General features: G+C 32.8%; 4 protein-coding genes and 1 long non-coding RNA gene across 10 annotated transcripts in view; 3 read left to right on the top strand and 2 right to left on the bottom strand.

The window, feature by feature from the left end:
* Nucleotides 1-9530: 9530 nt before the first annotated feature.
* On the bottom strand, nucleotides 9531-11838 carry LOC114412509 (probable xyloglucan endotransglucosylase/hydrolase protein 6). Its single transcript, XM_028376438.1, has 4 exons — nucleotides 11608-11838; nucleotides 11307-11407; nucleotides 11012-11208; nucleotides 9531-10264 (listed from the first exon to the last, which is right to left on the bottom strand). The coding sequence occupies exons 1-4, from the start codon at nucleotides 11792-11794 to the stop codon at nucleotides 9874-9876; spliced, it is 876 nt and encodes a 291-aa protein (XP_028232239.1). The 5' UTR covers nucleotides 11795-11838; the 3' UTR covers nucleotides 9531-9873.
* Nucleotides 11839-44767: 32929 nt separating this feature from the next.
* Nucleotides 44768-59143, bottom strand: LOC114412512. Of its 5 annotated transcripts, none has more exons than XR_003666763.1 (8): nucleotides 58768-59143; nucleotides 58199-58309; nucleotides 57998-58119; nucleotides 57821-57899; nucleotides 53205-53516; nucleotides 52329-53110; nucleotides 45804-46013; nucleotides 44768-45131 (listed from the first exon to the last, which is right to left on the bottom strand). It is a non-coding gene; the product is annotated as an uncharacterized LOC114412512 (long non-coding RNA). The 5 variants fall into 5 exon arrangements; XR_003666762.1 differs by lacking the exons at nucleotides 44768-45131; nucleotides 45804-46013 and adding an exon at nucleotides 51297-51856 and having other exon boundaries at nucleotides 52329-52451; nucleotides 52769-53110; nucleotides 58768-59135; XR_003666761.1 differs by lacking the exons at nucleotides 44768-45131; nucleotides 45804-46013 and adding an exon at nucleotides 48176-48303 and having other exon boundaries at nucleotides 58768-59138.
* LOC114412511 (auxin efflux carrier component 8-like) lies at nucleotides 47306-51136 on the top strand. The gene is made up of 6 exons (XM_028376439.1): nucleotides 47306-48333; nucleotides 49194-49371; nucleotides 49588-49673; nucleotides 49774-49931; nucleotides 50212-50288; nucleotides 50374-51136. The coding sequence occupies exons 1-6, from the start codon at nucleotides 47814-47816 to the stop codon at nucleotides 50441-50443; spliced, it is 1089 nt and encodes a 362-aa protein (XP_028232240.1). The 5' UTR covers nucleotides 47306-47813; the 3' UTR covers nucleotides 50444-51136.
* A 3449-nt stretch (nucleotides 59144-62592) lies between the features above and the next one.
* LOC114411506 (EPIDERMAL PATTERNING FACTOR-like protein 2) lies at nucleotides 62593-63864 on the top strand. Its single transcript, XM_028375162.1, has 3 exons — nucleotides 62593-63272; nucleotides 63362-63396; nucleotides 63488-63864. The coding sequence occupies exons 1-3, from the start codon at nucleotides 63164-63166 to the stop codon at nucleotides 63731-63733; spliced, it is 390 nt and encodes a 129-aa protein (XP_028230963.1). The 5' UTR covers nucleotides 62593-63163; the 3' UTR covers nucleotides 63734-63864.
* A 7843-nt stretch (nucleotides 63865-71707) lies between these two features.
* Nucleotides 71708-72089, top strand: part of LOC114412513 (uncharacterized protein DDB_G0290685-like) — a 3124-nt gene continuing 2742 nt past the window's right edge. The window contains exon 1 of one of the 2 annotated variants that reach the window (XM_028376441.1): nucleotides 71708-72061. The gene's annotated coding sequence lies outside the window, so the exon portion shown is untranslated. The remainder of the gene's footprint in view (nucleotides 72062-72089) is intronic. The other variant, XM_028376442.1, reaches the window with a different exon arrangement.

Here is a 72089-nt window from a genome sequence, read left to right on the forward strand (position 1 = left end):
ATTTAAAATTTAATAAAAAAAATTAAATGAAACAAGTAATTGAATTGAATGGTCAGTGTCATGTGTTAATTAAGAAAGAACTTTCATCACCCCAAGTTATTGAAACGTGTGTTCCCAAAGCATCTAAAAATCAAAAGGATGCCATATTTTATCAAACCCTTTTTATTAATAATTTCACTTCAATATTATGTTATTAATGTTTTTATATTTATTATTTTTTGCATTCTTTTTTCTTACTGCATTACTTTTTTATTCCAAGATTTCCACTTCATTGCAATCATGTGTCCAACCCAAATATTAATGATAGCATAAAAACAAAAAGGATCTAATGCTTTAAAGGCTTATTCTTCCCGCAACCCAACAAGTTCTAGTACACCCAACAAATGGTGAAGTGATGAAATTGTTTTCACTTAAAATTTTAAAACAAGTCTCCTCCTCCCTATGTCCATCCCATGCATGCTGTTTCAATCTTCATTGTCTCTCCCTTTGTGTCGCGCTGCCAGTCTCCGTCCGCACCACGTCACCCGTTGTCGCCTCCTGTTACGTCGTAACCGTGAGTCCCATTGTCTGAGTTTATACAAAATGAAAATTCATAGCATCCTTACGAATTGGAAATTCGTAACATCCTTACAGATTGGGAATCAGTATAATTTATATGGATTGTCAATCCGCATGACATGGATTATATAAATTTCAAATCTGTAAGGTGCTACAAATTCTCAATCCGTATAATTGTTTTTTTTTTATATTTTATGATTTAATAAATTATTATTTTGAATTAATTTTTTATTTAAAAATAAATTTTCAATTCTATTGTTATTTTATTATTTTATAAATAACTATTTTTTTATTTTAAAAATTTATTTATTTATTTAATTATGTTTGTTTATTTAATTTGTTTTCTAATAATTAATTTAATAAATAATTTATTTATGAATTTAGTTTATTTAAAAATCAATGTATAAATGTTATTGTTATTCAAATACTTTTAAAATAAATAATTTAATTAATTTTTATATTTAAAATAGTTATTTATAAAATTGTTAAATAACAAAAATTCCGATTTTTTATAAGTATATATTGTAGAATTTAGTTAAACAAGAAAAGATAATATTGTATATGACACATATTTTTTATTAATATACTCATATAAATATTATAACACTAATAGTATTAAATATTTATATAAATAGTGTTTGGAAGTATAAAAATAAAGAATGTGTTCATTTATTTATAAATATTTAAAAGTATTAAAATACTTATTTGTAAAATAATGAAGTAATCATTTATTAGAAATAAAAAAGAAAATTATACTTAGATTTTGACCATATATTTCAGTTTACAAGAATTAGTGATGTAAAGTATAAAAATTAAAAAAAATTATTTCTATATTCATTTATGAATGTTTTAATTTGTGTTTATGTAGAATTTGACTATTAAGTTATTTGGCTAAATAGATTATGTTAAACCCTAATCCCTACAATAAGTAAACCCTAAATCCTATACTTCCTAAATCATAAATCCTAAACCTTGAGCCATAACCACTAAAGCATAAAACATAGACCCTACGCCATAAACATTATAGACTAAACCCTAGACAATACACCCTCAACCATAAACCCTACACTAACTAAATAATAAACCCTAACTTCTAACCCCATAAACTCACTAAGTCTTAAACTATAAACCCTAAACACTAAATCACAGCTATACCATAAAATAATTTAACCCTAATCTCTAACAACTAAACCCTAAATTTTAAACCATTAGTCCTCACCCCTTAACCCTAAAATTAGTAAACACTAAACCCCATAAACCATAAACCCCATAAATATTTCTTCCTTTTATGTTTGGTAAAGCTACCTTTTTTCAACTCTGATTATTTGAATAGTTGATGAATACATAAAACAAATAATTATATGAACGTTCATTGAAAGACACAATATAATAATATAATTTTAACATATATCATCACACAATTTTATTATTATTTTTACTGCATTTAATAATATAATACATTAAAGTTGATAAACATATATATTAAAATTTAGACTTGCATAAACTAATATATGAAATAATTTTATTATTATTTTTTACTTGCATAAAGTAGCTTGTTGGACAAGTGACCTCAATAACTTAAGAGGGGGGGGGGGAGGTGTGAATTAAGTTTCAACTAACAAACTCTTTAACCCCCCTTTAAATGATAGACTCAGAATAGAAAAGAAGAAGAAGAAGAAGAAATAATTAATTTAATAATATTCTTTTAACTGTGCAAGACAAAATAATCTGCAATAAAATAATTGAGATAAGGGAAGAAAAAAATGCAAACTCAATTTATACTGGTTCGACCACTTTCCATGCCTACGTCCAGTCCTTAAGCAAGCCACTTGAGATTTTTCACTATTTTTGTAAATTCTTTACAGACTTTGAACACACCTTGGGATCCCTCACCCTTGTGTTCAAGATTCTCACAATCCAAGAGACAACCAGTCTCTTGATTACAACTGAGTTTATGAGATGTACAAATTGATTTCTCTCATTTAGAGTAGATGATACAAATTGAAGATTTTAGAAGAATTTTTCTCTTTTAGAGATGATAATACAAATTGAAGTTCCTAAATGAATTCTCAATAGATTTGTAAGAGTTTGGCCAAGAGTTGTTTAGAGAGCGTTTGATAATTAAGTTCTCTTTGAAAACTCTCTCTTACTTTTCGAAGTCAAACACACACATATATAGGTTCATTGTGTCTTTTCAAAATGGTTTGAAGAGATGTGTCTTTTCAAAAAGCTTTTCTGAAATTTTCTCACTCATAATTGATTACAGGATTCTGATAATCGATTACACAGTTATATTTTTGAAGGGTCATGACTTTTCAAAGTGTCTTCTAAAGTGTCGTTACTGGTAATCAATTACAAACACTTAGTAATCGATTACAAGATTTAAAATTCAAATTTCAAAACCCTTTTCAAAAGCTCATTTGAAATCTTGTCTCTGTTAATCGATTATAATGTCTGGTAATCGATTACCAGTGCCTTGAGTTGTTGAAAATAATTTGTTTGGGGCCAAAATTAATCAACTAGTGAGATTCTTTTAACAAATAAACTAAGACCTTATCTTTTTCTTGATCTTTTTTGCTTGACCCTGAATTAATCTTGAACCAATTTTTGTTTGCTTAATCTTGAATATTTCTTGAAGCAATCTTGTTTGATTATACTTTGACATCATGAAAACCTGTATTCATACATTTACATTCTCCCCCTTTTGGATGATGACAATCATTATCAAGTAAATTCTTTCTGGCATCATCAAAACTTGAATTATTCACAGTTAACATAATAATATTTACACAAATATTATAAAGGTTTAATTACTCTTCCATTCCTTGCTACAACAAAATATCAACTCTTTGTTTTGTTCCCTTTTAATGCTTGCTACAAATATATATATATATATATATATATATATATATATATATATATATATATATATATATATAATTATCTACAAATTAGTTATAAATTATCAACTTTTTTTTTTATTAAAAATTATCTTGCGATAAATTACATACGAATTACTTGCAAATATTTTTGTAGTTAATTGCAATTCATAATATTAATCGTATTTTGATTAATAGGACTAAAAGGGAATCAAAATATAAACTATAGGATTAAAAATGTCTCTTTCAAATTATAAGGACTAAAAGATAATTAAAATACAAATTATAAGCACTAAAAAAACCACTCTTAAACTAAAAAGGACTAAAAGAGAATTAAAATGTAAATTATAGGAATTACAAATACTAGTTTCAAACTATACGGACTAAAAGGTATAAATTACGAAACTATAAATGAGTAATTAAACATATTATAAAAATATAACTAAATTTATAAAAAAAATTAATTTTTTAGGTTATGCGGATTGACAATCTGTATAAGTTACACGGATTGTTAGTCCGTATAAGTTATACGAATTTGCAATCCGTATAAAACTTACGGATTAACAATCTATAAATTTTATACGGATTGTAAATCAGTATGTTTATTAATACAAATTGAAGTTGCAGAAAAAAAAATGTACCTCCGCTATTACACCGCAACACCAACCACCATGACAATCACGAACTGTCAAGGAACCACTGTAACAATGCACCTCGACCAAACCGGACACAACAACGGAGGAGGAGCTCGGCCACGACTCACGACAATGAATGGTGTATTAAGAAAACATTGAATGGTGTATGAAGAAGAAAAAGGAAGAAGAAGTTAACAGGGTTAGTTTTGGAGTTTTAATAAAAGTGTTGGGTGTATAAGAAGTTTACGCGGTGTAGGAAGAAAATTCCTGCTTCAAAAGGCTTAGTTCATGGCAATATACAAAATGTGCGTAGCCCATAAATAATAAAACACACTAAACCAAAAAGAAAATAGAAAAAGAATAAGAATAAGGTCTTTGCTTCATGCATCCCAATATTTTTAATATCTCCAACTTACCCTTCTACCTTCTCCCCTTGCTCACTCTCTTCTCACCATCTTCCTCTTCCTATCTCCCACTCTATTGAACCTCTTCCTATCTCCCACTCTCTTTGAGTAATCTAGCATTCAAATGTATTTCGTATTACTCAATCTAGGACATTGTTGGTTGACTTCCAAATTCAAGATTATAGAATTGTGGTTTCATAATTTTGGATCAACTAATCAATAATACAAATATATTCTGGAATACTCAATCAAAACATTGTTGGTCAACTTTCAAATTCAGGAATATGGAATTATGGCTTCATAATTTTGTATTGAGTAATATGAAATTCAATGTATTTTGAATTACTCAATTCAAAAGTTGAACAATGGAGTGGAAGAAGCAATTGCTTGAGAAAAAAAAAGGCTAGCGAATAAAGTCAATAAAGTGGGTAAAGCTCAGTTGTAATGATAATCGATTAATTGTGTCAAAAAGAGGGACCTAACCTCAATGTTTCTCATAACAATAATTAATAAAAAAAATTAAAAAAATAATAGGAGTGTGATAATTGCTAAATATGAGTTATTTTGACAATAAAAATATATTGAAAATATCTTTAAAAATATTTATTTAACAATTATCTTTGACTTGAATATTAAAATTTGATATTTTTCTTATTTATGACTTGTAGATATGAAAAAGGTGAGATTAAAAGAGAAAAAGATCGAGAAAATGTCCAAAACATCATAAAATCTCAGGAAGATATGATTAAAAGCAAAACAAATCCAAAAGATATAAAAAATATCAAAAAGGAAGATTTCTATCATCAGGCCCAAGTCCACTGCAACAACTATAAAAAGGGGTCAAGCCAAGCAGAAAAAAAAGACCACAGAACCCCCTCTCGTAGCGGTTCCATTTACTCCCTTTCTTTCACCCCTCTTATCCCATCAGTTCTTATATCCCATCCATTGTAAAGTCCTCAATGGCCATGAGTGGTTAAACCCCAAGTTAGGGTGGTCTGACAGGCCTAAAAGTCAAGCGATGTATGATGTACTCACTATTTATCAATGCAAATGTGTTTTCTATTCTATTATCTTTTCTGCTTTTATCTTGCATGATTCATCTTTATATTCTGTTAGGGGTTAGACGCTCAGAAGAGGATAACTTCTAAATAAGATTTAAGAAAGGTATGCATGCATTGGTTGTAGGGGTTAGACGCTCGGAAGAGGGTAACTTCTAATAGAACAAAAAGAAAGGATTTCATAAGAAAATCATTGCTAGGAATAGAATGATAATTTTATGCCCATGCATTCTTGCAAACATCTAAAATTCATACTTCATGCATTTTATTTGTTGAGTCTTTGCAAATGAATTTGGGAGATAGATAAATAAAATAGGCTTGTCATCGTGAGGAATCAAGGGCAAGTAATTGAACAGATGTGGGTAGAATAGAATCATTTAAATTGATAAAGAAAAATCATAAATTCATACATCCTAGACAAACAAGGCAAACCAGGTCCCAACCTTATCAAGTTCTGATTTTATTTTATTTTCTATTTTTATCTTATCTTATCTTTTCTTATCTTTATCTTAATCTTTTATTTTTCTTATCTTTTACTTTTATTTTCTTATTTTCTTTATCTTCTATCTTTATCATCTTTTAATTTAAATATTTTATTTTCATCTTTAAATCTTTATCTTATTTAATATATTTCTTTATCTTTATTTTAAATTCTTTATCTATTGCTTTTAAATTGGGTTTGCATTAATCCAAGTACAAACAGAGTCCCTGTGGATTCGACACTCGGACTTCCGAGTACTTTATTACTTGTGACAAATTTGGTACACTTGCCAACGAGTTAATAAAGTACAAATAGAAAAGAACAATATTTTTTCTATAACTTTGAGTTGTCTACACTTGCAAAAGAAAGAGAAGAAGGATAAGTGATTGATTTGATTGATGATCTAGTGTGAAAGGAAGATAAAGATAGAAAAAAAATTGTTGATTAAGTGTTTAAAATTTTGAGTTGTCAAATATAATCACTATAGAAAAAAGGAACTTAAAGCCCCTTAGAAGTTGTTTTATTATTGCACACTTGTTCACTCCTTAGTCCTTAGTTCTCTCTGTTTTTTATTGTTATTTTTTAATTCCTAACCCATTTTTACTTATTGTCTCTAAATTATAGACACAGTGATGTCCTATGGATTGTGAACGAATTTTCACAGTGATGCCCTAAGGTTGATGGTTTTTAAAGTCCTTCCATAAGTGTTAAAGAATTTGGATTTTCCCCCACTATTCATAATTCAAGTTTCCTCTCTTTAGTTTCATAGGGCCTAAGTCCGATTTAATATGTAAACATGTCCAATCTACACATATTAGATTGTGGGTTGAATTGAGTCATTGAATTAAATTGATTTTAGTATAATGAATCCAATTAAAGTTGGATTAGGTGATAAATTTGAAGTTTTGGATCTAACCAAAATCTAACTCAACCTGCATATAATTAAATTACTAATATAAAAATCCTAAACTATATACACCTCATTCACAAGGTAATATATTGTTTAACTTAAGGTAATACATTGTTTGATTAAGGAAGCTATGAGTATATATTTATAATTTTTTTTATCATATGAATAGTACAATGTTTTGTGAATAATGATTTTTAAAAATATGCTTATTATATATATATATATATATATATTTATATTTATATATCCTTATTATTTTTGAGTTTGAGAATTTTTTAATTTTTTTTTCAAGACTTAAAGAAGTGATAATTTTTTTAATGATTTAATCCGATTATTAATCTAATTCATTTCAATTAAAATTGAATTAAGTTGAAAAATAAAAATAAATAAATCCAATCCAATCCAACCCAACAAATTTATTTGTATTGGATTGAAAAAGTGGCAAAAGTTAACCCAACCTGATTCAGTTACCCTGTGATTTCATCCATATAACTTAGTTGCTTTCGCCTAGGGAGGTATGAAAAATAAAAGAAATGAATCTTGTAATGATTTTTACACGGCTTATACTTTCCAGAATTTGTCCTTACAAATATCAGTTTTCCCTCTATGAGAATCTCCCTTGTTTTCTGTTTTTTTTACATGTATTTGGTTTTTTGGGCAATTTTATTCGAAATATGATTATATAAGAAATGTGAATACTTTTTTCGACAAGGCTTCAAATTGGAGATCATCACATTGTGAAGAATTATTTCAATCTCCGTTATTCTTTGTGTTTTCTGTTAATGTTGTCTCTGTCTCCTTTTTTGTTTTAATTTCTTATTTTCCTTTTTTGCAGAGTGTCGGTACGTGTGTAATTATGCAGGTGAAACAGTGGATTAGTGTTGGTGCCTTAAACATAAAGCTCTTATATATATGCTGTAGCAAATGGAAGGGAAAAACAAGAGGCGGTGAAGGGACTGTGTGACCATGATAATGCACTTCTGAACTCTTCTTTTGGCATAACATTTAAATAGATAAAAGTGAACTACTAGAACTTCCATATGTTCAATTCCAAGATTAACATTAAATATATTTTTTAACCTACAAAAATTAAAGATAAAGATTAAGAAAATTATAATAATTTACTCAACAACTGAACTAGCCAGACTCATTCATTAAATTTGGAGTACAATAAGTCAGTTATATTGTTTAAAAAAATCTTGATATAATTAATTAATTTATAAAAGATTAAAAGTTAACAAAAACGTGCACTTTTGTTTGTGGCCTCCACTACTTTTTTGCGAAGCAAGAATCTCCATACATTTCATATGCATTAGAGTATAGTTTATTGTTCTTGGCCCCCAACAAAAATACAGCAACGGAATGAGGAGTGACGGTGATAACACCAAGAAATGGGGGACCGAAAGATATGTGCCAACCTCCCACAATTCAAAACTAGATAAGAAAGAAGAACAGCATCACCCGGAGCTTGTTGTAATCACATCGTGTTGATGGATGCAAGCAAAAATATTCTAATCCTGAATCGAGTGAAAATGATTATTATAAAAATTAATAAATTTAATATATATATATATTCAATACATTTTAATTAAATATTATTTTAAGTTAAAAATTTCTAGACATTATTACGTGGTTTATTTTTATGATTTTAATTTCTCCTAATCCTTTAATTTCTCCTAATATTCTAAACCGCTAGATTAACCCTAGTGGATATAGTTTTTCATCTTGTCACAGATCAGAAGTGTCATTGCAGTGCTCTTGCACGTGCGTACGTATTAATTCTATTGATCATTAGGTGAATGAGACCTGTATTAACCCTGGACCTGGTTGGACGTGTGCTTACAAATTTATTGGAAGTTCTTCATGCTTACTTCAAGGTATAAACCCACTTCAGCTAATCTAACTTTCTTCATCATTAATTCTTTTAGCTTTATAATAATTTATCAGAGAATTAATTCTTAAAGTTTTAAATTGAAAAATATCTTCTATTCAGGCACACCGAGATAAATGATGGGAGCAAAACTTTTTATTATTATTATTATCGGCCAAATAGATAAATATTAATTAAAAAAAAAAGTCGCCAGAAGTGCCAAAAGTGCAGCAAAAGAAACATCCAACAAGTTACTAAAAGAGAAAGACATTAAAAATACATGCAATTCTCAAACTAACTCAATCCTCCAAAACCTTTATTATTAGCTGTTTTTTGGATGATCTATAATAGTACGAACGAGCCATTATTAAAAATAGTAACTAATATTATTGGTGAGATAATATTCGTGAGAGACCTATGAATGCACTCAACATAAATATTTCTTTTTTAATATCATTTATTCTATACTGAAGATAAATTTAAACTCTAAATCATTTTATTAAGAGACATAAATAGTTATTATTAGTGTTAATAAGTGTTGCTTGAATGGATCATGTGACCCCGAAGTATTGACGTGACGTCAATAAATTAAAAAAAAAAAGGCGACAAATCAAGGAGCCAAGACCAGCTTGGAGCATGTTAATGTAATCTTGTAGACCCACCAATTTTCCTTGTCATTTTTCTTATCCAGAAACAGAGGAAGACTTTATTCCACATAAATTGAGATTCACCGTATAATAATACATAAAAAATAGCAATAAATTTCATTTCATTTCATCAGAATAATGGGTACAATTACAAAGCTTTCTTATATCACAACCAATATACGCGCACTAAAATACAAAGAAAGAGGGCCACAAGAGGTTTATTTTAACTCAAACAACCTATGCCCCGTCTGATTCAAACACAGGCTTCGTCCAACGTACGAGCTCGGACCCATGGAATAATTCGTTATATGCACAATGTGTACATAACACAACAAAAACAAATTAACAGTGTAAGAAACAAAATAACAAACATGTACTACGTATTAGTGAGGCATGCATGAATGTTGTGAACCACTGAAAATTTAATTAAATTAAATGCCAGCAAGGCACTCTGGTGGGGTCACTGGGAACCTTGACTTATCCTTACAATAGTCATAGATAACATGGTTCAGACGAACCCACCTGTACCTTCTTGCTTCAATGGAGTTAAGGGCTTGGTATGCTGCCCCTTCCCACCAGTTACTTGGGTTGGAGGCACAGTTTGCAGGTCCTGGCACTGCACATCCTTCAATGTTGAAGTCCTTGTAGTAAGCGTAGAATGGTGCTTTGCTCCAATCTATTTTCTCCAATCCACCCCTTGTGGCCCAGTTATCTGCTTCCCACAATGTCGAATACACTCCCATTGCCTGCATCTTTGGGTATGGAATCCCCCGAGCCTCGTTGTTTTTGTATACTCTGATTGGAAAATCATCCACGTAGAATCTGCAAGAATTAGGAAAAATTCAAGTCTCATCAACTACAATAATACTAAGATAGAATAAATTAATAATAAATAAGGATCACCATTTATCTTATAAAATTGAGTTAGACTCAATCACATCTACATGCTATAAATAAATTTTAGGCTATCATTTCATCCTAACGATTGTGTATGCAAAGTTTGTTACGTTTGACTAATTAATTAAAATTTTATGTTGGGAATTTGATATTTGATTGGTCGATTAATTTTAAATTTACATTAAATTTTACATTCAAACAGATAAATACCTATTTGTATTGAATAAATATTTAATAAAAAATTATAATATGTTTTACCTCCTTAATAAATATTTAAATTTTGTATTTTTTGATAATTTATTTTTGCATTGAGTTTTTACTAAAACAATAAATTTATTTTTCTTACTTAACATTTTTTTAATCCATGATAAATTAGTAATTTTTATATTTACTCTCTGATAAATTTTATTTATTTATTTATTTATTATTAGTTGAGACTAAAACAAAATTTGTTAACTTACAGAAAATAAATACAAAATTCAATAATTTATCAAAAGATTAAAACAAAATATTAAAAAAAATTATTATTTTATTAAAGATTCAATACAAAATATAAAATTATTAAAAAATAAATACAAAAATTAATTTTTTATTAGAGATAAAAAATATATTTAAATTTGAATAAAATTGTTTATGATTTATTCATAAGTGCACGTGTGTTTAATTACTTACACAATATGGTGATGGTTCCAGAGAATTGAATAGGTGTGGAAGTCTGCAGCAGGGTCAAACCAGAGGTTGACCCTCTGTTCTCTGTCACCCTTTCCATGAGCGTAGATGTTTGTTTGAACTGTGTAAGGTTGCCCAGTACGGTTGCCCAAGAACTCGAAATCAAGCTCGTCGCGAACGTAGTTCGTGTCAGAGTTCAACTACCACAAAACCAACATATATTATTACTTATAAGTCTTCCACTCTGAGAAAAATTTCAAACAAATTTAATGATTGTGGTAAGAAAATTTAAACTTACATAAAATGCAGTGACCGTGCCAGCAGAGTCTCCGGGGACGAGTTTGATCTTCATGCTAACACGCCCGAACATGTACTTCACCTTGGAAGCAAATCCACATCCTGTAACACAAGTGTTCCGAGGTAAATCTTCATTTTACTTACAAAGTCGACATTGTTTCTACCAAGTAATATCGATTCGCAATGATGTTTCTTTTGGACCATGTGACCATATATATAAGTTTTTCAATACATATTGTAATATTAAGGAATCTAAAAAAACATAGGAGTAGTTTTGGACATGTTATGTTGTTAATTGTTACCAGAGCTTTGGTCAAGTCTGAGTTGGATTGCCCTGCCTTGATCAAGTTGCTTGATGTGGGAGTCAGACCACGTGACATGAAAGTCTTGCAGAAAAGTGGCTGGTCGACCCAGAGCAGACACACCAAAGAGAAGAACACAAAGGAAAAAGAAGACACCAGAATTTCTAATTTGGTAAGACATTGCCATGGATATAGTGAACTAAAGAAATTTTTTGTTGTGAAATGGAAGCTTAGGGGAGAGTCTTATTTATATGAGTTGTTGTTGTTTGTGTTTTGAGAGTGGCATTGAATTGAAATATTGTGTCAAACCAAAACGGGCCTTAGCTTTCCATACAGCTAATGGATTGCCGTCATTAGGGCCTACCCAACAGTTTGTATTCTTGTTTGCCGCCTTTAATCCTCTGCTGCCTAAATCACTTTCTCAACGTGTGCATCCTTTATAGTTTTGTGTGTGTGATAAATAGAATAAAGAACACCATTTATGTGTGGATGGTACAAATTGCTAAACGCATTCAATTGTTTTCTATCTTCATGTACTTACCCGAGCTTCGAGTTTATCTTGGTTTGGATTTAAGGTTCTGAAAAACTTCACCTCTAAACTTCCAGATTTGAAGGATATTAGAAACTAGAAATGAAGCATGGAGATATTTTAAAGAGCTAAATATGTTTTCAGTCACATAATTTGGGATAAGTTTGTTTATGACTTTTCAAATTTAAAATTGATCTTTGTAGTGCATGTAGTATGAGAAAAACGTTTGTTTAAGTCCTTTATCCAAATAGTCTTGAAAGAAAAACATACATGTAGTAGGATGTTTGATAATAAAAATGCAAAACTAAAGTTAGTTATCATGTAAAAACTTGTAATTCGTTAGTGACACAAATGGAGTCTTTAGCAATGTTTAGAAAAAGGGACTCAGCAAATTAATTTTAAATTTAGAGACCAAAATCAATTAAATTTAAAAGGCAAAAAATATATTTAAGATTATTTTAAATATTACATCAAACTAAACACAAGGATTTGTTTCTAACTTTCTAAAATATAGAAATTAAAAAGAAATATTTTAGATTGTTCCTAATTAAGATTAAGATAATGGTGCATATATACATTGCAAAAAAAAAAAAAAAACTAGTTTAAGCATAAAGAGACAATTTTTTTTAGTTTTGGGTCTCCTCAATCCAATGAGTTAGAGACTAATCTTGCTCGTGGTGTGTAATTATCATTGGTTTAAGGAGATTTTACACAGATAAAATTAAACACAAATTATCTCGCTAAATAAATCATTCTTCTACATGTAAAATGCAATGGAACCTTACATCACTACTCCAATCATATGGATTATAAAGAGATATAATTTAATTAAGGAAGTAAAAAGAATAAATATTAAGAGCTTTAAGAAAATCTTAGTTTATACAACATATTAATCTTTAAAAAAAAATTACAAAAGTATTTTTTTACTTAAAGGCAAGTACTTTTTATTAAGAATTACAGACTGATCATTAGGAACATATTTAGATATGAGATGATGGGTGATTTTCAATAAATTTTAATCAATTATATAAAGTGTTGAAAAGAATTTGTCAAATAGAGTATGACTAATATTTCTTTTTAAAATATTAAAATAAATTTAAAGGACTAATCTCTCTTAATAGATATTATTCCATAAGTACATGTAAACATTAATTTCTAATCACATACTTAAAAAAATATATAGCTGCGAATTGTACCTTGCTTATAATTTTGTAGAAGTGTAAAACATTTAGAGCATTCAAATTTTAAGATATCTGTCAACTATATATCAACTTCTGCAATTAATCCCCTTAACTACGGAAAAGGTCACATGCAAGTACGGCTTTTAATTTATTTCTATTACTTCATTAATTTTTTATCATTACTGTTATCCTTGCATTTGAACTTTTTAACCAAATTAATAACAAGTTTAATTTGGATAATTATGGAGGATTTTTTTTCAAATTAGATTATATAATTATAATTTGTTTTAAACATAAAATAAATCAAAACACACAGCAGATCTATTCAATTCTATATAATAAACAGAGATTCTTTTGATTGCTAAATACAAAGTGACTTACATACATATATATATATATAATATTATAAAATTAAAAAAATATGTATGCTTCATTTTTTTTAAAATAGAAATTAAAATTCTGCATCCAAGTGATGAGAACCTTTAAAACAAGCATCGTATGGTCTCTATATATCTCACAACTGAGTGAGTTTATTCTCACACCTTTAGTTTTGTATTTTATTTTTGTTAACATGTAACTATAAACTTAGAGTATTCGTTAATTTTGTACATGATTAATTTTTGTTAAAATTGAGAGTAATTTTGGAATTACATTTGTTACCTAGGTTCCTAAGAGAGTTAAAAATATTGGAGAGACATACAATAATATGTTACATCCAGTCGAGATCTACAATTTTTTTTTTATGTGGAGACAAAAAATAGTCTAATATTTTCTCAAACAAAAAATTATATAAGCTTTATTAAAAATGGTGATAAAAAATTAGAAACAGTGAAATTTAAAAAAAGTGAGTAAAATTAATATCATTCTCTTTTTATCTTTTATAATTATTTATATTCATCTTATTTAAAAAAATACTTTTTGTGAGAACAAGATCTATTTTTTATGGAGAAAAAAATATTTATTTAATATATTTAAGTAAAAAAGTTTATTTTGTGGGAACAATTGCCCCATTATCCCTACGTAGATCCGCGACTCGTTACTTCTATTTAACATCTTAATGGTCTTTATTGTTTATATCTTGTTCAATTTGATTATTTTCATTCAATCTAAAACTCTTTCGTGACACATGACATATTCAACCATTTTAAATTACAAAGGTGAAAAACTTATCTGTCAAGAACTCAAAATTAAGGAAATGAGTGTTTTTCTCCTCTTTTACTCATAAAATTTAACTCAATGCATTAGAAATTCTAAATACACTATCCATAAATTTTTTATCTCAATATTATACCCACAATTTTAAATGTAATGACTTTAATAATTTGTTGATAACGATTTCTTTTAATCTACAAAGGTTAGTTGTTAATGTTTATTAAAATATTGGTAAGAGAAACTCCAACCCACAATTTTTTTCCTTTAATTATCAAGTCAACCTTATAATTCTATTATTATTGATAATGATTTTACACCACAATCAAACGCTTTAAACACATAATATTTTTTTTTATACATACACTTTAAACGTATAATATGTAAATTGAAATATAGCAATCGTTCTCTTTTTGCACTTATAATTCCTCTATTTTTTACTGTACGCGACTTTTGGTACTCAATATTTTTTTCACTAATTATTTTTTTTAATTTTAAAATTAAGAATATTTTTTCCCTTTATTGATTTTTTAATTTAAATTCTCAAATTATTTTCTATCTAAATATTTAGACTTTTATGATGAAATTAAGATATGAAATAATTTTAAAAGATTTGAAGTGATAAATTTAGTGAAAACTGTTAAAATTTTGAAGATTTTATAGGATATGAGATTAGGATTTGAAGATAGAAAGTTGTGTTTTATTTTCAATTTTTGGTGAAATTTTTTTTTATGACATTGAATTTCATATTTATTTGATAAATTTTAAATAAAACAATTTAATTATAAGTATTTTGAGTAAAAATGCATTGAACTTTGAGAATTTACGTAGAAGAAAATCAGCCAGATAGTCAATTTTCTAACTTTAAAAACCAAGATACTTAATTACTTAAAAAGTTAACATGAAATCAAATAAAAAAAAAACAATCAAACAAATAATATTATTAGGGGGGAATGAGTAAAAAAAAACTCAAACATCACTTTTAAGTTGTGTTTGATTTAGAGTGGAAGGAGAAAAATAAGAGAGAAATTTTATATTTTTCATGTGGATTTCACATTTATAATACTCTATTTAAGTAAAAAAAAAAATTCTTTTGTTTTCATATTTCTATCTCTATCCTTTAAACTAAACACACTAAATACACTTTTTTTTGTCTACTAATTGGCTAGGCATATATATGTCCAACAAAAGGTCTATAATATTATGAGTTTTACTTCATACGATCCAACAGTACGCCTCTTCGAAGGCAGTAGTCTTCAGACGTTTATTGTACGTAAATATCACTACAATATTTCTCGTACTTCCCCTTTATGTTTTATTAGACTATGCGGGGGATAAAAGCTGAAAATGTGCTTTTAAAAATTTCATTACATATTTTTAAATTCTAGGACATAATATAAAGAAATAATAATTTATATTTCAAAATTAAAAATATTTTTTGAATTAGAAAATTACTTATCGTACTGACATTTTTTCAATACACAATACTTTTATTTTATGAATTTTAATACATATTTTATAATTCTAGTTCATATGATCCAAACGTATTTATCGTACTGACATCTAAATATACACTTTCTCATGGAAAGAGAAAACGGCTCAAAACTTTGCCTAATGCTCCTCCTAATTCCATAAAAAAAATTCTTATTCCTTTTTTCTAATATTATGCAGTATACTGAGTGATAATATTATTTCTCAAACATATAATTAAGAATTCAATTTTCAAGTTTACCAAAATATTTGTTGAAAAAAGTTATACTCTTAAATATATATTTTAGATTTTCAATACTTCAAAATATTAAAATAAATATTAATCATTATCCTAAAGATATTAGTTTAAAAACTTGAATTAAAAATATTTTTATTGGGAGAATTACGTTAGTCATGATTTTTTTATGTTTATAATTTATAAAATATTTTTTTTTTGTTTTAATTTCTTAATTAATGTTCTAAAATTACTGATAAGTAACAATCATAGATTAATTCTTAACCTCCCAGTACAAGGATACACCTTGGATTCACCTAAAAAACACAAGGAATTAAGATTTAACTATTGATTTTGTGGGTGATAAGTTTGATCAGAAACAGGTTTGGTACGAATTTAATTGTTCATTAGTATTACTGGTGAATGGCCTAACAATGTTGTTACTTATGAGCTCCACTGGCATCCTTAAATTGGTTGTTGAGGCGAGATCAGCCTTTAATTCATAATTGTTTGAGGCTTTGAGCTATGATTATTGGCTATGTGTTAATCTGTGTAGAGTGTGGACAGCTTAGAGAAGTTGATTGATCACGAACAGGTCCTATTGGCGGTTTACCTTCAACTGGGACCTGCTCATTGCTCGAAGCTAGAACATACTATTGAATAATAATTAGGTTCCGAATATAAAGACTATCTTCGTGATGATCCTTACAAATTTATCTTTACAGTCACTAATTAAGGATGTATTTAATTCCAAATTTTGATATACTATTGGATGTTTATTTTAATGAAATATTTGGTAAGAGAAAAGTTTTTAGTTTTCGGGCATCATGTTAAAAAATTTAATTTTTGATGTTTGGTATGTAATTAAAAAAATATTTTTGGAAAAGGATGTTTTCCGATAATGTTTTCTAATCAATTTTCTATGATTTTTTTTATGAGAGAGGTGAAAATCTTATTTTTCTGAGTTTAATTTTTTTTTACTATAATAAAAATATCATGTTATTTTTTATTAAATTATAGACTTAAATGTAATTTTGATATTCTTAATATATAATTTTAGTTCCTTTATTTTAAAATAGAGACATTTAATTCATCTGTTTTAAAAAATTCACAATTCTAGTCTCATATTTTAAAATAGAGATATTTGGTTCTTTTATTTTACATTTTTTTTAGTTAAATTCTCAATTTTGTCTAAATTTTATTTCTTTTATTTTGATCCAATTGAATCCTAGACCTAACATATTTATTTAAGGTATCATAAAAAATGACTTAATTAATTATAATGTAAGAAATAAAACATGAATAAAATTGAATATTTGACCAAAATTTATTATTTTTTTTTAAAATATGAGGATTAAAATTGTGAATTTTCTAAAATAGAAAGACTAAATGTCTTTATTTTGAAATATGAGGTCTAATTATGTATTTTTAAAATAAATAACCAATTGTCTTTGTTTTAGTATGAAAGGATCAAAATTATAGATTGAACAAAATAGGAGGATCAAATTTCATTTAACCCTAAATTATATAATGTTGTAAATAATTAAAATGATCGGTAAAAATATGTATAACTCTTTGATTCATAGAAAACTTATCTAAAGAATCTCACCTGACCAATCAAATTAATTTTATTCATTCCCATAAAACATGACTATCAAGATTTATGATTCACAAGAATCATCATTTTCGGACATGAAAAAACTTTTTCCTTACCAAACGTTCTCTAAAAGATATCATTTAAAATTTTGTAAAGAAGGTTATATAAGATAAGAGAAAACTAACCTAGTATAATATGATTGATATATAATCTTATCCTCTAATCATATGATAAGGATTAAGAAATTAGTTCTTAATTCTCAGCCGAATATACTAGGGTTCATAAAATAAAATAAAAGAAAATATTTCTTACTTCTAAAAGGTTGATAAACCAGTTTTGTTTCTTAATATTAATTTTAAGAATCTTATCCTTCAAAGATCAAATCCCAACAATTTATAGTCCTTAATTTTTTTCATTTTGGTCTAACATGGTTAGTGAGATATTCGTGTTTTGCAGGGCTTACTAAAAAGAAGAATGAGCGAGATACTCGTGTAATTTTATAATGTTCAAACATTTATATGACAAGTATTGAAACATTACGACCTCGTGTTCGAATACAGTACTTTCTGACTTGTACCAATGTTATTCGAATGTTATATTTAACAAAACACCATTGCGTTAGGGTCAAAACACTAGTCAGGTTCAAATGGCGTACTGTATATTATTAGCCGGTATTTGTATGGCTATGGGTGTATTGCTTTTGTGATTCTATTTTCAGGGCTGTGCTGTCATTCAAGAACTCTTGTATCTTTCATGTCTTTTTTTCCCAAACAATAGCACTCTTGTTCTCAGTCTGGACTACAATTTACAATAATGCATAGTTTTACTTATTAAAGAAAGGTTTATATATATATATATATATATATATATATATATATATATATATAATTATATTTGAGTCGTAATATTTAATTATGTCAAGTTTGTATTGAAATATGTCATAGCATCTCTTAAGCAAAAATTAAAAATGACAATATAAACATTTAATATTTTAATTATTACATTAGACTTTTATTCAAGGTTGTAAATTGAATAAAAATAGAAATTCTTCTAGATTTGAAATTTAAATGGTTAAATTAATAAAAAATCATTTTTAAGACTAAATTATAATATATAGGTATATATTTCAATAACAAAAAAAATGTGATTTTATTAAAAAAATATAACTAATGTGACCATTTTCTTTCTGAAATGGAATATGGTATATTAAAGATAGTACACATTATATATATTATTAAATGAATAAATATGAACTAAAATGAAAATACTTTTGAAATTTGTTATCCAACACGGGATATAAATTGTGATTCCAGACAAAACTGATCTATATATAATATATGGATTCTTGTTATACTTTAATTAAGAAGTTTCTTTTATATAAATCTAAATACAGAATAACATATAGTAAATTAAATAAATATTCGTAGAAGAGTTTTGTGAAAAATGTAAGACGATGAAATTAAAGGAACGCTTGTTTACATGTTGGATGTAGGTAACATGTATTCCACAGTGAGAAGCAAGAATTTGTAGTTTTTAGTTGAACGTGGATTTGGATGGCCCAGAACATTAAAACAAGCACATGCTATAACGAGTTGAAAAATGTTTTATTAACACCTTATACCAATACACACCTATAGAGAGAAAGAGATAGATGAGAGAAAAGTGTAATGAAATATAGGTAATATGTATTAAGAAAAAAAAGATAAAAAATAATGTTAACGAAGTATTTATATTGTTGTAAGTGTCCAAAAATCACAATTCTGACAAAATAAGAGCAAAATGAGGTGAGGTGAAGGGCTGTCCAAATAGCAAATGCAAGTGCATAGTGGAAAGCACTAATATTTTTGCCCAAATCACAACACATAAGATGCCTTCTTTGTGGCCAAAAATAAAATGCATGTCTTAGTCTCTATAATTATAAAGGCAGCTGCATACAGCTATATATGGCTGATCAAGGGAATCCTTCCAAAGCGTAATGTTCCATAGGATCAAAATTAATTTATTTGGAGAGAACGAATGGTGAGGAATTTAAGTAATTTTTAAGAAATTATATGTTCAATAATATTTTGAACCATCACTATACAAAAGAAAAAAAAAAAAACCCGATATGGAAACCTCCTTATTCAAGCAACTTCCACTTCTTCAGTCTCACTAATTTGATGAAGCTTCGCATTTATATTCGCTGAAAATACTGTAAAATAATAATGGCATTCATATTAATGCATGCCAAAATACCAACATCATGCATGGCTATTAAAATTCTAGAAAGCAACGCAAATGTATTTGAAAATTATTATAAAAGGGAATGAAAAAAGTTTTAAAATTAGCACGTGTGTAAATCATGTCTCTGTTTTCTTATAACTTGTAAGATTATTTGTGTATATCACTTTATTACATTTACATTGGTATTTTGGTACCAGATTCTCTTTCTATAATATATAATAATTATTTGGCAGTGAAAAAAAAAACATTGGTATTTTGGTAAACATGGAAGAAAAGAAATTTTAGAAGAGTGAGGAGCCAAAAGACAAGAGACAAATAATCAACATAGTACAGCTGATAGCGAAACACTGAAAATGACACTGACATGTATATTCACTCCATCACAATTCTTAGTGTGAGAAAGGACATAATCATCAACTGAGCCAATCAAAACATGAATCGTATTCGTACATCGTATTGGACACAGTTTAAGTACTCAACGTTATCATACTCGGCTCGGACTGGCCGGGAAATTGGTTTGAGCCGCTAAATGAATTGACCATGTGACGGATTCGGTATGAGTTGCTTTGAGTTGATGGGTTTAGACTTTAGAGATCAAACCGGTGAGTCGTTGGGTCAAGCACTTGTTTTTTTTTTTACCTCAAAATAGTTCACTTATGACACCATTCAATTTATACAATACACTTATGTTATTTACATATTTGCTTACTCTTTTGACCAACCACAACCACATCACTCATATGTTGGGATTTAAGATGATAAAATTCTTTCTAATTTGGCTTCTTCGGAAGTAAGATATTGTTTTTACCTCATCTCATCCAATAGACTTACTAATTTAAAAAATGTGATTCATAGAATCATAATTATAAAATCATATTTTTGAATGTTATGGGTATGTTTGATAAAAACTAGCTGGGAGTTAAAAATTAAGTTAGTAGTTGAAAGTTGGAACTAGTTTATTAAATTATAAATGCTTGTTAAAATTAGTTATTGAAGTAATTGAAAAATGTAAAATAACAAGAATAACATATTTTAAAAAAAAGAAATAAGAAAATTAAATAAATATTTTAAGGATAAAAGGAATAAAATATAAAAACCTAGAAGCTAACTCTTTAAAAAAATGTTATTAACATTTAAAAAAATACTAGATGCTACTTAAAAAAATCTGTTTTCCTAATAATTAAACAAATTTTTTAGCTAGTGAAAAAAAGTTAGAACCTAACTAAAATGACTTTCCCAACATTTGGATGAGGTAGAAATAAGTAAGAAAGAAATCATAAGAGAGAGAGAAACAAAGTAAAAATAAAATAAAAATGTGTTATTTGAATGAAAAAAAAAAAAAGAAGAAGAAAGAAGTAGTCAATTTTTTCATTAAATTAGTTTTTTTTTTCTCAAATTTATTTTTTAGGTTTGATTTAGTCTTTTAGTCTTTTGTTGGGTTCAATGAGGTTCTCTAATTTATAAAATTGGCTCAATTTGACCTTGTCATCTAAATTGAACTAATGGTGATAGGAAAAATGTGTGTTATGCTAATGCTATCTCACTAAATATTCTTAACACAGTTCAATTTAAAAGAAATGATCAAATTGAACTTGTTTTAAAAAATTAGAAGAACTCTAATTGTACCCCAAAAAATAAAGAACCAAATAGAACCTACAAAATTAAATTAGATGACCAAAAAATTAATTTAATAAAAAAAAAATTTCCTCCCTCTTGAATGGGTGAAAAATAGTGTAAAAAGAAATATCTAAATTGTATGAAATATTTTTTCATAATAATAATAATATAAATTTCAATTTTTAATTTAAGCAGAAAAACTATATCTTTACTAAAATATCTTTTCTCAATATAATTTATTTTTATGTTTTATATCATAAAAATTATTTAATATTAGATATAACTAAAACAAAAAATAAATATCTAATGGTTCAGACCCAAGAGAGAAGAGGGAATGGGAAGAAGTGTGATAAACTCAAAATGAATTATATTGATACTAAGAAGGAAAGTAGAAAGTGACTCCTCTATCCTTTATATAGGCTCCAAATAAATACATATCTAATAATATGTTTTACATCAATTGTTCTACAAAAAATATCCCAACTGTTAGATATGAAAACTCATATTTTTATTTTCTGAATAAAAATAAGAAGAATGCTAGTGATACTCTTTGTTGCATCCTCTTTCTAATTGGTAAATTTTAATAATTTTCATTCAATAGTAGAAAAAATGTTAGAAAGAAAGCATCTAAGAGAATGATACTAGCATTCCTCTAAAAACAATGAAAATAAAATGTCATTATAAATCATGTTAAGTAAAACATGTAACATATTGAAAAGATTTTAAGTAAATTTCAATCAATTTAGAAAAAGTTACAGAAAGAGTATTCCTCTAAAAACAATGAAAAAGAAATGTCATTGTGAATCTTGTTGAGTAAAATGTGACTAACATATTGAGAGATTAACAAAAGCATAACCTAAGAGATGAGGGAACATTTTAATTACAATCTTAATTAAACCATAAATAATTTTTCCCGTTGCAATTTCCCCCTTTTTTCTTGTAATTTTTTTTATCATTCAGAAGATTTTCTTGTCAACTTTGCAAGTACAGAACTGGATGTGAAAGACTAATCTAAACCAATTCTCAAATCTCTATCTGAGTTTTTTTTCTTGCCTTTTCACCGTATGTGGTTCAGTCAATTAATGTTTATTGTATAAAAGCACGCTTGAGTACGTGTGTTATATGAGATACAGAGTGTATATATGTACATTAGAGTAATCAATACAAAACTACTATTATTTCTTTTCTCATTTATCTTCTGTGTTTGAGTGGTTTCTTCCAACATAAAATAGAGATGGCGACAATAATTTCCTTTTCGTTTAGTAAAAGACATTTTAATCAAATCAAATAATGCACAACTATCTTACTAAATTCATGTATATTTTTATGGCTATTAATTAGAATCTGCTGGAGTTGGCTACCGACAAAAAAAATTGGTTTCTCTGACTAGATTTGGTTGCACGTACTACCACTGATAATACCTTAACCTTTTCAAAATGCTTAATCAAATGTTCAATCTTGGACTAGCTGGGTTCTTGTTAGCTCCAATCAGATTCTAAAGAACAATCTTATCCATTCATCCTTCTAATTTCCAGCTTAGAGTTTGTTTCCACTTGTGGAATTCTGAACTTTCATTATCTTACGCAGATTGAAAGGTGTAAAAAATCCCATAAACTCCGAGTTCTGTACTTTAGTATTAACAAAAATGCAAGTGATAGGTTTAAAATATGCGAAAGTATCTGGGTAAGGATACAGATGTTAAAATTGTTAGAGGCAGTCAACGTAGATGTTTTTCAAAATGTAAATATGGAGACAGATATTATAGTTTTCTTATTCTACCTATTGACACATTCCTTTTAAAAATCGTAATGTGTAATGTATCATAACACATTGGTGAAGATAACAGGATATCAACATGTTTAGGGGTTCTTATGAGCAAGGTTAAATAAAAACTTTTTCCTAACGGAGATTTTCAGATAAAAGAGAAGAGATGCAAGCAACACGTAACTGATGTAGCCACACATCATTGAACTCAAAGAAGAAGAAAGGAATACCAACAAAGTAACTCATTGCATTTGATTAAAATGACAGAAGAGATACATTGACCGCAGGTAAGTGCTCTGTATATAGAGGTCATTTCTAACAATCTAATATAACTCTTAACAGAGGGGTTGCTATTGATAAGTTTGATTACACCTCTTACAGGAAAGGATCCAAACCCCCCACCCCCCCACCTCATCTTTCTTAGGATTCTTTGTATAAGTATGAAAAGAAGAAAAAATAATAAAATATTAATAAAAAATATATATAAGAAAAATAAGTTTTTAAAAGTAGTAATTCATATCTCTACTTTTATCCATAAAATTAATAATAATATTTTTTGAAATTTATTATTTATCTGAAGTAAAATATTTAAATAATTATGTAAACCCCCCACCCCCTAATACACTTCTAGATTCGTCGTGACCTCTTAGCTCAATTATTGCATTGGTTGGACTAAATATATATAGCTGGACAAGTTTTATGATTATTATATAATAATTAATATAATTGAACAAAATTAGCTGTACAAGTTCATTGTTACTATAGTTTTCCACTCAATTACTAGTTTTGGCTATAAATTTTCACATGTTCTTCATATTGGAACCAGATTCCTAGTCCCTGTGTTAAAATCCCCAGATTTGTAAGCATAGGTAGGTACCATATGGTGAATTCTCGTATTTCAAATTATCGCTGAACATACCACTTAAGGTATAACAACTAATTTATGCATCCTGATGAGATCTGTTGGAGACATGTTGCAGGGTCAATATCATACAGTGTAGTTTGCTGGAATTTCTTGTGGCTTGGAATACATGAATCACTTTCAGTACAGAGCCAATGTTGGTCACTTTATTGAGAATTTCAAACAGATTAAGATTCCCACTTTTTTTTTCTCATAATGCGCGCAGAACTATCAAATAGATCTCATTTGAAATATAAACATTGACGTAGATGGCTTATGAAGCACCATCATACAGAATGAAATAATTGAAGGACTTGGACAAATTTCCAGATGATGAGTTACAGTTTATCTATTGTATCAGTTGAATGAACCCTTTCCATTCAGATGTAGACGTATAAACACCATATGTTATTGTTCATGGATTAGAACGTTCTCAACCCTTAATTTGGTGTATCCATAATAAATTATTAAATAGCAGCTTAATGTGATTACATTAAATGTTGTTGTCCTAAAGTGAATGGATATAAAGGGTGATAGACTATACTACATATTATATAAAGCAGTTGCAGAACAATGAAACTTTGCCGTTTTGCTCTTAATTTGATTTGGGTGCGACAACCACCTCTACACTTTTTGTATGTGAGATGCTTAATGTACTTATGGATGCGAGACTGAGCTAGCAAGGCCCAAGTTCATGAATTTTGCTGACAGAATTAAATAGATAAAGTTATAGTACTCTGTAATTACAACTTTTGGTCTAATGTTACGCGTTCGATTTAATGGGTGTTATCAAAATTAAGGTCATGAATTTGGTAGCATATAGGATAAGTGAGTCAGAGTGGATTATAGGTTCGACCCTCCAAAATCAAATGGAGTTGAATATGATCAGAGCATCATAATTTATCGCGTTTCATAAATTATTGCAATCAAGAAGTTAAGTTTTCCTTCACCTGATGATACACGTAAAAATATTATTGGTATTCTAAATTATGGTATTTTGGATTGTTCATTAAATTGTGGACTTCACCTTATCATACACATACAAGTCTTCCTTCACCTAATTATGGGTGAGTTTGGTTAAGTTTTTTTTTAGGAAAAAAACACTTATTTTATAAAAAAAATCGCTTATTATAAAATTTTAAATGTTTGTACAAACTTATTTAAACAAGCAAAAGCTGAAAATAAACTAAAAATAGCCTATTTTGATAAGTTACTTGAGTAGCTTATCTAAATAAGTTGGTTCAGAAGTAGGAATTAGAAAAACACGAGATGGGTTAATGAAAATTTTGGACGAAACTACCCCTCTTTTTAAGAGACAAAGCTTTAGTTTACATATGTGTATGGTGGCCATCCTCATCCTCGCCCTCAAGTGAAGGCGCTCCTGCGAAGCTTCCAGCACTGCTCGGATCTAGCTCAACGAGGCAAATTTGCACTAGTGGACGTGCCAACCAATGGCTTTGGCTGTAGCGACATGGAGAAACAGAGAAAATTCTATTTCAAATTCATTCACATTTCTGTTGATGTATGTTGTAATTTAGTTAATTAGTTAGAAGTTAGTTAGTAACTCATTTTGAAGTTAGTTTGACAGTTATGAAGTTTGTTATAGCTACATGTGCAGTGTGTATAAAAATAATAGTGATCATCAATGAGAAGTATGAAAGTGCAGAAGTTTTTTTTCTTCAGAATTCTAAGTCCCCTCTATTTTTTCTCAATCAATTCCTTTATCATCTTCTCTTATTCTCTAACATAGAGTGACAGTGAGTGCATAGTGTGAGTGTGTGTGAGAACTTTATTGTTCCAACAAACTGGTATTCAGAGCTAAGGTGCAAGATCCCTGGATACCAAAATTGAGATGGCTTCCTCGAATGGAAATTTTCTAGCATTTATGTCTGTTCTCATAGGCAAGAACTATGATGATTGGTGTGCTCAGATGAAGGTAATCTTTCGATTTCAAGATGTGACAAGTGGTGCAAGAAGGGATTCAAGAACTTGAAAAGAACCTAACTGATACACAGAAGGTGGCTCGCCGTGATTTGATGAAAAGAGATGCAAAGGCATTGTTCATTATTCATCAGTGTGTAGATGCAGATAATTTCCAGAAAATTAGATCAGCTGATACTGCAAAGAAGACATGGGATACTCTAGAGAAATCATATGCAGGGGATAGCAAACTCAAGAAGGTGAAGTTGCAGACCTTGAGAAGGCAGTATGAACTTCTACAAATGCGTGATCAGGAAAGCATTGGTGAGTTCTTTTCTCGAATCTTGGAAATTATAAATCAAATGAATGCTTATGGTGACAAGCAATCAGACTTGGGGATCATTGACAAGGTATTAAGAACCTTGACACCAAGATTCGATCATATATGGTGGCAATTGAGCAAGGTCAGGATCTTGAAGAAATGAAGATTGAAGAACTGCAAGGAATACTTGAAGCTCAAGAGATGAGGCTTAATGAAAGAAACTCACAAAGAACAATTGAGCAAGCTATGCAAGCCCAAACAACCAAAGAGAACAACTATGATGGTGACAAGAATAAGAAGGGAAAGGGAAAGTGGAAGAACAATAAGTGGAAGGGGTCAGGTGAGGGCTCCAGCAGTTCTGGAAATCATAACCAGAATGAAGAAACTGACAAGAAAAGTGGAGGGAATCACAAAGTGGGCAAGAAGAAATTCAACAAGAAAGGGATTCAGTGTTATAACTTTTAGAGATGGGAACATTTTGCAGATGAATGCAGAAATAAAAGGGTTCCAAGAAATGCAAATGAGGCTCGATTGGCACAAGATGAGGATACTGACTTTGATAAAGTGTTACTAATGACAACTACAAACTCAGAAGAAGACAATGTTAATATGTGGTATCTTGATACAGGCTATTCCAATCATATGACTGGACATAGAGAATGGTTTGTAAACATTGATGATAAGGTGAAGAGCAAGATCAAGTTTGCAGATAACAGTTCTGTAACTGCAAAAGGCATTGGAAAGGTGATGATTCAAAGGAAGGATGGACAACACTTATTTATCAATGATGTGCTATATGTTTCCAATATGAAGAATAATTTGATGAGTTTGGGACTGTTGCTAGAAAAGGGCTACTCAATGCAGATGGAGGACAATCAATTGAAGATGTTTGATAGCAATAGAAGGTTGATTCTAAGGGCCTTTTTCTCAAGAAATAGAACATTCAAGATTGGAATTCAGATTGTAGAATTTCAATGGCTGGCTACTTCTATAAGTAATGAAAGCTGGATGTGGCATCACAGGTTTGATCATCTAAATTTCATGAGTTTAAGTGAATTGAAAAGTAAGAAAATGGTTCATGGTCTCCCTCAAATTGAGATACCAAACCAGTTGTGTGTTGAGTGTTGTGTGTCAAAGCAACCAAGGAATTCTTTCAACTCAGAAATTCTAATCAGATCCAAAAGAAAGCTTGAAGTGATCTATTCTAATGTGTGTGGTCCTTTTGAAGTGAAATCCCTAGGAGGTAACAGTTACTTTGTGTCATTCATTGATGAATTTACTAGAAAAATGTGGATCTATCTCATTAAGCAGAAAAGTGAAGTGTTTAACATCTTTAAGAAGTTTAAGCTGTTGAGTGAAAAGTAGAGTGATAAGGTAATCAAAGTGCTTAGAACAGATGGAGGTGGTGAGTATAACTCACATGAATTTCAAGTATTTTGTGATGAAGAGGTAATAATTCATGAAGTGACATCTCCCTATACACCTCAGCATAATGGTGTTGCTGAGAGAAGAAACAGAACCATTATGAACATGGCCAGGAGCATGATGAAAGGGAAAGGAATGCCTCATTACTTCTGGGGAGAGACAACTTCTACTGCTATGTATATTCTAAATAGATGTCCCACTAAGAGATTACAGGGATACACACCTAAAGAAGCATGGTTAGAAAAGAAGCCTAGTGTGAGTCATTTTAGAATATTTGGTTCGCTGTGTTTTAAGCATGTGCCTGAGCAGATTAGAAAGAAACTTGATGACAAGGCTGAACCAATGATACTCATTGGATATCATCCAACCGGTGCCTACAAGTTGTATGATCCTAGAATGAGGAAGGTTGTGATTAGAAGAGATGTCTTGATAGATGAAACAAAGGGCTGGAATTGGGAAATAAATGCTGCTGACAATGGTGAAAGAAAGGTGATTATGAACCTTGAAGACAAACAAAGTGAAGATGATGTACCATCTGGTGGAGAGCAACTCAGAAGGTCACAAAGAGGGATACAAGTACCACAAACACTTAAAGAGTATGAATTGTATCTTGATACAATAATCACTATAGAAGGGGATTTTGTGCACTTTACTCTACTTGCTGAATCAGAACCAAATGAGTCATGATGAAACCTCACAAAGTTCACATTGGAGAGCAGCTATGGACGAAGAATTGAGATCAATTGAGAAGAACCAAACTTGGGAGTTAGTCCACTTACCTCAAGGAAAAAGAACAATTAATGTGAAGTGGGTCTATAAGACTAAAGTAAAGCCTAATGAAGATGTATCCAAGTATAAGGCAAGATTAGTAGCAAGGGAATTTCTACAGAAACATGGCTTGGATTACAATGAGGTTTTTGCTCCAGTTGCAAGACTTGAAACTGTTAGGCTCATTGTGTCAGCTACTAGCAATAGAAACTGGTCTCTATATCAACTTGATGTGAAGTTAGCATTTTTGAATGAGCCACTTGAAGAAAAAGTCTACATAACTCAACCACCTGGTTATGTAGTGGCAGGTCAAGAGGATAAAGTTTACAAGTTGAATAAAGCACTATATGGCCTTAAGCAGGCTCCTAGATCCTGGAATATGAGAATTGATAGCTTCCTAGTCCAGCAGAATTTCACCAAGTACACTACTGAGCATGGAGTTTATGTCAAAAACACAGATTCTCGTGAGTTTTTGATAATATGTCTTTATATAGATGATTTGCTAGTGACTGACAGCAGTAAAGAAGATATGAGAGTGTTCAAAGGAAGAATAATGGAAGAATTTGAGATGTCTGATCTTGGTGAACTATCATACTTCCTGGGTATTGAATTTGTTTCTACTAGTAAAGGGATTTTCATGCATCAAAAGAAGTATGCATAAGACATTCTGAAGAGGTTCAAATGATGGAGTGCAATTATGTGATCACACCAACTGAAACTGGAATTAAGCTGCAAATAGATGGGGATGAAAAAGAAGTCGATCCTACCTTGTACAAGCAAATTGTAGGCTCATTGAGGTACCTATGTCTCACCAGACCTGACATTGCCTATTGTGTTGGGTTGATAAGCAGGTTTATGGAGAAACCAAAGACACCTCACTTCCTGGTAGCAAAGAGGATTCTAAGGTATGCGAAAGGAACATTAGATCTTGGCATTTTATATCCTTACCGTCAGAAGAGTATAGAAGGAGAAGTGTTTGGTTATAGTGATTCAAATTGGTGTGGTGATAAGGATGATAGGAAAAGCACTGTTGGGTATGTTTTCAAATTTGGAACAACACCAATCTCTTGGTGCTCAAAGAAGCAAAGTGTAGTTGCTTTGTCAACATGTGAAGCAGAATATATAGTTGTTGCTATGGCAGCTTGTCAAGCTCTATGGCTGGAAGCTTTAACGGAAGAATTGAACGAGAGGTTGTAGTCCTATGAGGTTGTTGATTGATAACAAATCAGCAATTGATTTAGCCAAGCATCCTGTGGCACATGGCAGGAGTAAACATATTGAAACCAAGTTTCATTTCTTGCGTGATCAAGTGAGTAAGGAGAAGCTTGAATTGGAGTTTTGTAGGTCTGAAGATCAAGTTGTAGACATACTAACTAAGCCATTGAAGTCTATCAAGTTCAAGGAATTGAGAGACAAGTTAGGAGTGACATCCTTGACAAATCTAAATTAAGGAGGGATGTTGATGTATGTTGTAATTCAGTTAGTTAGTTAGGAGTTAGTTAGTAACTCATTTTGAAGTTAGTTTGACAACTATAAAGTTTTTTATAGCTACATGTGCAGTGTGTATAAAAATAATAGTGATCATCAATGAGAAGTATAAGAGTGCAGAAGTTTTTTTCAGAAAAGTCCCCTCTATTTTCTCTCAATCAATTCCTTCATCATTTTCTCTTATTCTCTAACATAGAGTGACAGTGAGTGCATAGTGTGAGTGCGTGTGAGAACTTTATTGTTCCAACAATTTGAAAGCCCTCACTCATCCAAAGCCCTCATTTCGTGGCCTTCCTCCTTTCTCATTGTGACCTAACTCCAGGCTTCCCTCCGCATAAGTGTTGTTCTTCAGGTGAGGTTTATGTTGTATCAAGGGATGGTAATTTCTCCTCTCCTTTCAATTTCAATTGTATGATTATGGGTCTTTGGGTTTATGTGTAAGGCTTTAATTGGAGATTGTTTGAGTTTTTAGTTAGAAGAAAAGTATTGGAGATTGTGAGATGTTGTTGTTTCTTTCCTAATTGAATTACTTTGTGAGACGTTGTTATGTGAATTTTAATCAAATTGTTGTGAGTTTGTGCTTCCTTTTGTGCTCTTAGGTGGTTTGGGGTAAGACACACCTTGTGCTTCATTCCTAACTATTGGTTTTTAATAAATTTCATTTTGCTTTACAAGTAAAAGTAAAAAATCAAGATTCTGTGACTAAAATTGGAATTGAAAACAAAAAAGGATGGGCAACTGATATGAATTGTAGAACACCCCATCCAACCACCTAGGTTGAGACAATCATATGTATCTTTTGTTGTGCTAATTTGATCTAATAGTGTTTTTGCTCTTAATGAAGTATCATTAAAGACTCAAAGATGAGGATGACTTCTTTGTAAGCTTTCCATTTGTTAGCTAAATTGAATTGTAAATGTGAATTCATTGCTCTGGCATTTTGTGTGAATGTTGCATAATCAAAAGAGAGTGACGGTCTAAATGTGCTTCTAGTATGTCATTTTTGGAATTGAAAATTTGCAAGTGCTCAATGAATGGAAACAAGGAGTTGAGAGTGTTGCACGCATATACTTCAAATGCTTGTTGGAAGATTGCAAAGCTCAACGCCATTTTTTTTTAAGATAGTCAAGTAACTTTTACCAAAAGAGCTGGGAACATAGCGGATTAGCTAAGCATGCTTTTATTTCCAAAGAAATGTATTGGGTGAAAGATTATCCCATCAAATTGAATCTTCTATTCTTTTGGATGTACAATGTATTGGATGCTTATAAGGTCTTTTATGTAAATTTGTGATGAAAAAATCACTTATACAATTGTCACACACAAACAAGTTTAAAATCACTTTTAATTATAAAAAAAACACTTTTTATAGTTGAAACCAAACATGAAACAATTTCTGCTTATATAAAAATCACTTTAAAAATAAATCACTTTTTTATACGTACTTATTTTAATCTTAAACAAACTCACCCTATATTACTTTTATTCAAAGTTATAAAAAAAAAACTTATATAGCATAAATTTATATTTAATGTATTTTTTCTTCTTCTGAGAACCTAAATTTCACTTACTTGAAGTCTTAACTATCATTTTTTACCCTAATTCATAAATTTAAGCCTAAGTCTTGTTTATGATACATAATCTTGGCTAACTCGAAGTCCTAAATATATATCCTAATGTGACACCCTAACTTGATTAACTTGAAGCCTAAGTCTGATTTGTCTCGAAACTGGCCTTTTGATCAAATGGGGATAATTTCATTTGAAATGGAGGTGGGTTGCGGAATTGAGGTCTAGTAATAAGGTAATGTGATAATACATGGCATTATCAGGCTTTTGGGATAAACGGCGGAAAGAGGATAGGGAAGTCAAGGAAGCATCCATGTCTCCCTGTAATGTGATCAGACCACCATTATGAAAGAACTTCATGAGCAGCGTATTGTAATCAGTCAATACTGGTCCCAGTGACTTCAACCACTGAACTCCCAACACCACATTCGCACCCGAAATGGGGAGAACATATAAGTCAACGTGAAAATTGTGAGCCTGAATGGTGACCGGAATTTCCTCGCAGATGGTGTTGCACTCTAGTTGGTGGCCATTGCCAACCATGACACGCAGGGGAGTTGTGGTTCTGCAAGGAAGGCTCAATTGGGTCACGAGCTGCAGTTGAATGAAGTTATGAGTGCTCCCGCCATCTACAAGGAGCACTACGTTGTTGCTGGCAATAGTGGCGATGAAACGAAGTGTTTCAGGGGCCAGGTGGCCAGCCATGGAATTTAAACTTAACTGGGCCGGGTACGGGTCTGGGTTATGGGCCGGGTCAAAAGACGGGTCCGGGTCAGGGTCCAAACTGGTTATAAGAGGGGAGTCAGGTATGGGTATGGTGTCACGGTCTTCAGCGAGAAGGAGGAATACCCGAGAGGCACACTGGTGTCCTCGATGGTATTTCTCATCACAGTTGAAGCAAAGACCTCGTTCCCGGCGAAAGGCAATCTCGTCCGAGGTGAGGCGCTTAAACGGCGGGGGTGGGTTGGGGCGAGGGTTTGGGGGGGTAAGGGAGGTGTCTGTTTGGGAGAGGGTGAGGGAAAAGAAGGTGGGCAAGGAGAACGGAGAGGTGGGGCAGAGAAAAAAGGGGCAGAGGGTGGTCGCGGACGGCTGGACGTGAGGATGGGCCGCGAGTCGAGGAGTTTTTCTTCTTGAAGTTTGGCGAGGCCAGCTGTAACAACCGTAACTGTTAATAAATAAATAATACAGTAATAAGTTAATAAATAAATAAATAAATAAGTAAAAAAATATAATATAATTAGGTCATAAATCTCCACTATATAAACCAAATGTTAACCTAGAGCAGCTTTTACAAAACACTTCTGTCCCTTTTTCTTCTTTTGACGCACAAGAACCCTAACAGAGCAACCAGAGGAGGAAGAGCTCTAGAGAGCACCAGAAAAGCCACAATTGCTAACGGAGAACGATTGAGGGACTACGTCGAGGTAAGGGATGAGTTATTCACGCTTGAGGATTAGAATGAACATGTATAGGGATCCCTAGAGGATCAATTTTTGGGTATTTTGGATTGTTTCTTAACTGATTTTCTCAAATTTATGCTTGTCATGTGACTGAATTTCACTTTTTACAAATTTGATTTATTTACATATATTGCAAGTCTTGATTTCGTATGAATTATTTTATTGTTTGAATGTTTTGATTTCAATTTAAATTACATAATAATGATCATATATGTAGGCACATTATATGAATTATATGAATTGTTTACCCACGTTTGCCGGATGCCTATATGACTGATTTTGAATCATATCTAATCATATAATGAAATTAGATTTTTTTTTGTGTGGATACATATATTACTAAACATTAACGCGTATGATTGTTGTTAATTGGTGCTTGTACCGTACTGGACTTGTTGAAATATATATATTTTTTTTTACTTGCAAATTCATTTACTGTAGCACGTTGATTTTGTGGCTTTGTTGATATATATATATATATATATATATATATATATATATATATATATATATATATATATATATTTGCTTGCAATCCACTCATTGTAGCACGTTGGTTTTGGTACATATATATGACAGATTTTATATCCACGTCTTTTGTTTTTATTTTGGAAGTGGCAGGTACGTATTTTTTTTTCTTGTTAGTTACATGTTTTAATATTTGTTTATCAAATACAATTAATAATAAAGTAAGTTTTTGTTAGAAAAAAAAATAATATATTGTAACTATCAAATACGTACATAAGAAAGCTATTTTTTTGTGCAAATTGATATGTTTAATATTATAAACTAAATACTGTTGTGAAACTATTGTTTATTGCTTTTTAGAAATAAATTTAATAGTGTTGTAAAATTATTAGTTTATTTCTTTTTAGTTGTATATGTTACAGCTGTATAATAATAAATTAAATATTGTGTAAAATTATTGTTCAATAATAATTATTCTTATTTTGTTGAATTAATATATTTGAGCATTAGGAAAAATTTGAAAGTATTAAAAAAATGGTTTAGTACTTTATTTATTTTTGTCTTAGTGTATTTCAAGTAAACACTTTTACTGTGATGTGTAATAATAATAATAAATATATAAATAAAAATAAGGTTATAGATATTATTGTTTCATAGTGATTATTGTTGTGACTTTATAGATTAATTGTTATAGAAGTTTTTTTTTTATGTTGTTGAATTAATACATTTCGATTTAATTTATATTTTGTGATGTCAAGTAAATGTTACTATTGAATCATATGTGTAGGGTGCATGAGATGCAATAAATTATTTTATTATGAAAATGCGATTGAGATGATGTGTAATTGATAATCAATTGATACGTAATGGATTGTGAATTACATGACTCTTGAGATGTTGTATGTTTTGAGTTGTGAGCCATGAATTATGTAATCACACAACTGTAAGACCTTTTAAGGGCGACGAGTTAATGCGCGATGAGTTGTGATGAGATCCACTGTGGGAACCCGACGAGTTAACCACTTGAGGCGCACTGAGTTAAAATATATACAATCGAGATTTTGAAAACAATTGAATAGTTGTGTGCATTGCATAATTCATAGGTAGAGTTTGTGTGTTCAAATGTTTTTTTTTGGGTTAGACCTGAATCAGGAGGGAGAGGCCCTGACGGACTCTTCGGAGTGTATGCCTTGGGGGTCATCCGGTTTGAGTGCTCTTGTAAGCCTGTGCCGATCCCACATGGTTGGAGCATTCTCGCAAAACAGCGTGACCCTGACTGATCTCCCTATTATTTCACTTAGTGAGAGTGACTTGACTTACCCATTGTGAGGCATGTCCTATCATGTACTCCTAGGCGCCCGACGAGGTTTTTCACTGAAAAATGATACCACATTGCATATAGGCTTGAGTCTTAGTATAATTGTTGCATAACACTTGTGTTTGAATTTCATTGAGTTAACAATTGTGGTTGATGTTATTTTATGGAGTGTGTAAACTGGAATGGGTGTGAATAATGTGTGCGATTTTGTGCAGTAATGTTATTTATATAAATTCAGCTTTAGGTATTATATGTTTCACATGCTCTAATATTTTATTATATACGAATGTGATAACTCACTCCCGGTGTGCATTTGTGTTTGGGTTGATTGCCATTTGTTCAGGTGAGCCATCATATGATGAATTCCATGTTAGAGCCGGAGAGACTTAATTTGTGATAGAGACATGCTCTGATAAGTGTGACATTGGGGCATAGGAATTACTTCGCATGCTATATTTTCCGTAAACAATATCGTTGAGTTATGTTTTCTGTTTTTAGTTTTTTTTTTTATTTAGACGGCCTTGTTTTGAGCCGGAATAACTTTGTTGTTTTTATTTGAACAATTTCTACTATGTTTTCATTAAGTGAATGTGAACCCTTCATCTTTTGAAATCAATTTAAAGTAAATATGTTTAAAAAAAAATTCCGCATGATTTTATTTCCTTGTATTTGTTATTTGTGAGGGTAGAGGGTGTCACATTTAGTGGTATCAGAGCAGATCGAACCTTTCGGCCATGTGTGTTATGAGCTTTCTGTGTTTCCTTGTGTACTCTGATGCGTTGTGTTTGTTTTGTTTGATTAGAAGTGTACTCTATTGTGTTGGTATATATATATATATATATATATATATATATATATATATATATATATATATATATATATATATATATATATATATATATATATATATTCAAAGTTTTGTTACTTGCGTGACATAGGGAGTAATGGCTGGGAGAAATGAACGAGAACGACTCCTTACCGAGGCCTTGAACAACTTGGCGCAAGTTATGGCCAATCAGGGAGGCGATGGAGGAGCAACTATGTACCATGGTTTAGATCGCTTTGAGAGGAACAAACCACCTATCTTCAAAGGGGGTTATGATCATGAGGGTGCTGAGGCTTGGCTGAGGGAGATTGAGAAGATCTTCCGGGTGATGAAATGTCAGGACCATCAGAAGGTGTTGTTTGCTACTCACATGCTAGCAGATGAGGCAGAGTATTGGTGGGAGAACACTCGCCCACGTTTGGAGGGAGCAGGTGGTGCTGTTGTTCCATAGGGGACCTTTAGACAGACTTTTCTGGAGAAGTATTTTCCAGAAGATGTGAAGAATAGAAAGGAGATGGAGTTCCTTGAGCTTAAACAAGGGAGTATGACGGTGGCAGAGTATGCAGTGATGTTTGAGAACCTTGTAAGGTATTTTCCTCATTATCAGGGGAAAGCTGGGGAGAGGTCCAAATGCGTGAAATTTGTCAATGGCCTACGACCATAAGTAAAGATGATGGTAAATTATCATGGTATTCACAACTTTGCACAATTGACCAACATGTGTAGAATCTTTGATGAAGATCAGCGGGAGAAGGCTGCTTTTTACAGGAATGCCAATGCTAGTCATGGGAAAGAGAAGAAGTCTGTGACTCACAGTCGTGCTAAGCCATATTCTGCCTCTCCCGAGAAATATGGAAACCATTCTGGAGGACAAAAGACCAGTGGAGGACATCACCTAGCTGGTGGGAGTTCTCAGTCTGCTGGTGGAGGTGGTGGTGGTGCTCCTGTTACACCTGCTACACCAATCCGGTGTGCTAAGTGTGGTAGGATGGGTCATTTTGCTCGTGAGTGCCCAGATAGTGATGTGACTTGTTTCAACTGTCGGGGTAAGGGCCACCTCAGTACCAGTTGCCCACATCCGAGGAGGGAGAAGATGAGTGGAAGTCTGAATAACCAGAACGGACGACCAAAGACCACAGGGAGAGTGTTTGCTCTTAGTGGTGCTGATGCCGCACAATCTGATGATCTCATTCAAGGTATGTGTTTCATAAGTCAAGTTCCCTTGGTTGTATTGTATGATTCAGGTGCAACCCATTCATTTATTTCTCGTGTCTGTGTTGAAAAACTTGCCTTGCCTATGTCTTTCTTGAAATTTGACTTGATTGTGAATACACCTGCTAGTGGGTCTGTTTTAACTTCTGATGTGTGTTTGCAATGTCCTGTCTTAATTTCTGATAGACAATTTCTTATTGACTTAGTTGTTTTACCTTTGAGTCAGATTGATTTTATTCTTGGTATGGACTGATTATCTTCCAATCATGTCTTATTAAATTGTTTTGAGAAATATGTTGTCTTTCCTGAGTCTGGTGTGAGTGAAGGTGATATATTTTTGTCTGCTAACCAAGTTGAGGCATCTTTAAGGGAGGATGCACAGGTATACATGATCTTAGCAAGTATGAGTGTTGATACCAAAACCCCTGTGAGTGATATACCATTGGTGAGAGAGTTTCCAGAGGTGTTTGAGGAGGTGTCAGGATTACCACCTGAGAGAGAGGTCGAGTTCTCGATAGACCTAGTGCCCGGTACTGGACCCATATCCATAGCACCTTATAGGATGTCCCCTAAAGAGTTGAGTGAGCTTAAGAAACAGTTAGAGGAACTTTTAGAGAAACAGTTTGTGAGGCCTAGTGTGTCACCCTTGGGAGCACCGGTGTTGTTAGTTAAGAAGAAGGATGAGACTATGAGGCTATGTGTAGATTATCGTCAGTTGAATAAGGTAACGATTAAGAATAGGTACCCTTTGCCTAGGATAGATGACTTGATGGACCAATTAGTAGGGGCTTGTGTGTTCAGTAAGATAGATCTTAGGTCAGGTTACCACCAGATTAGAGTGAAGCCTGAAGATGTTCTGAAGACTGCCTTTAGGACCCGTTACAGTCATTATGAGTACTTGGTTATGCCTTTTGGTGTGACCAACGCCCCTGGTGTGTTCATGGATTATATGAATAGGATCTTTCATCCCTACCTAGATAGTTTTGTAGTGGTCTTCATAGATGATATCTTAGTGTATTCTAAGACTAGAGAGGAACATGAAGAGCATTTGAGAGTTGTGTTGCAAACCCTTAAAGACAATAGACTGTATGCTAAGTTGTCCAAGTCTGATTTTTGGCTAGAGGAGGTGAGCTTCTTAGGGCACGTTATATCTAAGGGAGGGATAGCAGTAGATCCTTCCAAGGTAGAGGCAGTGATGAGTTGGGAGAGTCCTAAGTCAGTGTTTGAGATTAGGAGCTTTCTTGGCTTAGCAGGATACTACCGTAGATTCATAGAGGGTTTTTCTAAGCTTGCCTTACCTTTGACTAAGCTTACTCGTAAGGGTCAAGTTTTTGTGTGGGATGCCCAATGTGAGAGTAGTTTCCGTACCCTTAAGGAAAGGTTAACCACTGCACCAGTTTTAGTGTTACCTGACCCGAGTGAACCTTTTGTGGTGTACTGTGATGCGTCCAAGATGGGTTTGGGTGGAGTGCTTATGCAATGAGGACAGGTAGTGGCCTATGCTTCTCGACAACTTAAGATACATGAAAGGAATTATCCCACACACGATCTTGAGTTAGCAACCGTAGTTTTTGCTCTTAAGCTTTGGAGGCATTACCTTTATGGATCTAAATTTGAGGTGTTTAGTGATCATAAGAGCCTTAGATATTTGTTTGATAAAAAAGAGCTTAACATGAGGCAAAGGAGATGGTTAGAGTTCCTTAAGGATTACGATTTTGAACTTAGCTATCACCCAGGTAAAGTCAATGTAGTAGCTGATGCCTTAAGTAGAAAATCCCTTCAAAGGTCTACTTTGATGGTTAGAGAGTTGGATCTCTTAGAGCAGTTTAGAGACATGAGTTTGGCATGTGAGATCACCTCTAGTAGCATTAAGTTGGGTATGTTGAGAGTCACTAGTGAACTCTTAAGCGAGATCCATGAGGGTCAGAAGTCTGACCCATTCTTGTTAGCTCAGTTAGAGTCCATAGTCGCAGGGAGAGAGAGTAGTTTTAGAGTGGGAACTGATGGAGTCTTAAGGTTTCAGGATAGGGTGTGTGTGCCTAGTGTACCCAAGCTTAGGAGAACGATCTTGGAAGAGGGCCATAGAAGTAGTCTGAGTATCTACCCGGGAGTGACTAAGATGTACCAGGACCTTAGGCAGATGTTTTGGTGGCCGAGTATAAAGAAAGAAGTTTATGAGTTTGTCCTTGCATGCCTAGCGTGTCAGAAAGCTAAAATAGAACATCATAAGCCTTCAGGGAAGTTGCAACCTTTAGAGATACCTGAGTGGAAGTGGGATAGCATCTCCGTGGATTTCATGGTGGGGTTACCTAGAACCCCCAAAGGTTTAGATTCCATTTGGGTTATTGTAGACAGGTTGACCAAATCTGCTCACTTCATCCCAATAAACATTAGATATTCTTTAGAGAGGTTGACTAGCTTGTACGTCAGTGAGATAGTTAGACTACACGGTGTTCCTTCTAGCATAGTTTCTGATAGAGACCCCAGATTTACCTCTAGATTTTGGGAAAGTCTTCATAAAGCCTTGAGGACCAAGCTTAGGTTGAGTTCTGCTTACCACCCACAGACTGACGGTCAAACCGAGCGCACCATCCAATCCTTAGAGGACCTCTTAAGAGCCTGTGTGTTAGAGCAGAGGGGTAGTTGGGATAGTTTCTTACCCTTGATAGAGTTTACCTACAACAATAGTTTTCACTCTAGTATAGGTATGGCGCCTTACGAGGCATTGTATGGTAGAAGATGTAGGACACCTCTATGTTGGGTAGATTCCAGTGAGAGCATTGCCTTAGGACCTGAGGTAGTTCAACAGACCACAGAAAAGGTCAAGTTGATCCAAGAAAGGATGAGAGCAACCCAAAGTAGGCAGAAGAGCTACTATGATAAGAGAAGAAAAGATCTTGAATTTGCTGTAGGTGATCATGTATTTTTGAGAGTCACTCCGTGGACTGGGGTTGGTAGGGCACTGAAGTCCCGTAAGCTCACACCTAGATTCATTGGCCCCTTTGAAATCCTAAAGCGTGTCGGCCCAGTTGCGTATCAGGTGGCTTTTCCACCATCTCTCTCAAATCTCCAGAATCTCTAAGGGGGAAGAGATTCCCTTGGTCAAAGTAGTATAGGGAAGTGCTTCGGGTGAGGATACCACCTGGGAACTAGAAGGTCAGATGCGTGATGCATATCCTACCTTATTCGATACTGGTAAGTTTCGGGGACGAAAATTTTTTTTAGGGGGGTGGAATTGTAACAGTCGTAACTGTTAATAAATAAATAATACAGTAATAAGTTAATAAATAAAAAAATAATACAGTAATAAGTTAATATAATTAGGTCATAAATCTCCACTATATAAACCAAATGTTAACCTAGAGCAGCTTTTACAAAACACTTCTGTCCTTTTTTCTTCTTCTGACGCACAAGAACCCTAACAGAGCAACCGGAGGAGGAGCTCTAGAGAGCACCAGAAACGCCACAATTGCTAACAGAGAACGATTGAGGGACTACGTCGAGGTAAGGGATGAGTTATTCACGCTTGGGGATTAGAATGAACATGTATAGAGATCCCTAGAGGATCAATTTTTGGGTATTTTAGGTTGTTTCTTAACTGATTTTCTCAAATTTATGCTTGTCATGTGACTGAATTGCTTACCCACGTTTGCCGGATGCCTATATGACTGATTTTGAATTATATCTAATCATATAATGAAATCAGATTAACGCGGATACATATATTACTAAACATTAACGCGTATGATTGTTGTTAATTGGTGCTTGTACCGTACTGGACTTGTTGAAATATATATATATATATATTTGCTTGCAATCCACTCATTGTAGCACGTTGGTTTTGGTACATATATATGACAGATTTTATAACCACGTCTTTTATTTTTATTTTGGAAGTGGCAGGTACGTATTTTTTTTTTCATGTTAGTTACATGTTTTAATATTTGTTTAGAAAATACAATTAATAATAAAGTAAGTTTTTGTTAGAAAAAAAAATACTATATTGTAACTATCAAATACATACGTAAGAAAGCTATTTTTTGTGCAAATTGATATGTTTAATATTATAAACTAAATACTTTTGTGAAACTATTGTTTATTGCTTTTTAGAAATAAATTAAATAGTGTTGTGAAATTATTAGTTTATTTCTTTTTAGTTGTATATGTTACAGCTGTATAATAATAAATTAAATATTGTGTAAAATTATTGTTCAATAATAATTATTCTTATTTTGTTGAATTAGTATATTTGAGCATTAGGAAACATTTGAAAGTATAAAAAAATGGTTTAGTACTCTATTTATTTTTGTCTTAGTGTATTCCAAGTAAACACTTTTACTGTGATGTGTAATAATAATAATAAATAAATAAAAATAAGGTTATAGGTATTATTGTTTCATAGTGATTATTGTTGTGACTTTATAGATTAATTGTTATAGAAGTTTTTTTATTTATGTTGTTGAATTAATACATTTCGATTTAATTTATATTTTGTGATGTCAAGTAAATGTTACTATTGAATCATATGTGTAGGGTGCATGAGATGCAATAAGTTATTTTATTATGAAAATGTGATTGAGATGATGTGTAAGTGATAATCAATTGATACGTAATGGATTGTGAATTAGATGACTCTTGAGATGTTGTATGTTTTGAGTTGTGAGTCATGAATTATGTAATCACACAACTATAAGACCCTTTAAGGGCGACGAGTTAATGCGCGATGAGTTGTGATGGGATCCACTGTGGGAACCCGACGAGTTAATCACTTGAGGTGCACTGAGTTAAAATATATACAATCGAGATTTTGAAAATAATTGAGTAGTTGTGTGCATTGCATAATTCATAGGTAGAGTCTGTGTGTTCAAATGTTTTTTTTTGTTGGACCTGAATCAGGAGGGAGAGGCCCTGACGGACTCTTCGGAGTGTAGGCCTTGGGGGTCATCCGGTTTGAGTATTCTCGCAAAACAGCGTGACCCTGACTGGTCTCCCTATGATTTCACTTAGTGAGAGTGACCTGACTTACCCATTGTGAGGCATGTCTTGTCATGTACTCCTAGGCGCCCGACGAGGTTTTTCACTGAAAAATGGTACCACATTGCATATAGGCTTGAGTCTTAGTATAATTGTTGCATAACGCTTGTGTTTGAATTTCATTGAGTTAACAAATGTGGTTGATGTTATTTTATGGAGTGTGTAAACTGGAATGGGTGTGAATAATGTGTGCGATTTTGTGCAATAATATTATTTATATAAATTCAGCTTTAAGTATTATATGTTTCACATGCTCTAATATTTTATTATATACGAATGCGATAACTCACTCCCGGTGTGTGTTTGTGTTTGGGCTGATTGTCATTTGTTCAGGTGAGCCATCATATGATGAATTCCATGTTAGAGCCGGAGAGACTTAATTTGTGATAGAGACAAGCTCTGATAAGTGTGACATTGGGACATAGGAATTACTTCGCATGCTATATTTTCCGTAAACAATATTGTTGAGTTATGTTTTATGTTTTTAGTTTTTTATTTATTTATTCATTCAGTATGGACGGCCTTGTTTTGAGCCGGAATAACTTTGTTGTTTTTATTTGAACAATTTCTACTATGTTTTCATTAAGTGAATGTGAACCCTTTATCTTTTGAAATCAATTTAAAGTCAATATGTTTAAAAAAGAATCCGCATGATTTTATTTCCTTGTATTTGTTATTTGTGAGGGTAGAGGGTGTCACACCAGCGGCCTGGGTTAGGGTGAGGGGTTGGTGGGCTTGGACTTTGCGGCAGATTTCTGGCGTGAGGCTGGAAATGAAGCAGCCAAGGAGGAAGGTTGGGGGAATGTCGACGATCCTGTTCGCGAGATCCTCGAACTCCGATAGGTAATTGGTGACTATGGTTTTCTGAGTGAGCTTGCAGAGGGTTCCAATGAGATCTTCATACTAAGATGACACGAACCGGGTATGCAGCACCTAGATGAACGTCGGCCACGACGTGAATTGCGTGTTGCCGGACATCCACTGAAACCATGAGAGGGCTCGACCCTCCATGTAGAAGGAGGCAATCTACAGACGTTCGTGCTCAGGGGTCCCATGGTAATCAAAAAATTGATTCACCTTAAAAATCCAGCCAATGGGGTCCGTTCCATTGAAACGAGGAACCTCTAATTTGAGTCTGTGTTGTTGTGCAGGATTGTGGTACACGCGAGGCAGAGAAGAGGAAATGGAAGGTGTGGGGTGGGCGAGATGTTGGATAAGGTTGTCGATTTTGTGAGACAAGGACAATTGTTGAGTGGTGAGGGCTACGAGAATTTCTTCGAGCTTGGTCGAAGAGGATAACGGGGTTGGGTCAAACATGGGAGGCAATGAAAGCACCACTGATACGGGGTTGAGAAGAAAAGGGAACTGGTTTTCGAGGAACCAGGGACCTCCAAAGAAGAAGAAAAGCTCAAAAGATAATTCTCATTTCATTCATGCCTTGCTTGATTTTATTTACATATATTTATACTATTGTCTCTAACAGAATTTGGATATTTTGCAGCTCAAGGAATCAGAATTCGTTAAGTTTGTCCCCCACTACCAGGCAAGCATCAAGCAAGCTAAAATACCAAGCTAAATTCCCATCTCGCCCCTTATACATAATCTCTCAGGTACGATGGTTTAATAACTGTTCTTTTGGGCCTATTTGCTAATTGTACCCTCTGTTCTGTTGCCTCTGCATTTTCATCCTGTTCCTGAGTTGCTGCCATTGTAGTAGCTTGTTCCTCTGTTATATTAGATTGCAGTGGTTGCTCCTCCGTATCATGATTAGTGGGATGGATGCGGAAGGGATGGGATAATAGTCTTACTTATATTTATGGGCATTGTGATTTTTTGTGGGTTAACCATCATATTTTGGCGTGTTGCACTTAGACCTTAACATGTTTATGTTGTAGTTTGGTGGCAACAGGTGTTAAGTTGATTACAAGTGGGGGTAGGGGTTGGAGGTGTGTAATTGTGTGAAATGGGTATTTAAATCTCCATGCATTGGAGCCACGAAGGCATATTACATTATAGATAACATAGACTAGACATTACAGATAATAGCATACAAAAGCTAAAAAGAACTCAGCCCACCCCTTCAACTAACCGAAAGACAATGTACAGCACAGTCTCTGCTACCATTGCACGACAGTTATAAAATTCGTGCTTTCAGTTCCCTTACACATTTCAATCTTCCATTTAATCAAAGTGACACCATCCATGATAGAATATGACTGCTGAGACTAAATGTCCAAATAAAGCCCCTATCTAAGAATATTTTATCTTTCGCAGCATTAGAACCAAAAAGAACAGTCTGTTTGTACTGTGTTCTTTTAATCTGCATAAGAGCTTTTCAACCGACTCTCAAAATTTGTATCCCCCTCCCTGGCAGACTCTAGAAGAATACCAACAAGATTAGTGCATTCCTTTCTCTTAGTGCTTCCAATTTAAGCCTAGCTTTTTTGAATCGACTAACATTAATATATATATATATATATATATATATATATATGTGTGTGTGTGTGTGTGTGTGACTCGCAGGAGGAAGTGGCACTCAAGCTCATGGGCTATTGTGATCAATAGTATAATTTAAGCCAATCTAATTTGTGCCGCTATCAAATATAAAACATGAAACAGTTGAGCAAATGTTTGACTATTCCATGGTTCACATGCAAATTCAAAAATATTAGGAAATAATTTCTAAACCAACCTGAATAAGATTAAGCATTTTGCGAGTCTAACAAAAGATAAGCACATGATGCCCTTTTGGGATCAAATTATCCTAAAACATAGAACATGAACTATAATATTACGCAAAAAAGTAAAAACCGGTATATAATCTGCATGACATCAGTAGTTACCAATAATGACATAATGAGGAAAATTTTGTATGACACATCTTGCTTTTCTTTAAACTTTTGTGTCTGCAACGTCTACTATGTGCACTGCCAATTTTTCTGCTACATTACCCTCTTATGGCTTTAGCATTAAGTCCATAACCTCATAAGTTTTGCTGTGCTAGTTGTTCTCTACTTAACAAAACCTCATAAGCCATAACACTACACACCTACAATACACAATTGTTTAATAACTATCACAGAACACAATCCATTACATGAAAAACAGTATAACAACCATCACAGGACACAATCCATTACGTGAACAACAATATAATAACTATCACATGACACAATCCATTACATGAACAATATAATAAAACAACCAATAACAAATTTTCTAGAAGTTAGAAACACTAGCAAGGACAAGCTTAAGCCAATAGAGATTTAAATGCTCTGAATTCTCACACAATTCAGTTCGTATAAATCATCCTAAATCCTTATTAAATTAAGCTTCTTATTTCAGAAAAGTACGTCTTTCAAAGATTACAGTTTAGGGTATTTCATGGCATCCCTAATCCAATAGGTTCATGCATAGGTGTTGGCTACCCAATCGAACCATGACCACCAAACCCACAGTAGCAGTGTAGCACCCCATTCTGAACTAAGCTCTCATCCAATCATAGTAACCTTTGTTACTAGATATGTCACTAAACACATTAACTATTATTAGAATAAAAGTTCTATCACAAGTTTAAAATGCACTCCAGACTATATCAGCCAAGATTAGAGTCAACCGAGAAGAATAGTGATTAACTTACCCACATGCTACCCCATATTTCATTATCCAAAGAGAAAGGAAAGAATACCAATAGTAAATAATAAAATAGATTAACTCATACCCGGCAACTGACAACAAATTTTACAGGTTTTCATGCCCATAGAGTGTAGCCTTCAAAGCACGCTGATCATGTCTGCCACTTGAGCTAAGGGACCATAGTCGAACAACGAACAGTACCATCTTCTCCTCCACTTGCCAATGCTTTGCTCTGTTATCCTCTTCCAATAATTTATTCGATAGGAACACCACAGGGCCATTGTGACCTCTAACCCTACAAAAAGTAGACACAATCAGCATAAAAGAATAACTTGCCTAGCTAAAGTGCATCCAAGAGAAAATTGTCAAAAGAAAATAGTTTTCCAAGGAGCAAGCGCAAGTGAACAAATTGCTGTACTTTGTTTTAAATTTGTAGAATCCTAAACATACCAGAAATACAACAAAAGGAATAGAAAATTGAATTGTAACATAAAACAACTTCGTGTATTTATTTGTTTTGCTTCCCACACATCATTATCCAACTTCTCTATCAAGAATTAAAATGGGAAAATTATAAGATTTTTCCATGGCTTTCAGTTTTCACTCTCCTTTTTCATTTCCACCTTTCCTACTGACAACACCCTAAACATGCTGGGCATTAACAGACATGGGGGACTCATACAATGCTGCTTTACTAAGCGATACCTTCCACCATATCTGGAGGTAACTAAAATATTTTTCTCCCCTTGCATTTCGCCTCCAATTACCTGCAGTTTGATTATTTCAGTTCAGATTAAGCCAATTCAATCCAAATTCCCGGGAGTTTTATATTGGCAACATTTTAACAAAATGAAAAAAGTGTAGTCCCACAATAACGATAATTCCTCCATTACTCATTATTTGTGATCCTTATGATGATAACCTTTTATGGATTTGTGTTTTGCATTCTCATAGATTAACATCTAAAGAAAGAGATGATGGCTCTTTTTGCGGCGAAAAAAATATCATTCTGAAAAGCAAATTCTCTGGTGGAAGTTGGAACACATATTCTTGCACTTTTCATCAAAATTGGGAAATTACTCTTCTTCACATTGTTCTTAACCAAGTATTCATTACTTCACCCGCAATTCACTTCTTTATTCCTCTCTGCGTTGAAAAGTTTCTTTATATATAGAAGATAAATGAAAAATAGAGTACTTGACATTAGAAAGAAAAAAATTAAGCTATCACGATTTTCCAATCGATCTAACTAGGATTTATGAACTTTGGTCAGCATGCTATTGTAACTCTTTACATATATGTAAGTCTCCTTCGCTAAAGAATCTATGAATCCAAAGACAAGTCATGATCAAAATCAGAATCTATCTTCTTTAGCTCGTGTGAACATAAATGCCTTCACTTTTGTTTATTGATTATTATTCTTTTTTATTGTACAATTATAAAATCACGATATCCCGAAAAAATCAATTAGATTCTCTATACAGCAGGGACATAAACAGAGATTTATGCCGCATCACAAACATGTAGTTATCAGTTTCAGGGTATATGGAATTTATTTGTTACAAATTGCAAAAAAGCCAAAGTAGTAATTTCAAATATTTAGCAGTAGCAGCACGTCCATGAGGAACACGGTGGAGAACGCATGCATGCCGTGTGATGGAGCAGCAACGACACTAGAGAATCGCCCAATGGAGTCATTATCATTGCGAAATTATTCTCTTCAGATGTAAATCACAATCACTGCTGTGGATTGTGGTGCAGTCAGTGGCATGGAGAAGAAGTAATCGTAACAAGAAATGGCAGATGCCTCGATACTGTACTGCCCCTAAATTTTAGGGAATAAAAAAGCTTTTATTTTCTTTTATTGTTTTGGTTCAGAAAAGCATGAGGCCATTAGGGGAAGAATAGAGAAAAGGCTGATAGGTCACTGAAGAAGCATCTTGTAAAATAGATTATTCTATGCTACTCCTAGTGAAATTATTCTATCCTAGTAATTGAAAATTCAGCAAAGTAACCTAAAAAGCATGTAGGATAGCATATTATAAGTTGTAGATCATGTCCTAAATCTTTCAACAACAGTTAGTAAATAGGCATCATGATTTCCTTAGCAGATGTCTATCATGTAGTCACTGCCACTGTTCCATTATATGTCACCATGTTTCTAGCCTACATCTCTGTGAAATGGTGGAAGCTCTTCACACCGGAACAATGTTCAGGCATAAACAAATTTGTGGCCAATTTCTCAGTCCCAATTTTGTCATTCCAAGTCATTTCTTCCAATAACATTTACAAGATGAGCCTCAAACTCGTATATGCCGACGTTGTTCAGAAATTGCTTGCATTTTTAGTCTTCACGGCAATCATTAGGATCAAGGACAGGGGGGGTTTGAAGTGGATCATAACTGGTCTCTCACTATCAACACTTCCCAACACTTTGATCCTAGGAATCCCACTCATGAAGGCTATGTATAGGGATGAAGCTTCTCTTCTCCTACCCCAGATTATCTTCCTTCAGAGCATGGTGTGGTACAATTTGTTATTGTTTCTTCATGAGCTAGATGCAGCAATTCCTGCAAGGACCATGCCTGTTGTTGCACCACCATCACAAGACACGGGTTAGTTTAGATTTTGTTGATTTGCATGATATGGAGAAAGAGAGATATAAGGGGTGGTGTATGGTATGATAAGAGTGGAATAAAAAAAAGTGGGAAATAAGGGCTTGAAAAACGAATAGGTACTTGAACAAATATTATATATATATATAGCTATTGATAAATTCTTCGTTTTTCTCCTTCCAATTTTCTTGCATACCTAGCACATCCTAATCCAAAACTAATTTTGATTTGCTTGATATTTGATATTTTATAACCTTTCTTCATTTTTAAATTACGTATTTATAAATTATTCTTTTTCAGTCAACTGAAGTAATCTATGACAATCAAAGTGGGGCCAGAACCTATTTTAAATTTCTCTTTGTTTTTTCTATTCTTTTCTTTCTTTCTCACTTCAATCAGATTCCATTTGAATACTTATTCCTCTAAAATGTAATTAAAGTTGATAAATTATCTTATTGTCGACACATCAAATTAGTTAAACTGAATTCTATCACTGAAATGACCAAGCTTCTTGTTAGTAGTATCCTCTCCATTGCATATAATCTGTCTCTTCAAATATTTTAGTTTGTCTAAAAATATTTCATTCATTGGTATTTCACTTCAATACTCAAATAGTTCGTAACTAAATTTTAACTCTTTTAATAAGAGTATTTGTGTTAAAGAAAATTATTTCATCATTGTAATTGGGGCTTAAGATGTGTATACTATCTTAAAAGACAAATGAAATGACAACATAGAGGGAGTATATAATATCAAAACTGTCCCATAAAAAAAATTGTTATGGTTGTAAGTACATTACTTTTTATGCGATGGAAGTGGTGTTATTTATATGTTCTTCCACTCTTACTTTCTGCTTAAAGGAGACTCTGAGACTTCTCTGGAGATACAATCAAAAGAAGAAGAAGAAGAAGCAGAACACAGAACGCAGAGTAAAACGAGAATGTTGCTCATTCTTATGAAAGTGGGGAATAAATTAATCATTAATCCTAATACCTATGCAACTTTCATAGGTCTTATTTGGGCAAGCATACACTTCAGGTATGAAAACTAAATGTCACATCAAATTTGTTTACCTCACTCAAGTCATGGCTAGAAATCATTATAATAACTACCTTAAAAGTTATAACAATGATTTCTGATTGATTGGTGGTGTAATTTTTTTTAACATTGGCATTAAACTCTTTTTAGTTTACATATCATATTACCATAGGGGAGAAATAAGGATAAATGGATAATTAGATAAACCTATTGCAGGTGGGGAGTAGATATGCCAGATGTTGTTAATCAGTCAATAGAAATATTGGCCAGTGGAGGTCTAGGCATGGCAACTTTCAGCTTAGGTAAGAGAATGGATCAATTGTTTCCTGTTAGGAACTAATGAAATGATAAATCAAGAGTTGGAAAGCCTTGTTCACTATTTCTTGAGTGAATTTTAAACAGGTCTATTTATGGCATCAAGCAACAGAATCATAGTATGTGGGCCAAGGATGACACTGGTGGCAATGGGCCTAAAATTTCTTGCCGGGCCTGCCATAATGGCTGTAGCCTCCATTGTGATTGGATTAAGAGATAGAATGCTCAAAGTGGCAATTATTCAGGTGACAATTTCTTTCTTTTTTGTACTCTTTTTTGGGACCAAATTTTCAATAATCTTATTATGGTACTACTACTTACTCCTTTTTGACCGTTAAAACTCTTAATTGATTAGAATAGTCTTTTCTTATTTTTATCTAAAAAAAAATTTAAGAAAATAATCACAAATGCCAAGTGTCATGATTTTAATGGAAGGATAACAAACTACTAAAATACTGACTTTTTTTCCCTTTTCAGATTATGGAAAGGTACTTGAAATTTAATTATATGTTTTTGTATGTGCAGGCAGCTCTACCACAAGGAATTGTTCCTTTTGTTTTTGCTAGAGAGTATAATGTCAATCCAGGCATTTTAAGCACTGGGTCAGTAAAACTTTTTAGCATCTCTCTGATAAACCTTTGTGTATAGCCTAACTAAGATTAAATGTTGTTGTTGTTTTGGTCTCAGGGTCTTGCTAGGAATGCTCATGGCCTTGCCTGTGGCATTGACCTACTATCTCCTCTTATCACTCTATTGATACACTATGTTAAATATATACCAGAAACAATGACAAAAGGGTTGCATTGGTGTAAAACTAACAGTTTACATAGTTGTATGTTGTTGGTATTAATATAGTTAGAAAATGAAAAACAAATATATTTATAACAAATTGCATAAGTAGAGAACAGCATATTTTGCAGCCGATGATCCAAGAGAGAAATAAATCATACCATGCTTTCATCATCTTACAAATTCAAAATACCTAGAAATTAAGTATAATGCCATTAAGGTTCTGATTTGTTTGAATTGGATGGCTGTGACTTGTCTAAAGTGGGCTGCTGATGTGTCCGAAGTGGACCATTGACTTAGGAATATGCTTTGGTGAGTGTTGACTAGCGAGCGTTTATTGGACTTGTTTGAGTTCACTTGAGGTTGGTTGATGCTCAAGTGCAGCAGTTGAGACAGTGAAAAATGAGTGGATGCTTGCAAAAAACACTATGACGATCAAGTCCGTAAGTAATCTACCAAAGTGACGATGTGTGTTAAATGCTTATGTGCAACATTAACTTGATGGAATATATAGGAGTCAGAAATGAGTTGGATTCCCTAGCACAAGCCCAAGGCCTTGTGTGGGTAATAATATTTTGTTTTGGTGTAGCAACATGTAACTCTATTCTTAATTGAAGTGTAATTCACCGTTTATGAATGTATTTTAGTTTTCCTCTTACTAGTGTTCACTAGGTGTTAACCTCAGTCAACACTTGTGATTTTCAGCTATCGTGACATTTTAGCCTAGTGTGGTCACTATATGGATCGAGCTCAATCTGTAGTACGTTCAGAGTATCTCTATGAAATAAAAAATCACAGAATCCAACCCATTAATACAAGAATTAATAAAAATATGAATTTATCACAACTTTATTGAACACTAAAGTCCCAGTTACATTAAATAACATGAAAATAACATGATCAGCCCAAATCATTAAAAATGAAATGATATAAATAATAAAAAAAATCCCACCTAAAGTTCAACATGAGCATGCTTGTAAAATTCTCAAGTTAGCTCTTAATCTCTTAGTAGTTTAAGATCCCAGGACACTTGAATCAGTTACATTAAATGTGTTACTATTTACAACAACAAAGCCCTTCCCGCAAAGTGGGACACAAAACGTATGTCCATGTCATGAAGATCAACAGAATTTTATGCTGGTCATTGACAAATCACAAATGTGTTAGTGTTAACAAATTCTAAAGCTGGTAAAATTCTAAAGTTCAACATGAGCATGCTTGTAAAATTCTCAAGTTAGCTCTTAATCTCTTAGTAGTTTAAGATCCCAGGACACTTGAATCAGTTACATTAAATGTGTTACTATTTACAACAACAAAGCCCTTCCCGCAAAGTGGGACACAAAACGTATGTCCATGTCATGAAGATCAACAGAATTTTATGCTGGTCATTGACAAATCACAAATGTGTTAGTGTTAACAAATTCTAAAGCTGGTTTTAACAAATAGGACGTTCAATCAGTTGAATCACTGCCAGCTAATCAGGCAATACATACAAGTGAAAATTATAAGAATCCTTAGTATTCAATTTAAACAATCATGCATCCCAAAGTTATAGTAGATCCATAAGGAGAGATACAAATCAACAAAAAGTAAATGCAAATGAATCTTTATACAATAGCCATCCCTTCGATACAAGAATTAGAATAAAAGTTTGATCACAAGTTTAAAATGCCCAGACATAGCATAACTACCCACACAAAACCTTATCAGCCAAAATTAAAGTCAAGAGAGAAAAGAATATTGTGATTAATTTACCCACATGCTACCCCATATTTCATTATCCAAACATGATACCAGGAAAAGGAAAGTATAGTATCAGACTATCGGTAATACTAAAATAGATTAACTCATACCCGGCAACTGAGATCAAATTTACAGGTTTTTCATGCCCACAGAGTGTAGCCTTCAAAGCACGATGTCCTCATTTGCCACTTGAGCCAAGGGACCATAGTCAAACGGTACCATCTTTTCCTCCACTTGCCAATACATAAAAGAAAAGATGAAAACAAAGTCAGCATAAAAATAGGAACAAAATAAAGAACAACTTGCCTTGATAGCGTCAAGGTTCATCTTGCTAAAGTGCATCCAAGCGAAATTTGTCAAAAGAAAATACTGTTTCCAAGGAGCAAGCACAAGTGAACAAATTGATGTACCTTTTTTTTTTTTGCTAGAATCCTGAACATACTAGAATACAGCACAAGGAATAGAAAATTGAATCGTAGCATAAAACAACTTCAAGTATTTGTCTATTTATTTTACTTTTGATCGCAAAATAAAAGAGGGATAAACATACTTCGCACACATATCATTATCCAACCTCTCTATCAAGCATTAAAATGGGGAAATTATAATATTTCCATCACTTTCAGTTTTCACTCTCCTTTCTCCTTTCCACATTTCCTAATAAGAACACCTGATACGAACACAGAAGCTCAAGCACAAGAGGGCAGTAACGACATAGCAACAGCAAAGAAGGAATTCGCAGATGAGGTGGTGCCAAAAGAAGCAAAGCCCAAACAGAGGATCAAGAAGCCCACTTATTTGAATGACTTCGTCTGAGGATAGCGACAAAGGAAATGGAATTGCCAGCTCATCTTCAAATCTTCCACAAATCTTCCTGCTTGATGCTGCCTACCTGAGGAAGCAGCCATAACAAATTGGTTATTGTAATATTCCTAGGATTATTCCATTTCTAGAAGATTATTCCATTCCTAGGATTTTATAAATACCTGTAAATAACAAAAGCAAAGATATGAAAAAGCTGGAAATTCCTCTGACTCTGTTCTTCTCTAATTCTCCTTATTCTCTAGAGGTGCTGGTCCTCCTAAGCCAGTCATTCCCTAACATTGGTGCTCTCGTTTCGTGCCTCCATGTCTGGTCCCTCTCCGCATGATACCACCTCGGGTAACCTTGAGGCCATCCTTACCCGCCTCACTGACACCATGCAAACCATGAATCTGAAACTCGATGAACTCCTCCACCGTCCTTCCCCATTTTCTTCCCCTCAACCACAACCCGACCATTCCCTGTTCCTTCCGTCCCTGCAACACACCACAAAATGAAGTTAGAAGTTCCGCGTTTTGATGGCACAGAGCCTCTCGACTGGATTTTCAAAATTAATCAATATTTCGAATACCATGGCACCCCTGACCGCGACCGCCTCACCATAGCCTCCTTTTACATGGAAGGCAGGGTGCTTGCTTGGTTCCAATGGATGTCAAGCAATGCCCAGTTCACTTCATGGCCATGGTTTTTACAAGCTTTGCAGACCCGTTTTGCTCCGTCACAATAAGAAGACCCAACAGGTGCCTTATTTAAGCTAACGTAGAAAGGATCAGTGAGTCAATACCTGTCAGAGTTTGAAGACCTCACGAATCGAATTATCGGGCTGCCATCTCCTTTCCTCCTAAGTTGCTTCATCTCCGGCCTTACTTCGGAGATTCGCAGGGAGGTCCAAGCCAACCAACCTCTCACTTTGGTTCAGGCCGCGGGCCTCGCAAAACTCCAGGAAGAAAAGCTCATCGATAGCCGGAACCCTCCGCGAGCTAGAGCGCCACCACTAGCTCCAAATCTCATTCGCGCCAACAACCCAAATGCTGACGTTCACGCCCTTCTTCCGCCGTTACTACCAGCTCCGCCTCGCCCACCACAACCTGTGATGAAGCGTCTCACCCCGGAGGAGATAACCTTACGCCAAGAACATGGGTTATGCTTCACCTGCGACGAGCGATATCATCAGGGCCATCACTGCGCCGCTAGGGCTTTCCTCCTTGTGACTGAAGAAGAGGAGCCAACTGACCCTAAAATAGATGCAAATGACCCACCCCCCGACCCACCAGATGAACCTGACCCATACCCAGCCCAAATAAGTCTTAATTCATTATCAGACCACTTGGCACCCGAGGCACTACGCTTAGTGGGAATCATGGCCAACCACCGCGTGGTGTTGCTCGTTGACGGTGACAACACCCATAACTTTATGCAACCCACCCTCGTGACTCAGCTGGGCCTTCCCTGCCGGAGCACTCGCCGCTACGTGTCATGGTTGGTAATGGCCAACATTTGGACTGCTCTTGTATCTGTGAAGGGGTATCTATTCAAATTCAAGATGTCCACTTCACCATGGACTTGCACGTCTTACCCATTGTCGGCGCCAACGTCGTCTTGGGCGTCCAATGGCTTAAGACTTTAGGTCCCATTCTCACAGATTATGGCTCTCTACGCTTGCAATTCTTCTATCAGGACCGCTTGATTGAATTGAAAGGGGACAGCACAACTGATTCAGGCCTCATCACCCACCACCAACTCCGGTGGCTCTATCGGACACAAACCCAAGCTTCTTATTTTCATATTGCGATGCTCTCTGATAATTGGGATCCTCCTCCACACCAGGCCCTGCCCCAGACAATTCAAGCATTGCTTGAACGTTTTTCCTTCCTGTTTCAGAGTCCACACGGGCTCCCTCCAACCAGAGACATAGATCATCATATCCATCTGCTACCACAATCCAATCCTGTCAATGTGCGCCCCTACCAGTACCCGCACTACCAGAAGCAGGAAATCGAGCAGCAGGTAGATGATATGCTCCAGAAAGGATTAATATGACCCAGCACGAGTCCTTTTTTGTCGCCGGTCCTCCTTGTGCGCAAACAGGATGGGACGTGGCGCTTCTGCGTGGACTATAGGGCCCTGAACATCGTCACCGTCCGGGATAGATTCCCTATTCCAACAATTGATGAGTTATTGGACGAGTTAGGAGGAGCGCAATATTTTTCAAAGCTTGATTTGTTGCAGGGTTACCACCAGATCCGCATGCATGACTCTGACATACCCAAGACCGCCTTCAGAACCCACCATGGACATTACGAGTTTAAAGTAATGTCATTTGGGCTCTGTAATGCTCCATCCTCTTTCCAGGCCACCATGAACAGTATATTTCGGCAGCATCTTCGCCAGTTCATCATCATCTTCTTCGATGATATCTTAGTTTATAGAACCTCACTTGAAGCTCATCTCCAGCACCTGGCAACAGCGTTCCAGGTCCTTCTTGACAATCATTTTGTTTTAAAATTCTCTAAATGTTTTTTCGCGCAGACACAGGTGGAGTATCTTGGCCACGTGGTATCGCAGAAGGGTGTGGAACCAGTAGCTTCGAAGGTCAAAGCCATTCAACAATGGCTGACACCACGGTCAACGAAGGCTATAAAAAGCTTCCTGGGACTCGCGGGTTTTTATCAGAGATTCATCTAAAATTACGCCACGATTGTTGCCCCTTTGGTCAAACTTACCACCAGGGATCCTTTTGCTTGGACTCCTCAAGACCAGTTGGCCTTCGAACAACTGAAAACAACTTTCTCCACAGCCCCGGTTCTTGCATTGCCTGACTTCAAGCTGCCTTTCACTGAAAACAGCAGTCCTCACCCAAAAAGGCCATCCTGTTGCGTTTTTCAGCAAACCGTTCACGCCTAAGCTCATTGGTGCCTCGACATATGTCCGCGAATTATTTGCGATTACCACGGCGGTCAAATAGTGGCGTCAATATCTCTTGGGTCAGCGCTTCACCATAATCACAGATCATCGAAGTCTCAAAGAATTACTGACTCAAGTAATTCAAACACCTGCACAGCACAAATACTTGGCTCGCTTGATGGGGTATGATTATGTCATCCAATACCGCTCAGGTCACCACAACCAGGTCGCTGATGCTCTATCCCGGCAGCCGAAACATGAGCCCTCGCAGTGTATGATTCTCTCTGTCCCTTCTCTAACCTTCTTGGAAGAACTACGTCATCAATTGGAGGATCACCCAGAATATCGCCGCCGCCGGCAAGAGATTATGGAAGCTCCAACCAACCACCCTACTTTCTCGGTGTCGATGGATTTGGTGTTGACCGAGGGGCATATTTGGTTACCTCGAGGAATCCCAATTGCGTCAACACTGCTTAAGGAGTATCACACCACCCCAGTGGGGGGGGGCATGCTGGAGTCGCAAAAACAATGGCCAGGATTTCGGAAAACTTCACTTGGTCGGGTCTTCGAGAAGATGTAAAGCAATTTGTGGCCAATTGTATTGAATGCCAAGTTACAAAGTATGAGATGCAGAAGGTGGCAGGGCTGTTGTGCCCCCTTCCGGTACCACATCGACCATGGGAAGATCTTTCTTTAGATTTTATCGTAGGCTTGCCAGCATACCATGGCAACACCACAATCCTCGTGGTGGTGGACCGTTTTTCAAAGGGAATTCATTTGGGCATGTTACCGGCATCCCACACAGCACACATGGTGGCATCGTTATTCATCGATATGGTGGTCAAGATACATGGAGTTCCTCGCAATTTGGTTTTTGACAGGGACCCCCTTTTCATTAGCAAATTCTGGCAAGAGCTTTTCAAGGCCAGTGGAACCCATTTGCGAATGAACTCTGCTTACCATCCTCAAAGTGATGGTCAAACAGAAGTGTTGAACAGGATTGTTGAACAGTATCTAAGGGCCTCGTCCACCGACGACCGAACCAGTGGGGCAAGCTTCTACCTTGGATCGAATGGTCACATAACACCTCTTGGAACGCCGGCACAGGCACAACTCCTTATGAGGTGACGTTTGGAAGAAAGCCATTTAACTTTCCAGAGTATATCAAAGGAACATCTAACATCGAAGCATTGAATGCTTATTGACTGAAAAAGATGCCACTTTCCAAACGATTCGCAAAAAGCTTCTTAAAGCACAGGAAGCTATGAAAAAGTAGGCCGATAGCAAGAGGCGCAACAGGCAATACCAGATAGGTGATTGGGTCTTGCTCCGGCTTCGTCCTCTCCACCAGACATCAGCCAAAGGGCCTCAAATAGCTTCTGGTAAACTCGCAAAACGATTCTATGGACCCTTCCAGGTAATAGATCGCATTGGCATTATGGCCTACAAACTGAAATTGCCGGAAACAGCTAAAATCCACCCTGTGTTCCATTGCTCTAAACTTAAACCTTTTCGAGGAATTCCAGAGCAGCAAACAGAACTGAAGTTGCCATCAACATTTCTCAACGATCAACCGCTGGTGTACCCTTTGGCTATCTTGGATTTTCGTAAAGCTTCAGAAGAAGGAGCTTGGGAGGTGCTGGTTTAGTGGCAAGGTCTCTCTCCCGATGAGACCTCTTGGAAAGATTGGACGCAGTTACAACAAGATTATCACCTTGAGGACAAGGTGATCTTACAAGGGCCGAAGAGTGATACGAACACAGAAGCTCAAGCACAAGAGGACAGTAACGACATAGCAACAACAGAGAAGGAATTCGCAAATGAGGTGGTGCCAAAAGAAGCAAAGCCCAAACGAAGGATCAAGAAGCTCACTTACTTGAATGACTTCGTCTGAGGATAGCGACAAAGGAAATGGAATTGCCAGCTCATCTTCAAATCTTCTTGCTTGATGCTTCCTACCAGAGGAAGCAGCCATAACAAATTGGTTATTGTAATATTCCTAGGATTATTCCATTTCTAGAAGATTATTCCATTCCTAGGATTTTATAAATACCTGTAAATAACAAAAGCAGAGATATGAAAAAGCTGGAAATTCCTCTGACTCTGTTCTTCTCTAATTCTCCTTATTCTCTGGAGGTGTTGGTCCTCCTAAGCCAGTCATTCCCTAACAAGACCCTAAAATGAGCAATAACAGGATTAAGAATGTGTACATGGGCATGGGCGACTGAAACAATTTTACTTATCTAATCAATACCTTCCACCACAGACAATGGAGTGATCGCAGCTGGAGGTAACTAAAACCTTTTGCTCCCCTTGCATATCACCTTGAAATACTGAAGTCATTTCATTAAGGGGAAACAACCACCTGCAGTTTGATTATTTTAGTTGAGATTAAGCGAATTCACCCCGAGTTCCATGTAGTTTAAGTTTCTAGGTGGAAAAGATATTCAACTTGGGAACCCAAAATAACAGATTATAATTCTAGGAATGTTGTACTAGCTAGGGAACAAATACAGCTAATTCACCACCACCAACAAAGACCTTATCCGACTAGGTAAGATCAGTTGCATGAAGATCAAATTCTAAGAGATACTGGGAGATTCCCCTTAACAATTTTGTCCAGTGTCCTTATTGGTTTTTACAACTACACAAGTCTCCTTCACTCAAAAATATTCTAAGGATACTTTTGGAAGTGAAAAAAAAAGGAAATATAATTTCTTTTCATTTTAAATTTGAAAGACTTTTACCAAAATCAATTTTTTTAAGATTGAAGAATCAAATTTGCTACATACTACTAATCTTTATAATTATAATAATAGAAACCTGTGAGTTTCTGGAGAAGCAAGCGTGTGCATCAAAGTCGAGAAACTTGAACCCTCCCTGTGAAGTTTAAATTCGATTCAGTAACAGAGAGAGAAAGAGGGATGTTGATTGGTGACCTTAAGAAGCGTTGCCAAATGGAATTGGAATAGACGAGGCGTTTCAGAACGGATGATGTCATCGCCAAATTGCAAACGTAGCTGAAGCAGTTGGCTATGGAGTCTTCGTTTGTTACAATTTTTTTGACAGATTTATTTTTACTTTCCTTTATGTTTCTTTCAGCTTTTTAAAATAATTAGAAGCTAAAAATAATCTTAAATTGTTTTTTTATCTGTAACAATAGATAATAACTTCCTCGTTCTCCTCACCCATTAGTCTGACAAGAATTTTTCAACTCCACTCCTCCTACTTTTCTACTTTTCCTGCTCGTATGTCACCGTTAACATGATTATTTTCTTTAGATTTTTTCTATTTTCCAAATTTAAGATTTTATCTTTTGATACAAACTTGATAAATTCCTTGCTTCCATTACGTGACCGTAGTCACAGTCACATTGTCATGCTTCATAACTGTCTTATTTTTAGTTTCTTTCCCTTTCTTTTTTTTTCGAAAACATAATTTTTAAAATTACCCAAATAAATATTGATATTCATAACATCCAAACTTAATTGGATCACTAAATTCGTCTAATCCAATAAATTTTCATTATCATAAAATTAAAATAATTATATACACAAATGACTTTATAATCACTAATGTATTCTCTTTCTGATTATCTCTCATCTCCAAGTCTACAATACACATTTTATCTTTATATTTTATATATCTTCAACCCACAACATCTTTGTCAAAATTTAACTCATTGAAGAAAAGTATTTTTAATTTGTTGAAGGACACTTGTGTTTCCAATAATTATGTGATTGCAAATCATTGAAGATATCAATTTAATAATATTATGCGAGTGCTCACTATTTTTTTAAAAAAATATATTCATTAATCAGTTATTTTTTCTCTTCCCTACCAAATTAGTTGCTTCAATTCTTGAAGGAAAACATTTTCATTTCAAGACGTTTGAGTGCAATTCAAAATCAGTATCAATTTCAAATCATTATTTGTTTTACTCCCTCCTTGCATTAGAAAAAAATAATAACTCCGTCTATTGATTCATTATAATTTCTTTTGTCCCATCTTTTTTAGGTTATTTTCTTTATTAACATCTTATTTATTTATTTTACATAATCTTGACATGTGTCAATATGTATTTGATTAAAAAAAAATTCTTTAAAAAGTGAATAAATTTGAGTAATTACATTTATCTTAGATATTCAATAATAATTTTTATCTCTAACAATGAGTACCTACTCTTGTGTATGTGTTGTGTGTGTGTTTGACTTAGGTATTTTGTAATATTATTAAAATATGATAGACCACTACTGCAATGCACAAAAAATAATATAATAAAAAAATTCATATAAATCATCATGCATTAAAAAATATATTGAACTAAAATTAGTATAAACATCAATTAAAAAATGTTATAAATATAAAAATAATATAATGCAATAGAAATACGAACACAAGGTGCGACGATGCATTTGTTTCCGCTAGCTAATATAAAAAGTAGATCTTTATTTTTAAAATCTCTAAAAAAAATCATTAATTGATACCATAATTATTTTTCTTTTTAATTTAAAAGAAACTAGGTGTGTCCAAAATTAATTTTAAGTTAAAATAATTTTATGTAGTTTTGTTTTAAAAACAATTTTAACATAAATAAAAAATTAAAGATAAATTACATCATTTAAAAAAAAATTAACATAAATCAAAATTATTCAAAAGAATACTTTTCAATGCATATATAAATACACACTAAGAAAATAGAAAAAATATTAAACACTTTAGCCCGTCCTCGAGAGTCACGAGGATAGACACCGAAAGACTGGCTCGAGAGTTGGGCCTTAAGAATCATGAAGCAAAATATTTTTTTTTTGGTTTAATTATTGGTTTGTTCTTTATAGTATTATTATTTATATTTTTTAGTTTATATAATTTTAAAGTAATTTTTTAGTTTTTATAGTTTATATTTTAATTTTTTTAGTTCCTGTAATTTAAAAGTGGTTTTTTTAGTCCTTATAATTTATATTTTAATTTCCTTTTAGTCCCTATAATTTAAAAATAATTTTTTTTAGTCTCTATATTTTATATTTTAATTATCTCTTAATCTTTAAAATCAAAAAATAAGTAATATTAATAATTATAATTAACTAAATAATATTAACAAGTAATTCATAATTAATTTATTACAAGATAATTTATAATAAAAAATAATTGATAATTTATAACTAATTTATAGTTAATTATTTTTATATTTTTTAGTAAGGATTAAAAGGTAATTAAAATACAGATGATATGAACTAAAAAGATCACTTTCAAACTATAGGAACTAAAAAAAAATTAAAATACAAAATATAAGGACTATAAGAATTATAAATACCACTTTTAAATTATAAGAACTAAAAGAGAATTAAAATATAAATTATAGGGACTAAAAAATCACTTTTAAATTATAGGGACTAAAAAGTACTAATTGTGAAACTATAAGATCAAATGAATAATTTAACTTATTTTTTAATTTATTTTTTTTCTTGGGTCCTCACTATGTATTTCTTTTGTATTATCGAGAGTATACTTTATATTTTTATTCGTTTTATTATATTTTATTTTAAGAATATTTATATCATTTTATACATATTTCTTTTCTTTCTTATCTTTGATGAAGGAAGAGAAAACTTATATTTTTATTTCTTTTATCTTCTCTCCTAAGAAATATATCATCCACACAGTGCAAGTGTAAGTGTATATTAGCATGTGAGATTCCATGAGCATTTTCCCATCAGATTTCCGAAATGCAGAAATAGAAGTGATTGTCATTTTCTCATGTGATTGTATAATAATTATAAGGATAAAATATATTTTTAATTCTTTGTATTTTCAGTCAAATTTGATTTTAGTTCCATACTTTCAAATTCACCAATGTGATAGTGAGACTTTGAAAAACATGTAAACTTAATCTCTTCTCTTTAATACAAATGATTGAATTTAGGGACTAAATTTATTTTTCAACCTTTAAGAACTAAAATAGTCAATTTAAAAATATAAGGAATAAAATCAAATTTTACTAAAATTACTTGAAGAAAAAACATAATTTATCTTAATTATAATTATAGATTGAGGGAGTTTATTTAAACTTATTTTTTAAAATAAGTATTTTTTAATAAAATAAACATTTTTTTATTTTTCTAACATGTTTATCTAACTGTTTTTATTTAAAATAAATAGTTTTTTTTCCTTTTTTTAAAGAAAAAAAATTCTATATATTTCTTAAAAAATATATTTTTAAAAAGTGTTTTATTTTAAAATTCCTTCTTCTTTTAAGTTGATACAATCTCACTCATATCCCTCTTAAAAAAAGATAATACCATAATAATAGCAAGAAATTTGTGCAATGTTATTTCTCAGAAGAAGAAAGAGAAAGAAGGATTAAGGATGTGCCGTGATAATATGGGACTGCACGGATCACGTAGTACAGCAAACCCATAAAAGTGTACAACACCCCCATTATCATTTCCCACTATAAATTAAATTAATCAAAATCCATATAAAATAAAAATAATAAAAACTACTATGTACCAACCAAAGCAAATGTTATATGCAATGTTTCTGTGTGCATGTATGCATATGTATATATATATATATATATATATATATATATATATATATATATATATATATATATATATATATATAAGAAACAAAGAACCCAAAATCCACAGCTGTAAATGCATGTCCGTAAGTGGGAACTTGCCCCTCACATCTGGTGAAAAATTTGTGGCGTTTTGCTGTTCTCTGGTCCTCTTTGTCTTTCATATCATCTTACTTGTTATACTCATCAGGGTTCTGTTCTATTCTGATGCTTCTCCTTTCGAACAATTATTATACAATCTCGGGTTGTTGTTTGTTTGAGTAGGGGCTCGCCAACCCAAGGACAAGTGTTTCCCTTTTCGGGGCTCCTCCTTTTTCTTGCACTTCTGCATTTTTTTTTCTCATTTGTCTTTCCATGTTCCATCACTTCAACAATATAAACAAATCTTGCCAAAATATATATTGCTTCCTATTAGTTGTTAGTTACTGATCTTCACTTCATCCCGTTTCGTCCATTCCCTCAGTTACCATAATCCTCTTTGTCTTATGTCTCTCTTTTTTCTCTTTCTTTTTTTTTACCCCTCCACCCTATAATTAGAACCAAATTGCATTTTCTCTTGCTTGAGTTGAGTTCTCTTTCATTACACCATAACCTTTCCAACCTTACAAAATTTTCATACTTTTCCTTCTCCCTAAAATGGGTTTTGATCATTATGTCATTTGTGGTCAAAGACTTGGCTTCGTTGGCATTTGTCTTTTGTTTCTGATTATTTCAAGCTTGATTCAGAAGGGTTTGGTTATTGAAGGTATATGAGCAATCTTTAAGGCTTCCAAGTGCCAAGTATGTAGAAACCAACTCTAACTAACTATAACATTTTTCTCTTTGTTCTAACAGGTAGAAAGACTCAAAAACTAAGTCATTTTCACCAGGTAAAATTTGGTTTCCCTGTAAAATGTTTCATGTTAATTTGCTTGAAACAAGAAAATACTAATTTTTACCTGGAATTTATGATTTATGCAGACCGTAAATGAGGATAAAATTATGCTGAGGCCACGAATAGGCTCAAGGCCACCAAAATGTGAGAGAAGGTGTAGGTCATGTGAGCACTGTGAAGCAATTCAGGTACCCACAAACCCCCAAGCGCAAAACCGAAAGAAAAACTCTTCAAAGTTTTCTTCAATTGCATATGCCAGGGTAGGTGGCAGTTCCAACTACAAGCCCATGAGTTGGAAGTGCAAATGTGGGAACCTCATTTTCAACCCCTGAATCCAATTGTACCAACATTTAGTTCATTTATATATAATCAAGGATATCAATTTGGCAATTCTGTACATGATTATTAGACACTCTTAAGTGATTCTTTCTTTGGAACAAGCTCTCATCTAATTTATTTTGTACTTAATTATATCATAGCCCCCAGATGCTATCTTTTTCATAGCTTTATTCTGTTCTAAATATTAAACAGATCGTTGGCAGCTTTAACTCTATTGCATGGTTGTTTTAAGTAATTATTTAAGTTATCAACTGGCAAATAGCATTAAATAATTAAACATGGTTGATTTATTGTGTTAATTATTTCCAACATTTTGGGTACTATTGAAATGCAAATGGGGTGTGCTATATTAACTTTGAGCAGAAGAATAAAAGAAGAATTAGATATTATAAGTTGATTTTTTTTATAAAAAAAAAAAAATCACCTAACATGTCTCAGCAATGACCAAGTGGATTAATGTCTACAAGCAGTAGTACACTTGATTTTGAAAACCCAATGCCACATTGCCATGCCCTGCTGTTCTCTCTTGTTTTTAGTTTTGCATTTCTGATTGAGAAATTTTGTTGTCAGTACTTTCTGATAGCATAGCAGCCACCCCCCTGCAATGTGTAACCAGAGGAAGCAACAGATAAAAGAAATTGACATGTTAACCTTTGATTGTCCTCTTGATTTTCGTATTTTTATCTGAAACGTGAAAAAAGATTGAATTTTTACTTCTTACTAGTTGTCCTTAGCTAGCATTGAGTTGCTTTCATGGTTCATCTGCACCGTCACATGCCCTTGATTTAGAATGGATAATATATGATATATATGTATTTATCTTGTGGGTGACCACTACCTCTATCATCCACTCGAAGAACTTTTGAACAAATACAAGATCAACCACTTTACAGTTTAGACTATAATGTTATTCACCTAAACAAATTATAACCTCCTATGGCCCATTCTTGGTTAAATTTTTTGGCAAAATACTTATAAATACATTGTAACTTGACCAAATATTTACAAGAGTTTAATTTTTTTTTATCTGTAAAAATAAAAAAACATATACTAAAGAGTTTACAATAACTCATATTTTGCTCATATTTTGTCCAACTAATTAAGTTAAACTTTTCATTATAAAATTTTAATCTATATATAATATGGGTTTAAGAAAATTTATACACATAAAGTATGTTTGGATAGCACATAAAAATTAATTCTCTCTCACAAAATCACGGTAATATTATAAAAAAATAATTATTTATTGTGTTTCTTTTACTTTAAAAAATAATGAGCATAAACCTAATTCAAACTCACTCTACATTGATGAATAGGACAACAAGGTAACTTTTTCCATAAATGTTTTACCAATGTAATGCCATTATGAATAGCATATAGGCTGGCTTACAGACACCAGGCACCTGATCATTAGTCACTGAAGGGAAGCAGAGGATCTCCTCAAATCATAACCTAAGACAAGTGATATTCAAAGCCAATTTTTATGGCTTTTCCAATAACGTGCTAATGAACTTCTGTGTGCGATAATGATGTTTTATTATTATTAAAATTTGAAACTAAACCCAAGTTGGGATTCTACCACTCAAATGACAAGACGATAAAAAAAAAAAAAGTCAGATGATACAATGTAGTTACCATTTTGTATGCCGTTGATCGTTGCATCAATTGTAAGGGTGCAGGAGATTAACTAGTGCTATTTTTGAATAAGGTAAAAGTTTACAGGTTTTTCCCGTTTCACATTTTTGGCCTTATAAACGTGAAACAGAACGGGGTCCCTTGTTATTATTAGAAATGTTTGACATTAAAATGAAAGAAAAAAAAAAGATTATGACAAAAGGTAGATGGGATACTGCTCTGTCCCGTCATTCCTAGTTCTTACATCCTATCATGCTGAATCTCAGATTTAATATTTTTTTTTTTCTTTTCTGAAGACATGACTACACGAATAACACGATAGATAGTAGTGTTTCTTTTCCCTCAAAATAATACAAGTTATTAATTAAAAAGGATAAAAATAGGTCGGGAGTCAGGATCAATAACTTGATCGATTTGCAGCAGGCTTTATTAACAAAAAATGTCAATGCTTTATATCATCTATAAAGTTGTGTTAAAAATGGATAGAGTATAATTTTCCTTCATAATAAATCAACCAATTTTTACATTGACAATAAAAAATTATTATAAATATTATGCAAATCAATAAATATACTATAGAAACTGTAATTGGATAATAATAATAATAAATTACACTGCAATATTTTAATTGAATTTACAATAATCAAATGAAAGAAAATTATGAAGAAAAAAATTAGTAATATTAGCAAATAGCTTTTCGGTATACTTTTATCAATAGACTATTTATTGTATCATAGGTAGGATTCATAACCAATAAGGTTGGATCTAATGAAATATTTTTTCAATGAATGTTTAAATTTTTACTAGATAATCTTGAATCACCACTTGGTTCATGGTCCTGATCAACTAGACATGTAATGTTTGTTTGTTTGAAGCAAATTTGGTATCATGAGACACAACAAAATGTAATATTATGGAGACAGTTTGGGCGTTGAATGTGGTTCAACGCATTCTCAAACACAGTCATAATTAAATGTTATTAATTGTTTTTCATAAAATTAAAAAACTTAAATACTTGTGACATATATATACGTTGGTTGGGATTATGGACAAGTCCAAAACCAACTAATAATTTCTCCCACTAGGAAAGGTGTCCGAGTATCGGACTGTGTCTTAAATATGGAAAGAAAAAAAGTTCTATGGTTGGAACTTGGGCTAGAATGGTCTTCTAATTTTAAAAATTAACCTTTTGCAGTAATTGGTTCTATATTGTCAATAGACACCTTTTTCCTTTTGCATAAATATGAACTACAGCAGTATTGATATTGAAAAATACGTTTGTCGATCATGAAGTAAATTAGAACCCAATATAGCATCGAAAAAAAAATTAGAACCCAATATAATATCCATAGCTTCTTTTCTGTGAGCATAACTTCATGGAAAAAAGCTGAGCAAGCAATATCGACATAGATCAATGCTATAGTTTAGTAACTATAAATATTAAATAGGTCTAGTTTGAGAGACACGGATAACTTTGGTGGATATCTAAAAAAATTCCAATGCCGTCACATGTACAAAATCAATATATGTTAAAACTTTTGATTCAACAACTTAAGGACCTAATGAAAGACTAACCAATTAACAAAGGAAACTATACAAGGACAGAATGATGATAAAGTCGTTGTAAATTTGAAATTTCTATCCTAGGAAAATCGTTAAAAGCTAGGAATTAAAAGAGACATTATGAAAATGCCAAGGAAAATGACTACAGAAAGAACAGAAGCTTTGCGTTAAAGGTGAATAACAATTCTGTTATCCTAGAATTGAACACTCATACCATTTTACCTTAATGTAGGGTCACTAAGTTTAGATCAAAGAATATGTGAGAGTACACTAACACTGGGGTGGTGGCAGAAGAAATCACGTGACGGTGAGAGATGGGAGCCCCTACGAAGATAGTAGTGTATGTTTGATATGCAAATAAAAAAATTGCTACCAAGTAAATTCAATGAATAAAAATAAAAATCATAATTCTTAAACAAAATCACTTTTTCTTCAAAAATCATTTTTCACCCAATTTTCAAATATGTACTTATTTATCCTTCCTAGACTCAGAAAAGATAAAAGAGAATGTTGGTGCAAAGGTGAAGACTGAGTGAACTGAAAAGCTGAGGGATCACGTGAACAAAAAAATTAAAAGGGATTCTGATTCTTTTATCATGCATGCCTTTTACTTCAAGTTTTTTTGTGCTGTAAATATCAGCATTCAGCAACAACACGGTTATGATTTATGAAGTTGCCCCATCCCTGTGGCGTGGAAAAAGAAAAACTAGTCACAACTGTAACAAAACAAGGGATTTATCTTTTCTGTTGTTCTTTTTTGTGCTATTATTGTGTTATTCTTTTAAAAAATACAATTTTAAAAATTTTAAAAATTAAATATTATTATTAAATATTAATATAATTAATCTTATTTTTATGAAAGATAATAGAGAAGTCAAATTTTAAAACAAGTCACACTAACTCAAGTTCCAATCTGATGCTGATGGGCCTGAACCTGACGCATCGTCAGAGAGTGAGTGATAAAGCTACATGAATCATTGTGTAACGCCTTTGTCAGGGGGTTTTCTCCACGCACGTCCTTGTTAATTTGGATGCATTTTATTGGCTCTTGCTAAATACACCTCACTGTTTCTTCTCATTAAATTTTTTTATTACCCTTTTAACCCTATTTCTTGTTTCTACACACCCCCACGAATGTGTTCTTCCTTTAAACCTAGCATTCACACATTACAATCCCTGGCACTGCGTCGAGAGAATAACCGTCAGGCAAAACTTTAACTGAAATATAACTCAGAGATACGAGAAAGACTAGTGTCAGGCTCAATCATTGACAATTTTGCAATCTATGTTAGTCCGGCAAAATTATGTCATGGCCAAAATCAATATGTTTTGCAAGCTTTTTCTAATCTATTAATATTGCCCTTGTCAACATTTTGACAAGTCTAAACCCAAAAACTTTCTGAGATCACAACAAACTGAAAGAGGATTCTTAACAGCTAATGCATGCATGTGTTAACCTCTGATAACTCAAATAAGTTACACTGGCTATCGAACACTACCATAAGATCATCATGTTCTCATCACAATGTACACACTAGTGTCGTATTAAACATACTTAATTTGAGAAACCTGTTTTTCACAAGTAGAGCTATTTTCAACAAGGTACATGACAATGAAGCGAGGTTATAATGTAAATTACTTTTATTTTAATTGTGGCATTTATCTACGAAAACAACATCAACATCGATCAACATAAAGCAAGCTGTAAGCATGCATGAAGTTAAACTACGGAAAGTCGATCACAGCAATACAGCATGGTATAGTTTAGCTCCTCGGATACATCAATATAGCAAACATTTATAGAAGACAATTAATGGTGTACAGAAAAATTATTCTTCAAGTTACAAAACAATGGTTGCAGCCAGAAGTCCTGTCTGACACAACAGAAGTAATAATTTGATGCTATCACATTCCCTTTTTCTCCCTCGCACCCTCTCCAAAAAAATGAAGGGAAAAAAAATTAGATCTATTAACAAAATTGGCCATTCAATTAGAGACAAATGGGGAGTGTTTTGGTTGGTTGAAAAATAAAAGAATTCAATGTGTGAATGAATACTATTTGCGACCTGGACAATTATATCGGGTTTTTTTTTTTTTTTTGCTGAATTATTATATCAGGTTATTATAAGTAATAAAAGTTTTAAAATGAAAATAATTAAAACAACTTCATTTTAATTTATTGCTTTTGTGTCACTTTCATTTCATATGCATTTTAACAACTTTTTTCTCTATCAATATTCTCCCACAAGACTAATCTTTTAAGACATTATAAAGTACTAAAATAGATACCTCTCTACCTACATTTGTTTTTTATACCATACAGGTAAATCTGATAATCAAACCTAAGACTATATATATATCGAAAAATCTGAACTCCTTCAATTCAAACTACACATGCTTGCGTTCTAACAATTAATTTAATTTCGAATGTCATTTATTTTAATAATAGAATTTATTTTCAAGTATCATTCTATTTTTTCATTATTTACCTATTTCGTTGCATAATTCTATTATTAGTTAGTATTTATTAAGTGTTTTTTTACTGAAGTACTCATTAAATTCACCATCCTTTACTTTCAATTTTTCCTTGACTGGCTCGCTTGTCTATGCTTATGTTTAAAGAACCATCTTCTCCTCTTATTGATAATAAAATTAGTTTTTGCAAAATTTGAATTTTTTAAAAAAAGAAATTGAAATAAGGGAATCATACTCAATTTCTAAGTAGAAGTAGTTTTCCAATTAAAAAAAAAACATCAATTCCAAGAAATCAGTTAAAAATCCAACATAAATCTTATTAGAGATTGGACCTTATATAGTCTATTCCTGTAGACCAATCTCATTGGGCTTAAGAAGCAAATTAACATTGTCTATTTAACACTGCCTACCCACTTGGGCAAACCCGGACCACGGCACAAAAATATACCTAATTTTGGTGGTGGGGAGGGCATGTGTTTTCCACTAAAAAATAAAGACGATTATAAGCAAAACGTTTGAACAGCACTCTTACTGAAACATAAAGAGCAACAAAGTTTGAATTCTGAAAGAAAATCAAGATCCACAGCAGAAAGAAGTTAGTAGTAATTTACTACAACGCAATCGTCTAATACGCTAGCTGTCACAGACTCTCAAGACATTAACCACATACTATCACATAAGAAAAGTATTATGAGTTATCAGGTTAATATTTTGTCATCAAACATTTGATATAGCATAATTTTCAGCTGATTACTTAGGTAGCAGCCAGTAGGTTCATTTCATAGATGAGTATACTTAAAATGGTTTTAACATCTCAAAAATAATTTATAACTATTTTTTTAATAAATTTATTAACTTTTAAATAATTATCTTAAAAATCAAATTATTATAATTTCTAACTAATGCACGCATATTAAACATCATTACTAATTTCATAAATGAAAATAAAGAATCTTATCTTTTTAAGCATATAACCGTATGAGAACATTTAGTAAAGGAGAAATTTTTACTTTTTCAAGAATCTTGAAAATTTTAGTTTCTCAAATTTAATACATATTTTTAAGAAATATATTCCCAAAAAGCTATGATTCTTGAGAATTGTTTTTAACTCACATTCCGCAAAAACATTTGGGTGGTAGAGGGGAGTGGGAATCATATTTTCTCAAATTTAATTTTTGTTTTACTATAGTAAAAATATTATATTTTTCTTATTAAATTATTTAATGTGATAAATAATTAAAATTACTAGTAAAATATTACATAACTTTTTTATTTCTATAAAATTTATTTAAAGATTTTTAATGGTGAATCAATAAATTTTCTTTATTTCAAGAAAATATTATTTCCAAGATTCACGATTTTCAGGTCGTGGAAAAAAAATTCTCCTACCAAACACCCTTTTAAGAGTTTTTTTTATATCCATGATATTGATATCTATATTAAAAACACTTATCAGTTTTAATAAAAAAAAATTCTTTTAATCATAATTTTTCAAAAATAAGTCTCAAATTTAATATTTTGATTAAGAGAACGAAATTCAATATCATTCAAATCAACGTTTTAATAAAATATAATAATAATTTGGATTGTATGTATGAAAAACATTTGTTAAAATAAATCAATTCCTTAAATGATGTTTTGTATTTTAAAGAATTAGTCTTTAGTTTTCAAATGAAAATACCCGAAATTAAAAAAAAAAAAAAAAAACAAAAACTGGCGGTTATCCAGACACTGCACCACATAAACCGGTTTGCGTCACGGCGGAGGTGGGTTGATTTTGCCAGCTGGCGGCGGAGACTGGAAGCAACCAGCTTCGATTTCAACCCTATCTTACTGCTTTGGCAAAGTGAGAAACATGAAACATTAGTATTTTATTTTAACATAATTACTTGGTATGTTGATTGAATCGGACGGTTGGAAGAGCGTCACCGACATCATCAACGGTCGAGATTCGCGGAACGTCACGTGTCGGATTTGGATCCACCAAGTGCCTAGTGCTTTCCCCCCTGTACGCATGAGGTGGTCCTTATTTTACCCAAAGACACCGTCGGTTTAGACTCAATCTTAAGTTTCTTTTAACTTTGAGTGACAAAACAGTTAAACAAAATTAACCTATCTTATATAGTATCTTACATAATATATTATATAACTACCAGTGCAAACAAATACTCCGTGTATTTGGAAATTATCTATATATAGAGAGAGAGTTAGGTGTAACTTTTGAAAGATGTAATTTTTTATTACAGGTTAAAATAAAAATATTATAATAATTGAGGATAAAAATGCTAAAAAATGATAAGATGATTATTTTTTTTATAATAGTTATAGATTATAGATATAATAATATAAATTTTGTGTTTCAGATCCGTTGTTGAGTTACTATAAATAAGTGAGAGATGCCTGATATTGCCATTTGCCAGTTTTTCAGTGTCAAATTATTGTTAAATCTGCTTTCCATTCCTGTTGCGGGGAAGGGATCAGATCCAGTGAGAAAAAAACTCCAAAAAACAGGTTTTTTTTTGTGATCTCTTATTCATTCCCAGAGCTAAGGAAGAGCATGCTATGCAACTACCTTTTGTAAGCACTGTCTCATCCCAGAAAAAAAGGACGAATCTTTGTTGAATACTAAGTATCTCAGTTTCCTTCGGGTATGTATGCATGTAATGTCATGTGTGT

Source organism: Glycine soja, chromosome 5 (assembly GCF_004193775.1).
Source record: "Glycine soja cultivar W05 chromosome 5, ASM419377v2, whole genome shotgun sequence".
Taxonomy (NCBI): Eukaryota; Viridiplantae; Streptophyta; class Magnoliopsida; order Fabales; family Fabaceae; genus Glycine; species Glycine soja.

Bases quoted from the DNA above. Each gene is read 5' to 3' on its own strand.
- LOC114411506 (XM_028375162.1), top strand. From the start codon at position 63,164: ATGGGTTTTGATCATTATGTCATTTGTGGTCAAAGACTTGGCTTCGTT. The intron at 63,273-63,361 runs GTATATGAGCAA...TTGTTCTAACAG, and splicing joins GAAGGGTTTGGTTATTGAAG to GTAGAAAGACTCAAAAACTA. The intron at 63,397-63,487 runs GTAAAATTTGGT...TGATTTATGCAG, and splicing joins AACTAAGTCATTTTCACCAG to ACCGTAAATGAGGATAAAAT.
- LOC114412509 (XM_028376438.1), bottom strand. From the start codon at position 11,794: ATGGCAATGTCTTACCAAATTAGAAATTCTGGTGTCTTCTTTTTCCTT. The intron at 11,408-11,607 runs GTAACAATTAAC...CTTGTGTTACAG, and splicing joins CAGACTTGACCAAAGCTCTG to GATGTGGATTTGCTTCCAAG. The intron at 10,265-11,011 runs GTAAGTAATTAA...TAATTCTTGCAG, and splicing joins TGGAACCATCACCATATTGT to ATTCTACGTGGATGATTTTC.
- LOC114412511 (XM_028376439.1), top strand. From the start codon at position 47,814: ATGATTTCCTTAGCAGATGTCTATCATGTAGTCACTGCCACTGTTCCA. The intron at 49,674-49,773 runs GTAAGAGAATGG...AATTTTAAACAG, and splicing joins CATGGCAACTTTCAGCTTAG to GTCTATTTATGGCATCAAGC. The intron at 50,289-50,373 runs GTCAGTAAAACT...TTTTGGTCTCAG, and splicing joins CCAGGCATTTTAAGCACTGG to GGTCTTGCTAGGAATGCTCA.